Genomic DNA, 72,089 nt, shown 5'->3' with positions numbered 1-72,089 from the left:
CTTGTCATAATATGGCCATTACAATAATTGATCAATAACCACACAAGACTCTGATGGGGAAACTGTACTGAAATGAGAAGGAATACCTCTCCACAAATAATTGAGAAACAAAATAACTCTCATCACACAAATCAAAACAAACATTAATTTGCAAAGTATTAATACATTAATGAATTATTTTCATCTGTGTATTTGAATAACTAACCTCGTTTTGCACATTCTATGTCAGAGCACTTTTTTCCTTGGGATCCAATTTGACTTGACTCCTTGGCAATTCCCCCTTACGCCAACCCCCTAGCCTCCAGTATGCCCCACCTCAACCCCCACCAAATACATGGCGAGAGCAGCCCATACCCGATCGGTATTATCATGTCTATCAAGCCTGACGTTATCCCAGCCGCCTTTTTCTCTTTTAATGAAGCATTTGCGTAGCATTTCCACTTGTTCTGGGAACGGCACAGCATCATTAGCAAGGGGCCGAGCTCGGGACCACCCAGGCACACTGTGGCCGCACAGACACTTAGCCCGGCTAATTGTGCAAGGCAATCGCGGCTTTGATAAGTGAGGAGCGGCGGCCCCTGGGGACGGCAGGCGCTCTTGTGGCGTGGCAGGGGCCGTAGCCCGATAAAGCCCGATGAAACGAGAGGGGCAGACTAGCCGCTGCCGTCACTGCTGGCGGGCAGCAATTTGCCGAGCTTATGACTGTGAGTTCGCAGGCCAGTGCGCCATGGGGCCAGTTAATTAGCATAAATACACAGCTTAGCATAATTACCTCAGGGAGTCTCCAAGGTTTCGCTTAGAGATACAGTATGGCGACACATCGTAAACACTGAGCTAATGACCTTTTGACACGACGAGAGTCATATCTGTGGTAAGTTAGTGGAGAGATGTTAGTGCCAACTAATTAACCTTGACTGAGTTGGGATACTAAAGTCATGAAGTCTAACCAAATCAAATAGTCTTACAATTATAGCACATAGAGACTGTTCCAATATGGCTGACATCTCCATTTTCTAAAGAATTAACTGTGTGCTAATAGTGGCACAAATTATCCCCATCAACTTCTAATTTAGACCCTTGGTACAGTGACGGTCACATCATAATGGCCACAGTTGCTTGCCATCCAAATTCTTGACCACATGGTCAGACGGTCTTTTTAAACTTCTGATCACTAGGCACCTCTCAGCCCAACCTATTACATCTTCTTGTAAACAGTTTGCAGACAGCCTTGCCTTCCACCATGGTGGCATATAATATTATGATATCACATGAGAATGTGAAGACATAAATGGCCATGAAGCCACCATTTGTCATTTATAAATAAAAACTATGTTGAGCCATATTCCGCCACAGCGTTCTGTGGTACAGAGCACAGGCCGTAAGGAGAAAATGGTAGTCCAGGCGTCCTCACATGGCTCTGTCACTGATACCCTGGACTGGACGGGATGGGTCAGGGGAAATTCACCTTCTCATGCCAGTGGCCATTGTGTTATGTTTGTCCTTCATTTGTTTGCCTTTCTGTTCCCCATGGGCCGCCAGCCAGCCACACAGGAAGTAGAGATTGGGAATGCTAATTTTTTTTTTAATTTGGGATCCAAAATGAGAGCAGCAGGAGCTGCCTTTTCAATGTCTACAAGCTTTTGTGTGTTTTTTTTTCCTTTTGCTTACTTGGGACACAAAACTTACTTGGGAGGCATAGCAAGGGCTAGCAGGGCACATTACAGTGGCACTAAGGGCACATAATCTATGCTGCATCCACGAGCAGCAATGTCTTGACATTCTACATCCTAGCCACAGAGAAGCAGATCATCTGTGTAACATCTGTTTTCTCCTCCATGAAACTTGATGCCAAATGTAACTTTCTCCTAACCCAAAAGCCACTCTTTAATAAGAGGCAGAATATGGTACATGGTATGGTTTGTCTAATTTACCCCTGCTAAATATTCCTCCATAAAGTGAACTACATATGAATTGTCTGAGCCCATTAATATTCTTACAGATGAGGCTGTTTTTTTTTGTTCATTTTCACTCGTGTCGTGAGTAGGCTATTCTATAATGTAGGCCTACATGATGGACATTTATGCAGGCCATCTAAATTGAAAGTCTATAACTGATTTCTAATGTAGCCTAGATGATTTCCCTAATAACTTCATAGGTCATTTAGTTCGTCTCAATATTGTAGCCTACCATGCAAGCTGAGCGAGGAGGTCGTGAGGGAGACCGATGGGAGTTTTCTGGGAAGCCGGCAGTGAGTACAATGGAAATCCGGGGTGAGTTATTAATAGAGAACGCTCACTCTGGAGTCTGACAGTTGCCAAATGATGCCACTTCAGTAAGACAAGGTAGGCCTACGCACCACAAACATCTGGCTTTCCAATGGGTCGCACCCTGCTAACGCTGACTAGGACCGATGTTTGGGTGAACATGGTGGGAACGTGGTCCAACGTAATAACGGTGTATTAATACTTAACAGGTCCTCAGAGGAGCGTTATTATAAGGTGTAAAAATTAAAAAGACTCATAGTGGTGCTTGGACTAATATTATCCTTCCATTAACCGAGGCTTACATGGATATATTATGGCTTACAAGGCGAGGCCTATCTGAATCCGACGGAAAGCGTGTTTTCGCACAAACAAAACGGTTTAAACGACCTCGGTTACAACAATAAGCCGCCACTTGGTGTGGCACAAAGAGAGATCTTTCTCTCTTATGGCCTTCTGGCCACCTTGTACAGAGAGTGGTGGTGGGAATGCACTGTGCACGTACATTAACATGTGGTTGTCGTTACATTAACATGTAGTCCTATGTTTGCTTACATTTAGTGGCTGGTTGATGAATTTATTGATTAGAAAAGCTACTGATCCTTCTTTCATTGGAATTATTGCGAACAGTGTTTACAACCTATCAAATGATTGGCTACTCAGTCTATTTGATTGGTGTTTGGATGGACACAGATGCAAATCTTACCCTCCAAAGTGATGCCATTTCATCTCATTGAAGTCCTTCCCTATATCAGAGTGATATTTTAATGTTGGCCATTCATATCCCAGTGACAGTGAACACAAAAGTTAAGTGTCTCTCAGCCTCAGAGGATTAATGGTTAAAATTTGGAAAACTAACGATTATTCACATTAAATAAAAGTTCCGGTCGTGGTTTTAATCATTCTAGGGCTTCATGAGTACAGTAGCCTACTATAATTTTGTGCAATCACAGACATAACATCAATGCCCAGCAGAGGGCGCCCTAGAACCAACATGTTGACCTTGGGGTGAAATAGGTCCCTACTGAGCACTGAACAGGTGAGAAAATATCTACATTTATCAACTGGCAAAACATATTGTAGTGTGGATAATTTATCAACAGAATTCAGTAATTCATCATTCATCTTTTTTGTAAAGAAATTGTATTCTACTTTAAGCTGAATATGTGATAGGCCTATAAATAGTAAATATAAATGTGAAGACAAATATAGGAAACACCTAAATATAACAAACTGTGCCAGTCACACTGGTTAGTTCTTTTGCCATCGATGCATTATTAAATGTTCTGTCTCTCTTAGAAAAGTCTGAGTCAGCAATTTTACAATTACTTGTAATTATAATAATTACTACTATCTTTTCTTTGTTTTTTTATCTGTATCTCATGGTCTTGAACATTGTGTCAGCAGACCGTAATACTTAATCATTTAACTGCCCTTTCAATACATGTATGAATATGTGTAATAGCCTTCTATTACAAAACCACCACTTGACTTCAGAGAAACTTATCATTTGGCTTAATGTACATTGGCACAGAGGTCTGCTCTCTCCCATAATCTTTTTTAAATATTTGCCATTGTATTGTGCCAATATCTAAAGTACATTGCGATATTGTATCACAGTTGCGATATTATATCAAGTTAGATTTACCATGTTGCAAGAATGTTCTCTTGTAACATTTAGATCAAGTGCATTTTCTTTTCTTTGGCCACCATCAGCTTGTGGGAGATGGAGAGTGATGAGCTCTGTCCCTGGGCCAGAAGCCCCAGCAAAGTCCAAATGTGCATGTTGGCTGGACGGAACCGTTTCCAGGCAAAGGTAGCTCTAACACCTGAGTAGCCGTGACATTTGCTCTTAGCCTGCTCATGCCCCTGGGGCAGGAGGGCATGTAATCATTCCCACCCACTCCAACAATTATCCACACCCGACACACACTCAGCAGCTCAACATACCCCCCCCCCCCCCCTCTTCATCTCTTTCCCCTGGATCTGATATGCATCTGCTCTCCCACACACATTCCCCCCTCTTATAAATCTCCCTCTATACTCTCCTAAATCTTTGCCACATCCTTGTTGTGTGTCCAGGGCTATCTGGCTGAGCGGCAGTGGGCTGACATTTAGCCCAGGCCCCTGTCACAATCTGGACTTTGATCCGCCCACCACCTTGTCTTGGTAGCTGTTTCCTCTTCCTGTCCGGTGTGGTGCAAGTGCAAGGGCCGCGCCTCTGTGGTCGAGGCCTTTCGTGAAGCGCTGCCTCAGGTCCACTCCTGAGAGTCAGTAAGGCTCGGTCCCCACGCTACTCCTGACCCTCCACATGCCACTGCTGCTGAGATAGCAGGCTATAGGACACACAGAAACAAACACTGACAACGCACTCATGTTGATCTTGGGCTACAAAAACTTTATCCCGACTATCAACAACACAGGCTCAGTCAAAAGCACAGTGAGTCGTATAGTCCAGCTTTTGCGCATGTAACCAGATAGGCCTCGGAAGATCCCTGTGCATACTTTAAGACTCATGAGGAGTTCTGAGGAAAAAACAGAAGACGGTTCTGGAGAGAGGGGTGTTTTTCCGCCTCTATACTCTGCTTGTGCACACGCTGCACACACTGCAGCGCTGGAAACATGAGTCACTTCATTGGAACAGGGTAATGAGTGTTGATAAATGCCTTCCTCCTTCCTCATCCATCCCTCATTAGTATCCTCCAGCCGACTGATCCTGGATCAGTGTGCTTCACGCAAAGCATATAGGCGTTGGGAATGGGGCGCACTGTGCGACTGCTGGAGCTGTAATTGTGAATAGGAAGAACCCTGACGTTGCCTGGAACCGGAGGAAATTCAAACGTGGGATCAGCACATGGATTAGACTGTTATGGGGGGTATCAAGCATAAGGGTTTTATGTATGTTCTGGTGCCTTTGTTTCCCTTGTGAAGGTGTGTAGGTTGGGTATCAGATCAGGACAGTTGCCGAAGAAAGTGGGCGGATGCAAATTACTCCTTTTGTCGAATCAAAGACAAACAAAACAATAAAGTTACGAAACCCCTGTGGGAGGTCATGGCGAGAACAGTCGGCATTTCAATGTTAAACTGGTCAGGTGTGTGTTCTTACATTTTGCATATAAATCTGTGAGGACTGGTTACATCAAGCACTGCCGTCATTATTAAAGAATTGCGCTCACACAGTTGTAGTAGGTTTCTGTTCACAGCCAAGTTAATAATAGATTATAAAGGATTCTGGGATTTTTCCGTGTGCACTTTGTAGTTCTTAGTCATATTGTTACTCCATTAAGTCTCCCATATAAATAGAGTGTCAACATTTTGGGGTAAGTCTAAGCCCTTATTTTGTTCATGTCTGTGCTGCTGTTTCATAGTAAAGGGTGAGTCACGCATGCCTCATCTGTTTGGGTGCAAATAAACAACTCATGACAGGTTTTCTTCTTCTTCTTCTACCTCTTTTCTTGCGCAACACCTCAAACTCCCGTCAATGGACCAGGGCCTGACGTCTGCAGACCTCTGGCAGGCAACATTCGGCTTCACTCAACTCTTGAGGGCCCGTCTCTCACTGCTCGGGTTACAGTGGGGGTTTCTCCTCGCCCAGCGGCAAAAGATTCATAGCAGTCTCTCTAATAGGCTAATCAGACCCCGGATTCATAGCTGTCTCTCTAATAGGCTAATCAGACCCCGGATTGGCCATTATGTGAGGAATTCCTACCGACCCCACGACGAGAGCAGATGGACTCTGTTGTGTAGCTGGCTAAATCTCAGGCTTCTCACTGGTGTGTGTATGTGTGTGTGTGTGTAGCTGGCTACATCTCAGGCTTCTCACTGGTGTGTGTGTGTGTGTGTGTGTAGCTGGCTACATCTCAGGCTTCTCACTGGTGTGTGTGTGTGTGTGTGTGCGTGTGTGTAGCTGGCTACATCTCAGGCTTCTCACTGGTGTGTGTGTGTGTGTGTGTGTGTGTGTGTAGCTGGCTACATCTCAGGCTTCTCACTGGTGTGTGTGTGTGTGTGTGTGTGTGCGTGTGTGTAGCTGGCTACATCTCAGGCTTCTCACTGGTGTGTGTGTGTGTGTGTGTGTGTGCGTGTGTGTAGCTGGCTACATCTCAGGCTTCTCACTGGTGTGTGTGTGTGTGTGTGTGTGTGTGTGTGTGTGTGTGTGTGTGTGTGTGTCAGGCTTGTCTTTTCTTTTCTATTTTTTCTTTTTTTTAAGAGACAGAATCTGGCCTGGCATGGCACCATGGAGGCCGCGCTTCAGGAACAGGGAACTCAGTGACTGAGCTTGGGCCCCGTCCCCCGTTTATTTGCCCAGTGTCCACTGCAGTAGTTAGACACTGTGTGGTCCCATGCTATTAGTTTGTTTACAGAAGTTAACACTGCTCTCTGCGCAGGCCCCGGGGCCCACATTCCAGCCCCTCCTCCTCCGTCTCCTCCTCCACCACTCCTCTGTGTGAGAGATATAGAGAGAGAGAGAGAGAGAGAAAGAGAGAGAGAGAGAGAGAGAGAGAAAGAGAGCAAGAAAGAGAGAGTGAGGAGAGGGCATAACGAGCAAGAAAGAGTCAGTGAAGGAAAAAATGACTGTGAGAGAAAAGAGATTGGAAGAAAGAGGGAGAGGGGAATAGCAAAAGATTTGGAAAAGACAAGTTAAAGGCACAAATGTGTGGTAGGGAAAAAGTGATTGATAGGAAAAATAGAATAAAAAAATGTGGGAAAGGACGAGGGGAAGCATGTTTAATTTGACAGGGTAAGTATAAGAAAAAACACATGCCAACAGTATTCGGGAGTAATACACAATACTGTGGAGGAGAACTTAAGGACACCAAGTTTGGGCTTTTGGTCACAACCAGAGAGTAGGGAACGGTTCTCCAAGCTGGCAGTTTTGACAGCACAGTTTGACATCTGTCATCTGTCTGTGATATAAAATCAATGATCAACATCTAATATACACAAAGGAGAATTGAGGTCATGGCTTATTACCTTTTCAACGAAAAAACAATGCTGATAATGTTGACAAGGCCTGAGAACATCTTATCAATGAATGCTTTCATCATCCTTCCTACAATATCAGAACGCTATCGTGGCTGAGTCACACATTATTTAGCAATCAAATACATTTGCTCAGTAAAGTGTGAACCATCAGAAAGCAGGTGTTTCCACCCCCCCCTTTGTGCTGCTGGAATTATCATACTCAATTATTGAAATGAATTCTATGCTGTGGCTTGTAGTGAATGAAATCAAAGTGCTCAGGAATTCTTGGGTGTCTGTATGACCATTTCTCTTCTGCTCCTAAGTGGAGAACTTATCTACTGTAAATATGACCATGCCCAGCTACTGCAAGTCATTAGACTAATATTCTTTTATCAGAGTTGTATATCCAGATATCCCATGGGTGTGCAATATGATTAATTATGCAAGTGAGAGTTTAATCCGCAATGAATGCTTGAGAGTGAGAGAGGCCAGAGTATAGACAAGGCCCTGTACATACAGGAAGTACTGGGCATGAAAAAATGTTGTTAGCGTGAGTACCACTTGCCGTAAGGTCAGGTCCTTAAGTTCTCAGTGATGTTTTAATGACTTTCCCGTCACCCCAAAACCAGCGCTGGTGCGTGCTGTTTGTGCGTGCTGGTTTTTAGATTGTGCATGTATTTCACCTGGCAGACATCCCAGACTACGTTGTGTGTGCATGTGTGTATGTGTTTGTGTGTGCGTACGTGTGCATGCATGTGTGCCTGCATGTGCGTCTGTACGTAGGTGTTGTCATAAATCTCTAATTGGAGAAGATTCCCCACTTGGTGTACTTTGTCTAACCTTTTGCCCAGCTGAACGTTCAGTTCAGTGGGTGATGATGATGTTTGGTTGCACGGTTACTATTTTGTAAGGCGCATGGGGCTGGAATCTGGGCTGCCGGTTGCCAGGCATCATGTCCGTCACCGTGCTGAAGCTGGCAGGGCCCTGGGGTTGCGGGGGTGAGAGAGGACGCGACTCGCCCCTAGGTGTTTGTAGTTGGCAGTGGCGGGTGAGAGGGAGTGGTCACACCGGCACGCTATGCATGCTCAGACGGTCCACAGTGTTTACAACCACCTGAGGGAAGCAAGCAAATACATACATGCTCCCACACACACACCCTCATCCTCTCACACCACAGAGGGAGAAGACAACAGCAGGGTGCATCTCATAGTTCAACTTTTAACCTTCATCTCCACACTTTTTTCATTCACTGACAAATTGCTGTTGTACTTGCTCCTCCTTGTCTTGAACACACACACACACACACACACACACACACACAAAAAAGCACCCATCCTTGCCATGTGTTTTAGTCCTCTCTGTTTTTATTTTTCTTCATTCTTCAAGGTCAAGGCCTTTCGATTTCCAAAGGGAAATCACAACATCACAGTAATGTAGTAGAAGCAAAGCACTTCAAACTAATTTCTGTACAATAGCAGTATTGTACTACTGTATTATCAATTCAACATCCTATTAAAACACTTTAAAAACAGCATGCTTATATTTAATTTATAGTGACATTTATTGAAATCAATAAATTATCTCTTGTGAATCTTGTATATCTTAGATAAGCCACTCCTTTCTTATCCAGCTAAGTACAATCTGCTTCCCTCTAAGAGATTTTGTTTTTTTTCCAGTGTTTTGCCACACAGCAGCTTTGAGAGGTTTGTCAGAAAGTTTGACAGAAGCTTTTAGTAGCTGACTGAGTAAATATTTGGCATACAGACCTACTCAAAAGTTTCATTCAGATGGATTACACAGTAGCATCAAATGAAAAGATCAGTTAAGCGGCAGTCACCGACCTCCACTCATAACCAGCACACAATACATAAAAGTGAAAGGAATGGTCTTTGAACTATACATGGTCAATTTGATCTAGGCTTCTAGTAAGTCATCACTTGACCTCATGGGAATGTACAAACAATGTCTTATGACCTTTTTGTTTGCACACCTGAGCACCTCAACTCTCCGACATGATTATGTCAACATCAATCACCTTATCTACTCCTACTAAGTACAAGCTTTTGAAAAGGCCATTGTCACACCCATTAAATGAACTTCATTTCAATTGTTATTAGCAGCAATAAAAGTGCCATCAGGTGTTTCTTAAACATTGCTCACAGTCGGTACAACATGACGTGTGCAGTTATGAGTTTTCATGGGGACACGCCCAAGCTAATGACCTTAATGTTCACAGCGAGCTCTGATGATTATACTGGCTGCCATAACAGGGCCTGGTTTTACCCAAGCAACTGCACTCTGAACCAGCTTAATGGGCTTTTTATGGCACTGTGTTTTTATACAAGCTTCCATGGCTTTAGTGGAAAAAAAAAACAAGAAATAAAGGTTAAAATGCTGACGAGGGACACTGAGATGATCTCAAACAGATTGTTTGTAATTATTTTGGGTGTTTTGATAATCACAACTACAAAATATTTCAGCATTCTGTTTTGAATTAATAACATGTCAAAGACTAGAGCAATTGCTATGTGTCTGATTCCTATGATAATGAGGAGGGAATAGAAGCCTATTTCCCGCTGGCATAGTCGGGGAGAGTGAGGGGTGTTTGTGGGGAGATGAGAAAGCGGAGCTGCAGAGAGGAGTGATGGCACTGCACTGAGAGGCCTGCATGGCGTGAGAGGAAAGCACAGCTGTTGGGAGGTGTGGAAAGTGCACTCCTGGTCGCCTCAGCTGTGAAAACAGCCAGATCCCCCCCCCACCCACACACACACCACACCACACAACATACCACCACCACCACCACCACACATGCCCCATACACACAGAATCCACACACATATACATCCACACACATACATACAGTATGCACTATGCACAAACACACACACACACACAAGGAGAGAGACAGAGAGGGTGACAGTTTCTCAAGAGTGTTTTTAGTGACTTTTCAGGCCTGTGACTAATTTTTGCTCTCTGCTCTCAATATCAGCCTAGGGCTTGAAACCACGTCCAAGTGATAGATAACAGAAACAACATGGTCATTAACGGTTTCAAAATAAGGTGGCTATCACTCTCTTTCAAAGTATATGAATTTATATACCTCATAAAATAATCTTGCAATGACCCAGGCTCCATAAGTTCTGATGAATTTCAGTGCTACTACACTTTAACCATATCATCAATGTGACATTATTGCAACATTCACGCCAGTCAACAGTACATGGGTGAATGTTTATCCTAATCTATTATACTAGTTTATGTAGCAATAGCAATACACTATTTACAACAATACAACATTTTTAAGGTCTTTAGAATTTATAGTCTTTTTATAAATGAAATGAAGTGGTAAACCTATTGTTTATAAGGACAAATATCCAAATATGATAAAGACATTCACTGGTCTCCTATAATTGGTAATCCTGTGGTCAGGATGTAGTTCAGATCTGTAAATCTAGCATGTTGCCACTGAAATCAATCTTCCCACGTGAAGTGAGAATAGAGATACTCATGCACAGGCCTAGGCAAAACATCTCCCCATTCCAGTCCACTTTCAGAGGAAGCCCACTGAAATAATCAAGTTGTCTTACAAATAATTGCAACGTTGACATTTTACAAATGATTTTGGACACCTCTTAGCTCATTTTCAGCTCAAGCACAATTCATCTGACCAAACAGGACAAGGCGACATCAGATCCATAAAATGACCTTTCTGTCATGCATCTCAGCCAAGGCAATAAACATAGAGATTGCAGGACGTCTAGACCGTTAATTTGTCGTATTATGTGGATACAGGCGTCAGCTGAATGAATAAAGATAATATCCATTTTTATGTATGGCATTTAGCACTGCAGCTGGCCCTAAATATCTCATAACAAAGTACGTTAAGCTGCTGAACATCACTACAGACACTTTTCTTTAAAAACAATACCATGTTTACTAGTCCATTTCTTTGTGTCAGGCACGGGTGTTTGTTTTATTTGTGTGAGGCATGGGTGTTTGTTTTTGTTACATAAGTCTTGGGAATACCCACACCATAGGCCATGTACTGTACCTGGTTAAGATGACATCAGACTTGCATGTAACCAGATATCGTTTATTGCTGTTTATATATACTGGGGTTAGTTCAGGATGTATCTGTGTCTGTTTGTGTGTGTGTGTGTGTGTGTGTGTGTGTGTGTGTGTAAGGGAAGTTTTTAAATATTATTTGTTTGCCAACAGCACTGACATTTTGCTTATTTTGGGAGATTCTGTCCAGGGGGCATTGGTGAGGGTGTGAGGTTTTTCTGCAGCTCTGTATTGACAGAACCCTCATTTCAGTGATCCACGAGACGTTTGATGTGGTTCTACCCTCTGACAATGCTGTTTTGTGGCGACACTCTCACACACACAGACCTAAAACTCAGATCATTATTTTTTCAGCACAACAGAACCCGATGGAATTTAGCTGTGTTTACTTACTGCGCACTAGCAACACACAATGAGCTCACATTCATGTGTTCATATTGTTTATTATGGTGAAAGCCATGGGCAAGGAACACCCCAGTCATTCTGCTCAGTGGTTTGAGTTTGATTCCATATTTATTTATGCTACAGAGCAATATAATAGAAAACAGAGCTCTTATGGCATTTATTTTCATTCCTAAATATGCACTACAGTCCAAACATAGGCATAGTTTATATGCATTATAGCCATGCAAACTATATTAACAGTTAGAAAGTAGCTTCCACACCGCATTGTATTAACTTACATCTCCATTCCTACAAGGGGTTGACAAGTTTATTATGCAATGTCCATCTTATTCTAATTAGAAAAAAAAAATATTTTTTAACAACACATATCTGGTCATATTGCTCCACATTTATAAAGAATAAAGAATGATTCTGGAACAATGGACAGGATGTGCAAGCTAGACTCAGACTCTCAACCAGTCCCACCGCTGACACCAATATGAGGGGATTATGACCATCCCCTTTTCAAACCCTCTCGAAATGACAAAACCGCCGTGTGTCCTGAGGTTGGGGACCTACCAAAATAGCTCTGTATTGACTCCATGGCCTGAAGGGCGTCTCAGATTAGCTCTTACGCAATCCCCACCCATACATGCAGAGCTTTCCCCACCCAAACCATTAGCCCCAGAGACATGCAGCCGCCAGCTCAGGTGTCTTCTGGCGAGCTGGAGCCCCACTTTTTAGATTACAGGCCATGGACACGGAGGAGTTGACATTTCAACTGGTGGGCCATTGTGCAACTCTCTTGAGGTGTTAATGACGGCTCTCGGACTCCCTCAGACACAATGAGCATTGTCGACCGTTATGTAAGATGTAAAAGGTGTTCGCTGCAGAGATTACCTCATGGCAAGTGGGATGTTGTTAAAGACATGATAACTCTATGCAGGCCTGGCCTGGACACACCCTGCATTTTTAAAAATTATTTCAAGCCAAAACTCTCCAAGGTACAGCTAGTTTAGAGAGGCACGGTAAGGGTTGGTATTGGTATTTTAATCAGTCTTAATTTTCCATCAAAATTCACAAGTCCATATCTAAAGAACTGAACCACTTATAGCAGGCTCAAACTTTGTGCACTTAAATAGTATGCGACTAAATCAAAACATTTGGTCCAGATGATCCTGCATGGTCAACACAAACAAAGTAATTAGTTGCCACATTGCTAAAACAAATTATGTCTTCTATGGTGAGCTACTCCTCCCACCAGGAATTGCCAGCTCATTCACCAATCCACATAGACAACATTCGTTTGTGTTCATACGTACGTTTAGCGGTGTAAAGGTACACGTATTTGTACCAAACCATTTAGAACATTAGGTTTGATACAGATGTGTACTGAATGTACAGAAGGTCTTAAACAGTAATCAACAGTATCGTAACACCTCCAATTATCACCCATTTTGTTCGAAAATACAAAAAAAAAAAATACTAAAACAACGATGTTTTTTAATACTTCAAAATAACATTTGATAAATTAACCTTACATTTTTCAGTAGCCATAGGTGTGTAGATTTGAACAAAATCTGGTTTGGTTCTTACCGGGGCTTTTACTGCCTGAAATATCTAATTTTATTTACCCCGCTCGGAGGTTAGTGCTGGCCTGGTGGGTCGTCTACTTCCACCCTTTCAACGGCACATGAACGGTTAGACCAGTGGTCCCCAAACTACGGCCCATAGGCCGGATACGGCCCGCCACCTCATTTTGGGTGGCCCCCCAAAAGATGTCTGTGGTATATAGCATCTGGCCCGCACCGGAGTACGACATCGTCAAACTATAACCTCCGTAATTTCCCCCATTCATTGTCTATGGCGAGTCTTAAAGGGGTGGTTCAGGATTTTGGACATAGGACCTCATTTCCAAGTTAGCAAGTGTGATATTTATCAGTGGAGACCGTTTTCAACACATTTCCTCCCGTCCTTCTAGTTGCAGAGTTCGCAGGTGCTAAGCTAGTGCAAGTGATCAGTATGTGTTAGCCTGCCACTGAAAACAGTCACTCAATTTATGGTTACTAATACAGTATACTCCGAGTCTCTGGCCCTCTCTTAGAGCCAGGCATAGTGAGCTGGCCCTCGGAAGAAAATGTTTGGGGACCACTGGGTTAGACAGAGAATTCTCGTTGCTACTTCAAAATTACACTGGAGCTCCAAGCGGATTTGTACACACAGCCTTACAAACACTGTTTACAGCTCTTCGAGTCACGGTAAAATGACATTTTTGGTACATAGCTAATTTAGATACACCAATGGTGTGGGTGCTTGCGTTTCTTTAGGAATCCGCATTCTTGGTTTGTATAGAAATTAATATTAAGCGAAACATACGCTCAAGAGGACGGAAACACGGGACAGGTGGTAATAGGAGGCGTTCCGATATGCTTTTTGCGTGTGGAACAAGTTTCAACACAAAAACATAAAGTTGCGGACCATATGTCAGTTTAGTTAAATAACGACATAAAATATTTGACAACTCTTTCACAATGCTATTCCTGCGTGTATGTAAGCAGTTTCACAGGCTTACTGTATCGAAAATTAACCGAACCGTGACTTCAACATCAAAGTAAACAAAGATGGCGGACCAAACTCTTCTTAGCCAACTTTGTAATATTAGCCTGCTAGCTTGCATGAGCTAATTTAATATTCTTCAACAATTCAACAAACAATTTACATGTCCAGAGAAGTACCCGTGCAAAATATAATTTCAGTCACTGCTGCACTGGTCATAATGAATGTCTTTAGGCAAGACAGTAGAAGCAAAGCTGAAATACATAAAATGGTGAACAACAACACATTACACAGGACACGGCCTAATGGCAGCAAAGACAGAATTAAGAAACAATGTCGCTTGTGAGCACACAAATCCTGAAGGAGTTTTGCACAGTGAGGCAGTGAAATCAAAGCTGGCGTTGGTGTAGAGACAGCAACAGACCAGAGGAGTGGCACAAGCCTGGAGTATCTGTTTATCTGTCTGCCCACATAACGTGCCACGCTTAAGCTTGATGAGCTCAAAGCTCTACCGCAGAACATGACTGCCATAGTTTTTTTACTGTAGTGACCCACATGAACCGGGCATAACAGAGGTGAGTCATGAATGATCTCATTTGCATTTTAAATTGATATTTGTCCATTTCTTCCCATACAAAAATGTGATATATGGCAATATATGTAAATCACATATATTATGTATGTCACTGTATGCCTCACACATATAAGTCACATATATACACGTACATGTCAAATATATTTCAAAATATAGCAAAATTGGCTGTTTTTATATATGGCACATATATTTTCCCAGACATACAAATATATTTCAAATATATGTCAGTTGCATATATGTTAATATATGATAAGTTATGTATTTGTACGCATACTAGGGATACCAATATATTGCAAATATATGTCTATGGACATATTTTTGCACTCATATTAGGTAAATATATTGCAAAATATATTGTTCTGCTATGTCACATTTATAGAAATATGTCACAATATATGTATATTTCAGAAATATAACATTGTTGATGTTCCAAAGAAAACACACAAAATATTTGTTTAACCTTTTATTAAAGTTTATTTTTCCACACAAACAGTGAGTAAACTCTCCAGGTAGAAACTTTTTTTCTCTGTATGGAAGTGGCACACATTGATTTGGCAGAATGCACTCAGTGTTCTCAGGGCAGCAGTCCTCACAAATCACCACCTGCAAACAGGGAACAGAGAAGATTAATATGCTGTAAAACACACAGAACATGAAAAGACCATCACTGAAGCACTACTACCTTCACATGCATCTTTAATAAACACACGCCTTGGCACAAGTAAGCTTAAATTAGGGCTATGAGATGAAGAACATGTAGCCTAATGATCCATACATCAGAATACTTTGACAAGATTTGGGAAAGATTCTTGAAAGATTGGAGTCTTTTAACTAATGCCCCCATTCAAGCTTTACTCAAAAGACTTTCAAGAATCTTCCCCAAATCTTGTCGAAGTATTCTGTTGTAAGGATGGCTTAACACTACCCTTCACTAAAGATCCATTTAAGCCTACTAACGTTCACGTTAGCCTGCATGGTTATTAGCAGCCACTTTAAATGTAGCCTAAGTTATAGCTAGGTTAGCTAACTTACTTACACCTGATATTTCATTCAAACTAAAACTTATATTCATAACGACATCTCAGACAGGCTTGTTGTTGGTTAACTATCATTCTAGATATTCCACATAATGGTAAAGTTAGTTAAAGGTCCAGTATGTAGGAAATAATGAAAAATAAACTGTAACCATTCCAAAAATGATCACCATATGTTGTTGTCAGAGAGTAAGGAAACAAGATGAACTGAAGTAATGGCTTATTTGACAACATTACTCTAACCTGTAAAACCCCGTAAAACCCATGAAAAAAAAAAGAGTTACGGAATCTCTTGGAATTTTCGTTGATGTTTTGAACGATTAATTCTAGAATAGCGTATTAATAATGGGCTAGCACGTCCTCCTATTTGGGATGCCAAATTAGCAAAAGCCAACTGTCAACAGCTGTCAGTTGTAGTCATGAACGCCTCGAGGAGGCAGGCAAATTTACAAAATTAAAACAAGAAACAAATTAAGTGGACATCGGAGGAGCTTCCTGATATGGTGGCGTCTTAGAAAACGAAGAATATCAAGTCTGACGCGAGAGCTGGCCATATTTCTCCACAACAGGTAGCCTAGGCTAAACTTCATCTGCATCGCTAACTTCAGCTAAATATGTTACGTTGGTTAGAGAGGCATTTTTTGTTTTCACTGTTTCCGTAATGTGTAGGTAGCTGGGTCATGGTTGGAGAAACGTTAAAGCAGCTGCAGGTCAACTAACGTTAGCTGAGTCTTCATTACATCTGGCAACCCAGAAGAGGCTCGCGTCTGGTAGTCTTGAGAACGCTCACCAGTGTTTTGATTTTGGCCAACAGAACGTTCGGTAACAATCCTACAAATCGCACCTTTAATGGAAAAGTTAACATTAATAGCTAACATCGCTAATGTTAGCAATATTAGCTCGCTAACGTTATCGATAGCTAATTGACAACATTAACGTTAGCTAATTCTAACATGATGGTTAGACTGTTAACAAACGGATTTGGTTAACATTACAACATTATAAAAACAATATTTTTCTAACTAATTCCCGTTTACTAAAGGCCTTCTTACCTTGGATATGATGACAGCAGAGTTTGCACAGCTTACAAAGTCAGATGCATGACAGGACAGAAAAGTGACGGTTGAAGTCACCGTGGTTGGTGTTCAAAAGTCAGTCAAGGGGTGTGGGACCTGCGTAAAGCTGGCCCCCAATGTTATTCAAAAATGATTATAAACACTGCTATTCGTTTGTGCCGGTTTGTGCCGTAAAAATGATCCTTTGTGCTGTTAAGGGTTTTAAGTAATTAAACTTTACATTTTCTGGCCAGTGACGTCACTCAGCCCCCCATACTTGTTCAAATTTCCCCAAAATAGTGTCAATCGTTTGTGCTACGTTTGTGCTCATTTGTGCCGTTAAAAGTAACATTTGTGCTACTATGTTTTTAAAGATATTCCACGTTATTTGTTACACGTGTGACGTCATCCAGCCCCCCCATCAATGTCCAAATCTTTCCAAAATGGTCTCAATCGTTTGTGCTAGGTTTGTGCTGATTTGTGCCATCAAAAGAAACATTTGTGCTACTATGTTTTCTAAGTTATTATGGTTTATTTATTACTCGCGTGACGTCACCAGCCCCCCATCAATGTCCAAAACTCACCAAAATGGTCTCAATCGTTTGTGCTATGTTTGTGCTGATTTGTGCCGTTAAAAATAACATTTGTGTAGCTATGTTTTTTAAGTTATCACGCTTTGTTACAGGCATAGGCCTACTATTAGGCAGCTACGGAGTAGGCTACGAGAGACTTACGAGAGATAATTCCCCCTGTGTGTGTATATTCACTCCAAGTTGGCCTACCATAACTCATCACTGCACTATAACGTTAGCCCATATTCTCTAAAATAAACAAATGTATTTCTTCAATAATTTTATGCAACAGTGGATTGTGCACACAAGCAGCACTTAGGCTACTTGCTGACCCAAGTCTCCAAGGCCACCGTGGATATATGAAACTTTGCAAACAGCAAAAACAGAAAGGAAGGAGGCAGCAAAGCTATATAGTTATTTCAGATGGGCAAGAAGGTAGGCTAAATTGGTATGTTTGTCAAAATAATGTTTAAACATTAAAGTCATACGACAGTATACTAAAACTAAAGGTATTTGTAGCCTTTTTAGCACTTTATAAAGTTGACAAAATGAATAGGCTACTCTTTAGCTATAAACCTAAGAAACAGCTTCCTTGCACTTATGTTTTCTGCTCAGATCAGGAGAAACATCTAGACTACAGTTTGGGACGATTTGGCCAGTGTGTTTGAGACTGATGTCATGAGCATAGCAGATAGAACTTGGTAATGTAAATATAGTTACAGAAAACACATTGATGGGGCTGGGTATCACGTGTAATAAACATAGGAGAAATGTCGGCGCAATCAGCACAAACGATTGGGTATATGCCTAGGTTTGGACATTGATGGAGGAGCTGGGTGATAAGCTACAACTGCTGGACAAGGCCGCTGGACAATGTACATAGTAGCCTACCCTACAAACGTTTATTTAAATGGCACAAATCAGCACGCACGTAGCACAAATGATCGCGGCTAGTTTGAGGAGATTTGGACACTGATGATGGGCTGAATGACGTCACACATGTAACACAGCGTGTTAAAGGAAAATTCCGGTTTTTAGCACTTTAAGGCCCTTTTCTGGTTTGTTTTGGATGAACTAGAGTGGTGGACACCGAAATTTTGACTATTGGTCCTGTCTCGACTTTTCTGACTCGTTTTGAATCGCCTTTTCACTTCTCAGGGTGGCTGGCAATGGGCATACTGTAGTACTCAAACATGTCCTACAACAACAAAATTGGATCTAGTATATGAAGATATATAGCATCTTATATGGGAAATTAAAATATTTTGTATGCATGTATGGACATATAGCTTTGAATATATGTTTGACATAAATATTTGAATCGCATATATGTCCATATAAGTAAAATTATAAGTCCCTGTTATTTGACATATATGTTCATATATTGCCATATATCACATTTTTGTATGGGTTTGCTGATGTCAATCTGGTGATGTGGATGAATGTATTAAAGCAGCCCAAATTTGGAGTTGTTTTTATAGAGATAGCTCCTTTTGCTGTATTTTTCCAAGAGGCATTTGAGGGGGCTGGTAGTTGTTATGGGCCAGTTAGAAGGTGCAGTACAATGAAGGATCCCTAGGGTGAGAATGAGCTTACAAGCAAGTTGCTTTAACTGAAGTCTAGGACAAAAACAATCACTAATGTGTTGTCAGCTATTTCTGATTCACTGTATACTTCAAAATAGGATCTATCAAAACAAAGATTATAAGAATATCTGATATTCTTGAAGGGCATAGCACAGTATTTTACAAGAACTGGGTGATGGAAATTCACCAATGTTGGCAAACTGACAATGGGAAATTGTCTTCAAAGGAAATGGACCTTAGTCATTGAATTAAAGATGAAATGTATCAAAACACCAAATGTGCCAATGTTTTGTTTTTTCTTTTGGTTACTCATTGGTTGGCTCTTGAGTAATATGAAAAGTCAACTGCAGTTACTAGTGACAAAGAAGAAAATGTTTGTTGCCATCATCCGGCCTTCTGAGCAGGAGGCTTCTAGGTCAGGTGAATCACAAATCAGTTGACAGGCGTGAGTTCCCTCGGGCCAACCTGTTAATGAACCGACAAAATGCTTGTCTGATTTGCACATGTGATTTGCACATGTGTTATGGCCAGTGACATGGGAGACAAATGATATTGAATGGGTCCGGAGTTAACATACCTTCATGTCCTAGCATGCCCATTTGCATGTGATTGTTTTTTTTTCTGTTAATGAAGGCAAGTGCCTTGAGAAGGCATAAATGGCTCAGGGAACAGCAGCACAAAACACCAGGTTTATTTAGTGGAAATGGGCATGTTGAAATAAGTCTAATGGGTTTCATCAGTCTGACATTGCCATCTTTACTGATGACACACAGCAGTTTGAAAAAAATATCAGAAAAATACTAGACGTTGAGAACTTCCCCTGAATCACCATGCATATGCGGGCCCTTTTCTGGTTTGTTTTGGATGAACTAGAGTGGAGGACACCGACATTTTGACGATTGGTCCTGTCTCGACTTTTCTGACTCGTTTTAAATCGCCTTTTCACTTCTCAGGGTGGCTGGTAATGGGCATACTGTAGTAGGCTACTCAAACATGTCCTAAAACAACCCTTAACGTTCGTTTTCAAAACTGTGCAACTCACCGAGTGGTTAGTGGAGTTCGTTGACTATTAAAAGCAAATATATCGGCGCAATGTATGATTTGTATTTGAACTTGAAGCATAGACGGTGGCGCAGTAATATCAACGTGCAATGACAGAAATCAATGGGATTTTACAAAATGCCAAATAAAAGACGACAGAAACTGTATTTCGCTACGCTACTTGTTTTGGAACATTCCACCATCGGTGAGTTGCACAGTTTTGAAAACGAACGTTATGGGTTGTTTTAGGACATGTTTGAGTAGCCTACTACAGTATGCCCATTGCCAGCCACCCTGAGAAGTGAAAAGGCGAGACAGGACCAATCGTCAAAATCTCGGTGTCCACCACTCTAGTTCATCCAAAACAAACCAGAAAAGGGCCTTAAAGTGCTAAAAACCAGATTTTCCCTTTAATGTCAGATGAGCAGGGTGTGATTGCACTCTGTGTTCTTCACCAGAACTGTGCTCACTCCCCAGGGCCAGAACTGTGTTCACCCCACAGGGTTACCTTAAATCAAGGCTTGTGGCATGACATATATGTTCTTCTCAACCTGAATACATCCACATTGATTGCTGAAAATTTATTTGAAATGTACAGCCTTAGAGTGATCTGATTTTCTGGCCTAGTGCACAGCTGCCAAAGAATAAGTAGTCAGTGATGACAAATAAAACAGATGCACCAAAAACACCAAATAAATACACAAAATTGGAAATGATGTCGTACATAGTAAGTATTACTTGAGATCGGCAAAACATTCTGCCTTTACACTTTTACCAGTACAGTTTCTCCGTGCCATGAGCGCTATGGAATGTACCCCTGCAGCATCACTTTATGTGTTGTTTTCAAGCTTTGCCAGGAAATATATGATAACAAGGCAAAGGTAAAGGTCTACAATTTGTGTTTCGTTTTGTTTGCTAACTTGTGCAGTACAATATTTAAACATCATTCTACAACTGTTTTCCATTACTATATAAATGTCTTATGTCAATTTAATTCCTGATAAAACATTTTGGGGCAATAAAAAAATCCCTTTGGAATTTCAGAAACACAAGTTCAGAAGATGTAATATTTTATAGAGAAGAATTCCCCATATTTTGCTAGCCTGGAATAAATAACTGCAGGACTGACATATGAAAACATGTTTAAGTCTATCACTTGTCATATTTAGAAAGGTCAGATAGAAAAATCTGAATATATTTATTCACAGCAAGAGCTGTTTTTATGTATTACAGTACATCAAACTGATAAATGTCTTATAGGATCAGCAGGACTCCATGAACAAGTGTGTGCTTTATAGTGTAGTCTATGTTCTTCATTGTAGACACTCTATTCTTCTATTGTAGCTGACTGTTGCTTTAGTTCTTTGGCATATTATAAAATACATTCGCTCTTTTGTGAGGTACATTCCAGCAAATAGTCAAAAAGGAATGGCCACTCAGTCGGGAACAATTCTAACCATGCCTGCACCCTGAAAGACTATGTGGAATCCAAACCATTTTTAGACAGTTAAATTGAAGGTTATAGTGTTGCTGCAAAGAGTGAAAGACAAAAAGAGAAAATCACAAAGGTATCGGAATTTGTGAAATCGCACTTCTGCCTGAATATTCCGCCCGTCCTGCGTCTGTGTCCCACACGCGGCATGTGATGAGAATTGCATCATCAACGTGGGCAGGGGTGCCGTGTGCCTCCCAACATATATGACCACGCGTCAATGTGCATGGAAGAGTATCCTACTTACTTTAAGAGATGTGCTAGTAAGATGCTAGCACTCAAGGGTTTTAGCTCCCTTGTTAGTGCACTCGGCTCCAAATCCGAGCTGTTGCAAAGTCTTGCAGCATTCCAAGAAAACTTGCTACCTACTGTAAAATTTGGTGGAGGGTCCATCATGTTATGGGGCTGTTTGGCTAGCACAGGCATTGGAAACCTTGTCAAAGTTGATGGTCACATGGATTCCACCCAGTATCAGAAGATTGTTGAGAATGATGTTCAAGAACTAGTCAAGAAGTTGAAGTTGTGCCGGGGTTGGTTGTATCAGCAGGACAATGATCCAAAGCATTGTTTAAAATCTACCCAAGGAATTGGCACAAATACAAGGTTAAAAAATGGCCACCCCAGTCCCCAGACTCGAACATCATCGAAAATGTATGAAATGATTTGAAGTAGGCGGTTCATGCTTGACAGCCATCAACCTGTCTGAACTGGACACATTCTCTAAGGAGGAATGGTCCAGAATACCTGCAGCTAGGGGCTTATTAGTGGCTATAAGAAACTTTCAGCAAAAGGAGACTCTACTAATAGAGATGTGATCATATGATTATTGGGGTGCCCACATTATATTTCGATATCATATATATATAGTATGTGTGTGTGTGTGTGTGTGTGCGCACGTGAGAGATAGATATGCAGACACCTTGCATACTTAGTGTGTAATTATCTGCAAGAGGCTTATGTCAAGGGATATTTGTCAACTCAACCAACATGTTTGGTCTTGAAAACGTAAGTTGAAAGCAACATGGGCAGACATGTTGACATAACCTCCCAATCACCTTGAAAAACTAGCTATCTGTGCTGGTATACAAGCAAGAATGTCTTGTCTGGGTGAAAGTTTATAACCAGGGCTTTGGCAAGTGATTCAAAATAACACGCACACACTCACACATGCATACACAGACCCACACACACACAGAAGAGAAAGACACACACTCACACACAGATGCACACACACACACATGCTTGGCTGTCCACCTGTGTGTTGTGATAAAATAAGTCACAATGCCTTTGTCGGTGCTTTTTCCTCTGATATTTTTGAACCAGTGCCCTCTTGACTTGGCCGTTTGTGGTTGTGCTTCTTGTTGTCAGAGGGCCCGGCCCTCAGTGCAGCGCCATTGAGGAAAAGGTTTGTTTTCGATAGGGCTTTGAAACGTGACAGGCCCATGTATAACATTAGGTCGGGTAACAGGAAGTGCTTTCATCTCACCAGGCTGTCTGGCTGTGACCCTCCATTGTGTGTGCTGGAGAACTTCACGCGTCGCAATTGTGCGCTCAGGTCATCTGCAATGCTCCCGCAGTCATTTTTAGAGCCGCTGGTGCTACTGGCAGGCTCCCTAGCCCGACTAGGTGTGTGCTATGCTTCACATGTGAGGCTACAGGTCAAATGGGAACCCCCTGTTTGAATCTAGTTTGACCCACCGTGGCTATATAGCAATTGAAAAGACCTCACTATTGATTCTTCAGTGTCAACGTGATCAGAGACATTTTAGACATTATCAGTGGGTCTACAGACAGACTCCAGAGAGCTTCAGTGGGGGTGTGTCCTGGGTGTGTGTGCCTAGAGAAGTGGGGCAGATTGGTTCCCATAAATGCCTCTAATATCAATGAAAAAGGGTGACCGAAGTTATGTATAGGTCAGTGTGATGACATCATGAACGCAGGACTTCCTTCCCTTTCACTGAGCGTGATCCTATGGCCTTCCTCCGCCTGACGTCACTGAGTGAGCCACAGGTCAGACAGTGGACCACAGACGCCCCCGTCCCGTCCCTCCTCCTGCTCCCAAACCCCCTCCACCCCATCCCCTGAGACAGAGCAAGCGATAGAAACAGAATGAGAGAGAATAAAAATAGAAGTCCCACATCTCAGCTTCCTAACCCCCCCCCCCCCCCCCCCCCCCCACACACACACACACACACTGGCCCAACCCATCTGAATCACCACCTTAAGCCACGTTCCCTCAAGACCTGACAAACATTTGATGGAGAAAAGAAAACATCCTTTTGTAACCTGTGCGGCTGCCAGCTTCCCCTGTCAGGGTAGTGTCGGTAGTGTCGGGCCGCGGTGCGGGGCTCTCTGGGCTGAACTTCCCTGTTTAGACACAGCAGGCAGGCCAGGCTGAGGTGGCGGCCGGGAGCGCTCCTGGGACATTTGTTTATCTCCACCGCAGCAGCTGGACATGAGTGGACTGGCGGGGGCCTCCCAGGGACGTGCGGGTGGCGGTGTGTCAGCTGGACAGAGCAGGGCCGGGCCTGGCCACCGACACTGACCCTGCTGTGCGCGAGTAGAAAAAAGAAAACATAATGCACAGCCTCCAACTGCACCTGGGCATTGCAAGAGTTCCTGCCCATTTAACATAACAGCTTGAGGCTGCACATATGTGCCAACCAGATACCTGATTAATAGAATGATAATAAAGCAGATCTGAATGTTTAGGGCCAACTACACATATGCTTTATTTATTATTTACCATGATCTCTCAATTTATTATTTTGGGCAATTATGTATACATGTATAATATGGTATATTATTTATTTTGACTAAATATGTACAGTCATGTCATATATGGTACATTGTTCTGGGAGATAGAATGATGATCTCTGAGAAATAAGTTTCTGACATGGGGATGATACAAGGAAGAAGCCCCAACAGGTTTATTTCTTCAGTATCTTATAACTCCACTTATCTTACTCTTATCCTTAGTCTGCGTCTGCGCGCACGCGTGTGTGTGTGTGCGCGCCCATCCTTGGCTGGAGCCTCAGTTTGGTGTTGTCGACCGAGGGCTCTGTGCGTGAGATTACTGTTTGCCTCTGGCTTTGTTTATGTTTCTGCAATCTGTCAGTGAATGGGCCGCTAGCGCTGCCAGATAGCGCTAGCGCTCCCCTCCCACTCTGCTGCCTCTGTATCTAGCCACTGATAGGGAGCCGCTGAGCGCTTTGGCAGGTGTTTCAAAGCCACCTCCATCTCAGCTGCAATCTTTGCCGTGAGAATGATGCCCGTCCAGGCATTTCCTGAACCTCCATATGTGGTCGTTGGTATGTGTGGCTAGATGCAGCGCCCTCAGTGTAGACTCGGATTTGTACATTATGCTAATGTTTCTGTGTTTGAGCTGATGAACATCCACTGATAAATGGTTAAAGAGGCTTAAAGAGCAAGGGTACTTTTCCTGAATCACACTACTTCCACAGGTGTGCCTGTGTAAGGCAAAGTTATTTTTTACAGATGGTTTGACAAAAAAAAAAGATTTTAATCAAGACATGGTCATTAGTTAGACGAGTCTACATTACTTCAGGAAAAGGGGGCGTCCACATACCACCTTTAACACTGAACACCTGCTTTATGTAAACCAAATACCTCTCAGTGCAGTATTTCACATGAGTGTTTGTACTTGGGCAGTGCTGGAGCGGCGATGTTTAACATAAATGTAGAAACACAAGCATTCCACCGAGCAGGCTGCGAGACACGGGCCCTTGTGTCAGTCCGCCGCCCACCCACCGCCAAACCAAGCCACACCATGGCGGATCGTCAAGGCTCGCCATGGCAACTCTTGTGCCACATGGCAACTCCAGGGCTCATGAAAGATATGTTTTTTTTTTCTTTCTCTCACTTCAGATGTTTATATAAAAGTGATTTGTGCCATTTATCTGATACCTCTTATCTGATGTCAGGTGGAATGATTCATTAAATGGAGTGGAACGGACTCTCACGCACCTCCAGCGCAGCACAGCGTGGCGCAGCCGTTGTGATTACGCAATCCCTCCCTCTGCACCGAAACAGACATGAGTCACGCCAACCAGACAGGACGGCCCAAATCCGGTGAGAGCCAGACCTGTCTAGAATCTTAACCTACACACCTCAGGTAGAGTGGGGATGCTGTGGTAGGTTGAAAGCTTTCCATCAAAGTCAGTCAGTCTGTTTTGCAACTGTTGCAAGAGAAAAGTTATGTATAGGAGATATACCGTGTAATCTTACAACACTATTTTCTTTTCATGTTGCTGAGAGGAAAGGCATTAAAGGATTAAAGAACAAATTCATGAATTAATTTTGCTTTGTGGACACAGCCTAAAATATATAGGAGAACACCACTCCACAACACACACGCACACACATGCAAAGAACTGTGCCAGAACACACGTAGTTGAAGGTGCTTTTGAATGGGAAAAACAGCAAATTAGTGGGGATTAAAGAGAACATGAGGACACACAAAGGTGTGACCCAACGCCAAGGGAAGCGCCTCGGTTCAGCTGACCGGTGCCCTCGCCACCAGCAGTGCTCTGCTTTGTGAAAGACCAGCTGCACAGCTCCCCATCCGCGGCCGCTGAAACGGGAGACGCTCTCGCCGCCGCTCCGGCTCCCATCCGAGGAACGCCCTTGGCATTGAATTCCCACCTGCGCTCGGGCTGCACATGCCCAGATTCATTAACCCCGTCCATTCCACTCCTGCCACGTGAGATCGCCTCAGACTGCTCGGAATGTTCCTCTAAGGAATGTCAAAACAGGCTCCTTCGAAAAACTTTTTTTTTCTTCCTTAAAAGACACCTGAACACCCTGGGATCTCCCTGAAGGTGTTTGTTTCTTTCCTGTAAAACATACGGACACTGGGCTTTGTGGATTAAAGTATTGTATGTGAAGAAAATATCGTATAATGAATTTAGTAAGCTTTGGTTTATAATTTGATCAATTGGCTTGAGTGATCCAAATTCCAGAACATAACACTTAGACAAGTGTGGTTATTGAATTTATCGCTCAATTTGATACCAGCCATCAAATGGCTGCCAGTTCGCCCAGGTCATAGAGTACACACTCGCCCCATTGCTGCCAATCTCATCGCACATCTCTGAGACTTCAATGAATACAGTGGAAGATTACGTGGTTTACATGGTTAACATTCCCAGCGTTGCTGGCATAACGCAAACATGGCAACGCACAGGTGACAGAGAGGCCAACACCGACAGATCAGAGACTCAGTGTCGCCTGTGGAGCTCTGCCAAATAACGAAGCACCCATCACACAAGTCCACCCTACAGCTTTGGGATGTTGTGCACTAGAAAAGCCAATAACACTGCATATAGAGGAGAATGCCCGTGGAAGCCTGGCATGTTCAATAGTTTCCCATCTGCATGTAGTCTAGTATAAGAAAATGGCAATTAATAATGATGGAAAAGTCCCACTTTCACCTCACTCCATTCAAGGTGAGTTCAGGTACTCTGAAAGTAGTGAGGACGACATGAGGATTCTCACATCTCTACCTGCATGTAAAGTATCTAAACTGACTTGAAACTGAACACCCATGTGAAACACTGATATAGGAAGAGAAGAGCACCTAAACTAAACTTGACTTAAGGTTCCTGTGTGGCAGCATTCTTCTCGTTGACGTCCATCATGACGTCAATCCCTTGCCTAAGAGAATACCTCTCCATAAATCATTTGATGTTATTTGGGGGGGGTGTTGTGACTTTTGGGAGGGGACACTTGGTACAGCACAATTGCTGGTTATTTTTAGAGACAGGTAATTGGTGGCTCAGACAATGTCTGTAACATGACACACTTAAGGTGGGAAACCCTAAGACACGCGAGGTGATTCACCATGCCAGACCGCACATGCAAACACATACAGCTTACTAGGCCCTCGCACACCTGCAGTTTACACACAAACAAGAACAGCGATTAGAGAAAGCTTGAAGGTGAACAAGAGAGAGATCCTAAACAAACAGGAAACTCAACTCAAACGAGCATACTATAGACAGACACATAGATATAGCATATAGTACTTGACTATCACTTACTATCAATCATAATATTATTACAAGAATTATTTGACATTTCACAAGGTGTATGGTATTATTTCCACAGATTTTAAAAAATTATATATATTTGGTGGGTTTGTTTGATTGGTTAGTTCAAAACTATTCCAAACTTAACATACTGTACAACTAATGCACACCAGCAAAGCCCCACAGATGGTTTGCCACCAACTGAAATGTGGGGAAAGCCCTTCTGAGATCTCATGGCTTCCATCGCCTGTAACCTTTCCACTGAGGCCTCCACGGCACCACAGGCCTTCGTCCAGGAAAGGACGCCTTCGCCTCGACCTCTGCAGAGCAAACAAACTCAAGGTGTCATTATGAGGAAATCACCTGGCATGCGGAGGGAGAAGAGGCTTTGAAGGCTAACATGAAAACAACGTCAGAGAGCGGTGCGGTTGGGTTCTGGGGCGAAGCCGCCGTGAGTAATACTGCTGTCACATGCATGAGGTGAGTCACAAAGCAACGAGAATGTCATGCCTAGAATAACAACAGACTTTGTTAGTATGAAATAACAAACACAAGCAACAACAGAGTTCCCAGTAGTGTCAGGTGATCAAGTAACAAAATAAAGGTGTAGTAATTTTACTAATGGTTAGGAAGCTATTATGGCATGAAAGTCACTCACTAAAGGAAATACACTGTTACATGTATATTGTATATATCATATGAAAGTTAGATGTGTCATCAAAAGTGGGACTGTATGCTCCTTAATGGTTAGGTAAGCATCAAGAATAAAGTTATGTGTGATCCTTTGTACAGTACATAGGCACATAACATTTTGGAAGCAGTGATATTTCCACTTTGTAGTTACTAAGATTCCATTGTTTTGTTTTTTTGCAGGTTGGAGGCTCCAGCAACCACTTATACAGTATGTGTCTAACAAGTATTCTTCATGGACCGAGGGGTAGGTGTGCTGGTGCAAAATTTGCTGTGATTCCCTGCATATTTCCAAATGTAAAAGCCCATTAAGGAGCCACAGTTTTTTAAAAGATTAGAGAAAGGAGGCGAAGAAGACACAGAGGGAAAGAAGGGGGGGGGTTACAGAGTGTGTAGAGGTGCGTAAATCTTGAGTCCTGGTTGGCATTTTAAGAGCCAGTTTCTCTACCTGCAGGACCCCACTGTTTGTACATTATAGCTGCAAGATGAAGGTGCCATCAATTCTCACAATGCGTGTGTGTGTGTTTGCTCTCGACCCCCAAAAAAAATTGCCCCCACGCCCACGCATACTCAGGGCAGCCGCACGTATAAACACACCCTCCGAGAAACACTTATGCAGGCGCACACGTAAACATGCACTAAATCCAGGCGCGCACCCATAAAGAGAGCCACGGCAGAGATACAAAGCAGGTCAGCACGTGGCAGTGGAAGTAAATATCATTAAATTCAGATGTCAGCTCTGACTAGGTCCTGATGAGTGGGCTGCCATAGATCAAACTCTGGCCGACCGCCGGCCGCACACAGTCTGCCTGAGAGGCATGCGCCTCTCTCACTCTCCCCGCAGGTTACTCTCCTCTCCACCAGACCACCTGGGAGTTCTGTTTATGGAAGCCTGAGAGGGCCACAAAGCAACCCCCCCGCCAGCTCTCACCCCCCCTTCCTCTTTTTTTCATTTTAAAACAAAAACAAAAGAACTGAAGAGTCTCTCAGTAAGCCAGGAAAGCCAACTAAACAAGACTCCATTTCATGAGTGTAATCAAACATCGACTGGATGCACACACAAAGTGTGCACAATGTATCTGCCTGTCGCGCTTAAAGAAACTAAAGTGGGGGGAGGGGAGGGCTTCTCCTACACAACTCCCTTGTAACGTGTTTGGAGATTACAAGACACAAAGACCAAGGGAACAGCAGCCTTTGTGCTGACAAGTCAGAGCATGTCAATCAAAACAGCCAACACCGACAACAACTGAAAAAAACATGCACACTAATAATGATAGCTATCTTGATCAGATTGACTCTCATCCTAATTATCCCAGTAAATCAACGTGGGAGTTTCAAAACAATAAGTGCCCTGTGATTGACTCATTTTATAAGCATACAAGGGAGGGAGGTACAAAAAAAAAAAAATACTTGAAGAACGGTGAACCATTGAACCGTTCACGTATGTGGCCGTTTCGTGCAAAGGCAATGTTTCCAGGCACTCACCTGAAGGGAGTTCCTGACGCTGTTTGCACGCATGGCCCTTTGTTGCCGTGGCTGCTTTCTTTTTTTCCTCTTCCCTCTCCTCCACCCCACTCCCCCCACCCCTTTTGAAAGTAACCCAAACAGGTTCTGCGTGTAGTAACTGTGATATTATCTAAGCCAACTTCACCTGCAGGGGGATCCCACTGGAGTCTGCACGAAAGAGACCTGCGGGCAAAACAAGACATGCCGCGCCGCGCCGCGCCGCGCCGGGCCAGGACAGGTCCTACCAAAGCACCTCTCCCCGATCCCAGCAGCAATTCCCTATAAATACTATAGCTCTAATGCAAGGTTACACAAACGCACCCGAGTTCAAGACCTCTCTTTGGATTGACATCTTTGTGAAGCCTCCACACTAAAATAGACACACTTGATTTCAGAAGAGGAGGCTGTTGACTTGTGCCAGGATAACCTTAGGTGTTGAACAGCTTGTGATTGGCATTTATGATATTTTTAGAACATGTACAATTAACATGATTACATGGTTTGTCAGAAAATATAATAAATCTTCCCTGCTCAGTTATTTTGGTGTTGAATAAAACAGGGATGGTTCCCGTTGGTAAATCGTGCAGGTTTGGGGTTGTGGAGTCAAGAATAATCTATCCCGCAAAGAAAGGATGACAGATAATGTTAATGGATGACTGACAATGAGAATTTAAAGTAAACATCTCTAAGCGTTGCCAATAACAGTCAGAACATAATTTATTCAAAGGCACTGGTTATACAAGCGCGACCAAAGAGCTTCACAAGATTTTCAGGTTTAGTGTCTTAGCAGCCAATGGGCTTGTCATGAAAATGAATTAGCCTGCCTTTCAGATCTACACACCTGAAAATTAATTAGCGTGCCTTTCAGATCTACACACCTGAGTGCAGGGAAGAGGTGAAGTGCTGTGGCTGACAGTCAACTTCTTCTTGGCTTCGCACTATCCATGGCAGACTTCCCAGATTCTCTCAAACCAAACGAAAAAGTGCATATATGGCTTTACACAAAATGCCCCTTGTTTAACCTCAGAGCCTTTTGAAGCTGAGATAAAAATGAGCTAAAATGCACAACTATATTTTCATTTATGTACTGTATGTGCTTTGAGTCTTAGACACAGGCTGTAAAATCTCTCTTCCTTTTGGGTTGGATCAGTTGATTTTAATGTGTCTGAAGTGGAGAGTGTAAGAGTCTCAGACACCTGTTGTTGGCTGTAACTGGATTGCAATAGCGACATTGGCCTATGGGTGTTTCATACCTCTTGTACCCCTTAGTGCCAGTTTTTCCTAGTTCACAGTTGATTTCTTCCTCTATCTACACTGGAATTGTAAAAGCATACTGTACATAATCTTTATATAATACATCTGAGAACTGCTGACATGTGAACTAGCTTGTTGTCACATAGTATAGGAATTCATTACATTACATTTGGCTGACGCATTTTTAGCCAAAGCGGCTACCAACATGGTAAACAGTTTAAGCTTTTTAAAGTGGGGGCAGCCGTGGCCTACTGGTTGGGGCAGCTGTGGCCTACTGGTTAGCGCTTTGGACTTGTAACCGGAGGGTTGCCAGTTCGAACCCCGACCAGTAAGAACGGCTGAAGTGCCCTTGAGCAAGACACCTAACCCCTCACTGCTCCCCGAGCGCCGCTGTAGCAGGTAGCTCACTGCGTCGGGATTAGTGTGTGCTTCACCTCACTGTGTGCTGAGTGTGTTTCACTAATTCACGGATTGGGATAAAGGCAGAGACCAAATTTATATTTATATATATATACTTACTATATATATTTATACTTACTATACTTAAAGCAAATAAACAATTAAGCTCTCAACAACTCTAGGACAATTTAAAAAAGGTAGAGTACAATAGGAATAAGTGCATCAGTGAGTGCTGTTTTTGAACAGTCAAGTGTCAGTTCTATTCAGGTGGTAAGTGCTAGGATCAGCAAGACTAGTTGTAAGTAGTGTTATGAGAGGAGATGTTCTCTGAAGAGCTGGGTCTTCAAGAGTTTTTTGAAGATGGAGAGCAATGTCCCTGCTCTAGAAGGAACTGGAAACGCGTTCAAACAACGAGGAACAACAGATGAAAAAAGTTCGGATTGGCCTGAGCGTACCAGTGGCAGAGCTAGACATTGTTCGTCTGAGGGGTGCAACGGTTGGGAGGTAGCATATGCCTGTATGAGGGCATTCAAGTGGGTGGGAGCAGAAACTACTTTGTAAGCGTTAGAGATTCACTGTGAGACAGGAGTGCCAAGTGTTTTTTTTCATGAGTTATAAGTTGAATGAAAAAACGATTAAAGGGGCTTTTTTTTCTAATTAACAAGTTAACAGTTGTTGCCAAGAGATCACCTTAAAAGGGTAAATCTGGTGTCAAATGGATTTTGAATATGCTTAGCATGATGGGAGCATGCCTATGTTCCCACAGCCCTATGTCCCCTAACTCATAGATATTAGAAAGCTATCGTAACACCCCCAATTATCACCACTTTTGTTCAGAAATTCTAAAACAACGATGTTTTTCAACACTTCAAAATAACATTTGCTAAATTAACCTGACATTTTTCAGTAGCCATAGGTGTGAAGATTTGAACAAAATCTGGTTTGTTTGTTAACGGGAGCATTTACTGCCTGAAATATCCGATTTTGTTTACCACGCTCGGAGTTATAGTGCTGGCCTGATGGGTCGCCTATTTACACCGTTTCAACGGCACATGAACGGTTAGACCGAGAATTCTCCGTTGAAAATTAAAATTCCACTGGAGCTCCAAGCGGTTGTGTACACGCAGCCTTACAACACTGTCTCCAGCTCTTTGAGTCACGGTAAAATGTCATTTTTGGTACATAGCTAATTTAGATACACCTATGGTGTGGGTGGTTGCGTTTCTTTAGGAGTCTGCTATCTTGGTTTGTATAGAAATTGATATTAAGTGACACATACACGCAAGACGGTGGAAATACGGGACCGACGGTAATAGGGGGAGTTCCGATAGATACTGCATTGGGCTTCAGACGTACGCAAATAGCAACGCCATCTTGGTGGGGGCAACAATCACTGGAGGCCAATGGAAGAGCATGTGATTCTGACTGGAAATCAGACAGGTGTCTGTGATTGGCTGCAAGTGTTGCCCATAGACAGTAAAGGTGCTGGCCGTAGCAATATGGCAGCCACGTTTACAATGCCACCTAATAGAACTCGACAAACAATGCGGTATCTATCTTTCTAATATCTATGCCCTAACCCACCCACACCTCAGGCCTAACCCTAACCCCAACCTTAGAAATGTGGGAACATCACCCCAGCATAACAAGTTCGAACCTTTGTTGGGGAGCAAAAAAACGCTAATCCAATGCATTCTAAACTAGCCTGTTTTTAGCCGATGCTTCCAAAATGCTAACACTGGTAGCGATGGGGCATTTCTCATGGTAAAAAGGTCGCTAATTTTAAACCATTTATGAGGCTTAAAGTAGCCCGACACTTCTTTTGTAAATTAACTTTGTAAATGTAAAAATAGTTTATTAAAAAGGACTGTATAGCCTACAGACAATACCTTGAGACGGTTGTCGGTCAGCGCCATCTGAAATTAAATCACTAGATTGTTTTTGACACTGCTGTGTTCTATTTGTCTGTTGAAGTCGTTTTCCGAGCTGTTTTCACCGGTTCAAACCGGCAAAAGAAACACTCAGGGAATGCCCTCTGAAGTTCTACCGCGACTTGTCAACTCGGTCGAACCTAGAGTACTACGAGTTTGAATATCCAAGATGGCTACACCCATTAACAGTAAATGCAAGCCTTATATGCTCTGTTTATAGCAGTTCTGTTGGATTTGTGTCACATTAAATCAGTCGTAGAAACAATAGTGTCCAATCTCTGGCCTAGTCCACACGTACCAAACCCATCTTTTTTTCCTCCGTCTTCCCTGGAACCGTATCAAGAATATTTGCGTCCAAACGGATCCATCTCAACACGACTCAACACGTTACTTCATACCCCAGGCCTATAGGTGGCACTGTGTCTTTACAGAAATTGACCAAAACTTGCAAAACTTGCGCTTTAAAAACAGACAGAATAGGCTATGGCGAAATGGCTAGTGCAAGGAAACCAGAATTGTTTGTGTGGACTGATGGTGAACTGTCAACTGTAGTCAACTGTAAAACTAATAAACTTTATTTTACGGTTTGTGGAGGGTGCAGTCCCGTCCTTTATTTGGCTAACACAGGTAGGCCTACTAATCACCTTTACTTTCTTTGGTTGTAGGATAGTCCGTGATTCACATTAGTTTTGGCTATCACCGCAATTAGGCTACTAAACGCAAGGCTTACCCAAGTTCTAGGCTATTCTGTCGCCACATTTAAAATATTGCTATAAAACCTTTGTTAGTAACAGTCAATACTTTTGCCTGCATCAAATTGTGCATTCGCGTGTGCTACCATCGGCTTAACGTGAGTTCTTAGCGTCTTTGTATGCTTATCTGATTTCACTCGACTGTGAATGCATGTATATATGTTGTAAGACATGTAAAATAAATGAATGACACTGGCACTACGCACAAATTAATGTAGCCTAAACTTACACCGCACTTTCATAATAACTTAAGTTCTCTCGCGTCACTGACAGTAGCTAGAATGCATAAAAAAACACCGGGAAAAACAGTGTTCAGTCCACCAAGTCATAAGCTATCGGTAGCCAGCATCAGTTGTGATATTTATCTTAACGGAGTGTAATCGTAGGTAATGTCATGTATGAAAACTAGTATTGTTAGGCAATACTATAAGTGCAAGTCCAGGGCAGCTGAGGTGTGGCAATGACATCATCGATCGCATAGCAGGATGTGCGGTTTAAGCTGTCTAAACGAACTCAAACGGGCTACGGTTTCAGATTTCTCCACTCTGGGACCAGGTTTCAGAAAAGTGCGGTTTCGGGCAGTGCGTTTACAGGATTCGTTTGGACACTCGGCCAAGACGAAGCAAAACCTCTGCGTTTAACCTAAAAAGCGTCTCCGTGTGGACAGGCCCTCTATCTGTCACTATGTTGCTATGACGTCTGTTTTGGGTAAAACACTGTGTAATTCCTTGTTACAAACTGTCTAGTAACAACTGCTAACAGTAGCCTATTGCTAACAACTGGTTGACAAATAGAACACAAACAGCTTGTATTTACACTGACATGACGTCACTGATGAGCTCCAAGTTTGCTAAAAGACGAATAGAACGCAACATTACTCTTAAGTATTTTTGTCAAAAACAGATCTGTGAGATCTGTGTTGTTTCAAGATGGCGCCGACCGGCAAACGACTCAAGGTATTGTCCTTACAGTCCTTTTTAATAAACTTGTACATTTACAAACTTGTCAATGCCTCGTTTTAGGACCCTCATCCTACTACCAAAGACATGTCAGGCTACTTTGAGCATTATGAATGGTTTAAAATTAGCAATCTTTTTACCATGAGAAATGCCCTATCGCTGCCAGTGTTAGCATTTTGGAAGCATTGACTAAAAACAGGCTAGTTTAGAATGCTTTGTATTAGCATTTTTTTGCTCCCCGACGAACGTTCGAACTCATGCTAAAATGGCGAATCGGCGTCTGCGCCTTAAGTTTGTGATGTTTTGCCTGGTGTGTGAACTCCAAAAGTTGAGTAATCCAGTAGAAAAAACAGAGGCGCACTCAAGGGCTTGATACTAATACAATTTGTATTGAGAGCCGAGATTTTAACAATGAGCCCATTGAGACATTGATAATAGGCTAAGCCCGAAATGTTTGTTTCCCAGTTTTTGTCCTTAAACTCATTCTCAATTCTCCTCAGTGCGGCTCTCAATACAATTGTATTAGTATCAAGCCCTTGAGTGCGCCTCTGTTTTTTCTACTGGATAACTCATGCTAAAATCCACTTTACACTGGATTTCCCCTCTAAGTGATACCTGCTGGCTTCTATGGTTTCTACATTTAGTTAATCTATAGCCGTTTGAGATGGCTTAATCTCGGCCTTTGAAATAATAAAAAAGTATCACACGCCTTTGCCACTTTTATTGGTTGGCACTGAAACCACTGGCTATGCTCTGCAAATGCCCTCAGGCCAGACATTAGCCACAGGACATGTCTGTTTTGCATTTTCCTTCCTGTACAGTCAGTTATAAAATAATTGGTACAACTGCATTGTCTACCATTCTGGTAAGGGGTGATAAGAGTAAAGTGTTGGGATGCATCATGCAAGGTTAATCACAGGTCAACCACAGGTTTCTTCATAATGGCTGACATTGTGACTACAATGGCATGACAGTCAGCAGCTGCATGCAAACAAGTCAGAACCCACCAACGCTCTTATTCAAAGGCCCCAGTATTTTCATGTCTCCTGCCTACCCTTGACTACTGATACCATAGTGCACCATCATAGAACATTCACTCGCTAACCTTTTGGCAGAGAATATATGTATGAGTCAAGGGGTCATAGAGTGCAGAAACAAACTGTTGTAATGCTATACACAGAGATGCTTGTTCAGTGCATCCAGATCACCATCAGATAAAGGAGCTGTAAACTGATCACTATGAACATTATTTAAATTGTCTCACGATCAAACAAATGTCCAGTTATCATAGGGCCTTGCTATTCGCCACTGACTGTTTCAACTTTTCAACTGTGAGCCGTTAGCAGAGCTGTAAATAGCATATCCCGTTTAAATCTGCAGCATGCCTCAGCCTGCTGTTGTCTTTTAAGAAGTTTATTTTGGTTGTGTTGTCTTCTCACCTCCAGGCTGTAGTGCACAATCTGTGAAAGGGGTGGAAACCAAAAATGTATCAAGACCGTCAATTAAACTAAGGAGCGGCCAGGGTCACTGGCAGGTGAATAATAACACAGCTTTTTCTTTGAGATAAATTTGCCTCTCTGTCTTACCACAACATAACTGAGGAAACATGTTTGATTTGCTGAGATGCTATAGGTTACTGTCTCCACAACAAATAATGGATTATTGTGAAAGGCTGACACCTTTGCAAAATGACCTCTAGAGTGAGTTTATCTTTTCTTCATACATACACTCCATAATATTATTGTTCATACATAACACTATGATGAACACAGGGGTTTCTGTAGGTGTATGTTATCACATGGCAGCAAGACTAAAAACTTGAGTTAAATTGATTAATTCTCATGCGATGCCTACCAAGTAAGACGTGTACATGAGGGTACAAACCATTCACATGATTAATTTAGACTTCAACTTGACTATATAAGCAGTTGCAGAGAGCAAACCACATAGACAAATGTGGTTGCATGTTATGAATGCCTATTTAATGAGATGCCATAAATAAATAAATAAATAAACCCTCCTATTGTGTGATGTTAATCTCTCAAAATTGTTGTAATGCCAGTAAATGGCATGACCTTCATTGTGTAGGCGTCTATCACTGATTTATTCTTGTCACACTGATTTACGATCAGTCCTTACTTCCCTGGTCGGCTTTTTGCCGGGGCTGAAAATGTCCAGACAACGAGTAAACGATTAGAACACCTCCCTGAGTCGGAGCTGTCATTAGGCAGTCATGAAGGCACATTCAGGTGATTTACGTTTAGTGTTTGCACTGGGCCTTTTCTGCAGGCCCGGCTTGTCACTACTTGTCAGAAATATCTAGTGTTCAGAATTTATGTGACCAGATGACATGCATTGCAATAATGTTGTTAGCATGTTTCTTATTTTGCTAGTACAGTATGTATGCTAGCTCCAAATCTTACAATGATTGACCTGCCCACAGTCCCATATGTTTCCTCTGAGATGGGGGGCAAGAGGAAGACTTTTCAGTTGTAGACTATGTAAACTAAAATGAGCTAGAGAGTTAGGCTCTCAGATTACCCGACATCACCTGTATTTCCAACTAAAGACGACCTTTGTCCTTACCTCTGTGACTATAGTATATTAAAGATGTTTGATATAGATATTAAGTTATGTGTCACAAAACAAGTATGAGTGTTTTTTTATCAACAGGTGAAAAGGTGAAATGGATAAAAATAAATGTCTGCATTCCACACCTTTTTTGTCATCCCAGTTGCGTTTCTGAGACCAATTAGTCTTTCAGCATGGGGTTTCAGGGCTTTTGCGCTGTAATCCAGCGTGAGGGGCAGGGAGGAGAGGCTCATGGGGGTGACGAGTTTCAAACTCTAGTTAGTGGTGAGGGTGTGTGGGGCACAGAGAAAAATACAGGCTTGGGTTAGGGGTGTGTGTGCGATGTGTGAATGTATGTGTGTGTGTGTGAGTGAGTGGCAGGGGATCGGGCACCGGTATGGCAGCCCATCTCGTGCAAGCCATATGCGTGAGTAGGATGTTTGGCTCCTCTTTCAAGTTTAGACAGAAATGAAAAAGGGGGAGGAGAAGCGCACTGCCAGGCAAGGAACACTCTGTAGGTACAACAGAAGCAGAGGGCAAGATCAAGCCTCTGATTAAGGTAGCATGAGAGAGAAGGAAAAAAAGAGGGAGAGACGGAGTAAAGAGACAGAGAAAGAGAGAGAGAAAAGATGGCTGTGAATAGGGGCAGCTCTCTATCAGCACGAGCGATAAGTGACGGATAAAATGTTTAGAATGGGGATCAATCATTCCTGTCTTTCTTCTGGAGCGGATCACTGGGGTGGCAGGGCACGCGGTGGGGACTAGCGTGTGAAGAGCTGGCCAGGCTGGGAGGGGGTGGGTGTCGAGGGGAGGTGGATTGACGCAACACACACCGGCAGCTGGGCCACTTTAGGGCGCTGACACGGCAGTGCAGCGGAGCTGGAGAGAGATAGAGCGAGAGAGAGAGAGAGAGATACGTATCTCACCCGGAGGTCTTACTGCTAACAGAGTTGGGCTCACCATTCTCCGAAATTGCTCTCCTCAGTGAACATTGACTTAAAGCCTTCCTAGTGAAGATTTAAATACTGTATGTGCCACTGAGTGAGAGAAGAATGAAGGGGTAGAATATGACTATGTATGTCAAGATGACATTTACTGTAATAAAGCCACTGTTAGAAAATTGCCCCATGAAAAACATGCAAACAAATAAATATAGATTCATAAAATACCTGCATTTAAAACAAAACAAACAGTATAGCAGTGGAAGCTCTTGTTTTTTCAGAAGTCCTGGCAGTATTTCTATTTAGAGAAAACAATGATCAACACTCCATCAATTTAGATGTTAGCTTGTGCATTGTTGCAATACATTTGAGCTTTTCACTCATTTGTCTGACCTGAACTCACTACAGCTCAGCATCTGCCAGGAAAGGAATTCATCAGAACATCATCAACTGCAACCTTCATGACGCAACCCACTTCACCATAACACAGGAAATTCAGCGCTTTACTGTCAGACAGTTGTAAATAACTCATAAAACTTTTGTTCAAGGTCAAGGTGTGACATAGTTACCATCAAGAGTATAGACAGGTTTATTGTCTTATGGCCTTCTTTGTCCAACTGAATTAAATAGAATTGGACAGAACTGGATTACAACACACTTGGCTCCTAGAAGGTCTTATAAATGACAAGAGTGGCTCAGCTAGAAGCCATGGAATCAGGCACATCAGCATGATACAAACCCAGTGCTCCTTTTCACCTGCCGATAACCTTAGTCTCTCATTATTTTAATTGAAGGTCTTAATGCATTTTTGTTTTCACCTGTTTGGCAGATTGTATGTTACATCCCTGAGGTGAAGAGACCTCAAAACCAAAATAGAAACTTCTCAAAGCCATTAGCAGGTAGGGGCCTGCTCACGCTGAAACTGTTTTCTAGGCTGCTTATCACTTCACAGGGCAGGAAAGAACTTGAGCTTTGTTTACCGTCATCCACAAATCCTTCCCCTGTATCAAAGCTTTGGAAAAGCTACTGGCATGACACTGTATTCATAAATCTGTTTGGCATTGTTGCAGCAATAGTTTAAATGTTATGAGATGTGCCGTAACTATCAACAATGTCTATGAAATATTAGAATCTACAAAACACTACAGTTTGTGGTGACAGCTGCCACTAGCTGCACCTAAACATCCACACTTTGTAGTCCAAGTTTATGCAAAAGGGCCTGTTCAAGAAGAAAAGGTAAACACTTTTCCTTGAACGGTGTGTGGTTATTGTGCAGACAGAGAGCTTGGCCTTTGACAAACAGTTATTATACCATGGAAAGAGTAGAAACTGCCATTTAATGACAGCAATTATTACTTGGTGGTGACACAAAGCAAATGGAATGTATTGTACTGTAAACGGCTAAATGAAGCTTGTCATAAATAACAAAGAATGTCCTGGTGAATGGATTCCTGGTGTTTTTTTCTCTTTGAACGACTGGGTGAATCCTCGCTCTCACGTCACTGAAGCACGCTGGTTATCTTAACGTTCTTAAAGACGTAATCTGGAGCACAAACATGTTAACATCACAGAATTTATCAGCTGCGTTGCACGCATATGCTCTTTGTTTGTTCAGAGCGGTGTGGTCAACCTTAAGTTGACGAAGTGCAGACAAGTCACTGCTCGGCAGGTGAAGATGTCCCGAAGATGGAGATATTTTTAGACTAAGCAGGTAATTTATCTGCGACAGTTTACATTATTCAAATACTTTTGAAGTCAGTGCACACTGGCTTTCAACCTACACAGTTTCATAACTGAAATAGTATAACTTCACACATCTTGCAACAATGTTATCATTTCAAATAGCTGCTATGATTGAACACCAATTAATCTGTTTCAATTCATCATTGTCAAGACAGTTGGATACCGGGACAGAAAGACCGGTGAACAGGCTTTCCCTGATCATACATCTTTCTTTCCATACATACATACCCTCCCTCATCCTTCAGTTTAAACACACTCAACCTACAAGGATGACTGTTTATGTTTGGGCCTGCTGGTTGCGTGCTCCAAATTACTGGAAACAATTTAGTTTTGGAAACCCACACAAAGACAGAGGGGAAAAATTAAAGGGTGCAAACGTCTGTGACTCTGCTAGCCCATCATTATTTACTGGCCAACCTGCTCGGCACAGATTTGTTCAGTAAGCCACAGTATGGCCTCTGTTTATTTGGCTACGGCAGTGAGTGAGTGAGTGGGTGAGTGAGTGAGGGGCTTCACTCCAACGTTTTATGAAAGAGCATCAGAGCTTCACTTGCAAGCTGCAGTTAATCTAAAATTTGGATCAGCTGAAGTTGGTTCATTTTTCGGGTTTCTCCAGGCCCGTGTGTCCTAAACAGTCGCTGCTCAATACTGGCCCAGGATCAGATGCATTTGTGTGCTCATTTACAGCTGAGTCACGTCACTGACATTACTCGAAGTTACACAAAGCTGACAAGAGAGCACACAACAGCTGTCTGCAGGGGATATAAGGTCACATTGAGAACATACTTGATTTCCATACCTGCGATGTCTATCTGGTCACTGTCGGTTTAATCCCTGTTAGGTTTTAAACACTGGGAGATCTACATATTGAGCCACAGGTCAGTACTTAAAGTCAGATAATTCTTCTCAGGGATGCAAGGTAGTGATTGAAGTCTCATAAGTCTGGTGGTTTCAGATTTTCTTTGATTTTACCTGCAGATATTCACACATTTCACATAAGGAAGGTCTGGTAAATGATGAAACAAACAAAAAATGGCAGACCTAGTTCAGCAAAGCCATCCAAGTTCAGCCACATTCAAAAAGTGGTACTCTGATCAACCAACTTTAAGAAGGGAGATTTTCAGTCCATGAGTTGAATACAACTGACCTGTATGAACTTAATGAAATACTACATTGTAGTTCCTTCCTGTGATGTGGAAATATTAACTTGTATGTCATCTAAAGGTCTCTACAATAGGATAACTGAACCACTCACTCTGTTCTGTGAGTAATGCTAAAGCATCCTACAGCTGTATTCTGTGTGCTCATTTTTTTCACTATATGACAGGTAGTGTCAAAGATGTATCTGCACAAATGAGTAAGATTTTCCTCTGTTTGGATGGATTTAAGTTCCTTGGTGTTTGATTTATAAGGAGGACACTGTACTGTTTTGTGTGTATTCTTTTTTGTGTTTGTAACTTTGTGCAGTTAACCTGAGAACCATTTCTGCGAACATATACTGTTCACCCTCATCAAAAGTCATTAAATGCCGTGTGCAGTGGCCCGTTTTTGTTTCCCCTCATGAATGCAGTAGTTGAAAATCCAATCAACACCAACCTTCACATCTTTGACTACATGTCAATCAGTCCTGCTGTTAAGAAAACAGTCCCCAGACTCTCATGGTTCATTTTCAGCATAGCGAGAAGCACTGCCTGAACAGCACACACACTACACAAAGTCCACCTGCACAGGTGTCAAGGCATCATAGTTTTAGTCTAGACGTTCTTGGAATGTGTGCCACTGGCTATGGACACAGTAGTCCTTCAATACTGTAAATATAAAGACAGAAAAGGAGAGGCACTTTTGAGGAGAACTGGTCGTACGAATGAATCTAATTCCACAGGTGAGGTTTAAGTTTACAACTACTAAATATACTAAAGATGTATGTACAAAGAAATAAACCTACACTGACCTAATGGACCCATTGAACTGTGCTCTTGGACCACATGACTAACATGACAACAAAACAAGGTGTTCCATCATCCGAGTTGACTTGTTATGGTCATTTACAGAGAAAGGCTCTCTGATACTTCTGCTCTTTGGAGGCACAAAGTCACTCCTAGTGGTGAGAAGAGCTATACATATAATTTGAGCCTTACTTATTGTGTGCTGGGATTACAGAGGGCTTTAGTTAACATGTAGCTCTTCAAAACAGTGACTTCACCTTGGATTGGATGTCACCACTGGGCGCAAACAGATTATTGCTCGGATTCTGTTTTCATTGTGTGCAAGCACATGCGTGATTTTTATTTTTCCACACCTTTCACAGTGCCTGCATAAACATGAAAGGCAGATGTAGCATTTTAATTCCATACAGAAGCGTTCTTACAAGAAGATGTATTTTTTTGTTTTTATTTACGTCATAGTCTTCACTTTGACTGTTGTCGAAGTCTATGATCTGTGCAGAACAGGGCTGGCAACCACTTTTAACCACTTTTAAAAGGTAACGTTGAGCCCTGGCGGGGAACATAACTGAACTCTCGGAACCTGCATGAGGGAATATCTTTTCTGTGTCAGGCCTGTAAAGCTATCAAGCAAACATGAACACTATTACCAAACGACACATATAAATTAACTTTTTGCCCCCTCCCCTGTCTTACTACAGTGATAGTTGTATAGAAGCCTTGTGTATTAACCTCAGTTGTTTGGTTCATGACTACCCTTTCTAAAAAATGTTGCTTGTCAAAGTTGGGAATGCAGACATCTCAAGCAATGAGCTCAATAAAAGAACTCATCCCTCCTGTCACTAAAAATATTTCAAGCACATGTCAATGCCAGGTCACTGCTCCTGCCTGCACAGGGTGTGAGGAAATATTAAACAGGTTCAGTTGTAGTTCATAACACTCTTCGGCACAGAATCGGCAGTGCATTGTAGTGTAGGAGAACACTACTGTGTGTGTGTGTAGCCAGGCAGCAGGTAAAAAAAGACAACCCCAAGAAGAGAGGGTAATAATGTTATGTGCTTACATAAACACATTTTTGCTTGGGTGGTGGCACATTTATAGGTGCAGAGATATTTGTGAGTGTTGGCAGAGTGCTATGTTGGGAATTATTAGTGGTTGTACAACATTCAAAACGTGTGATGAACAGTTCACAAGCCCAGCGTGCCCAGACTGGAAGGTTATGAGGACTTTCCCTTTGACCGCCAAACAAACAAACAAACAGTAATAAGTATCTGAATGAAAAGGTATGTGAATAGTTTTAGGAAGGGGGAAAAAGTCAGTGACAAAGCATTAACACTAAAGTAGCCTATAACTGCAAAAAGTAGGAGTTTTGTCTACTTTTCAGTAGAGTTTTTTCAGTTCAGTCTACTTTTAACTTAAATAAATACAGAAGAATTGTGCAGTTATTCCCTTGTGTTACATTTTAGGGTAACACTTTACTTGAAGGTATCTACATAAGAGTGACAAGACACTGTCATGACACATGGACCCATCTGTATTTACCTACAAAGAATCATAACATAAAACAATGCATGTTGTTTTTGCCATAGTACACATGGATCCCTGCATTTAAGAGTCAATTTAGAATTATACACTAAACATAATGCATGTGCCTATTGGCCTCTGATTTAGTTTGGACCAGTCTCTCAATTCCCTCACAGAGAACTCAATCAGACCTCACACCTTGCATGTTCAACTGTCTCTGAACCTGGTGAGCAGCACCAGGCCTGCCATCCCCTGCTTATCTCCAACAAACCAGTTTCATTGTGGCAGTGCACCAGATGTTCCCTTTCTACTTCACTGGTTGCACCTTAGTATCATCTCACTGCATAACCTCTCTGTTGTTTTGATAAATCCTCAGAAACCCTAGGGATAATCGTTTTAGACCAAAAAAAAGAACACATGCTCCTTCTCAAAGACACTGATATAACGAGACAGGCTTCCTTCTCCACTCTCACCATGAATTGGGGAGACCCCAAAACATGGAAGCACACTTGACAAAATGATGTTCTTGACAAGGAGGTTAAAAAAAAAACAGAAATAAAAAAACTAAATTGACATCCACATGTTGATATCCTTGTTTGGGGGTTATCACACTTCCTTGGCAGTCAGGAGACTTTGCTCTTTCATGTGGGGATCCTATAGACACTTCAAAGTGCCACATCATGCTGCAACAGGGTTTTCTTTATTTCCATACTTGCTTCATTGTCATTCAGCCACCCACATACAGAAAATATACATAACCTCCACAGGATGCCACCTGGTCGTACTGGCTGAAACCGTATAATCTGACCTAGTATAAAAGAGGTTGCCACGCCTGTCTTCCGTACTGCAAATCAGAGAATGGTATGCAACTCAGATCTGGTTGGAGGAAAAGTTTAAATAGAGAGATTAATGTGTGGAATAAGAGCCATTTATCACAATGCTTATTCATACTTGTACATTTTGGTGTGCCTTTGCTTCTCATCCATTATTGAGGTGAGCAAGACTGTAAGCAGCAAACATCCCATTAACTGTCTAAACATTTGAGATTGAGATAAGAATCGTGGCTGGGTTTTAGGAGTGTTTCAGATGTCCAAGTGTTTAAAACAGAGTGGTTTAAATGTGTTCAATCCACACAAGTCTCATTCACTTGCAGCTATACAAATATGCATATACCCTGTGTGGCTGTAGATACGTGTGGAAAAACGCTGCTTATATTTGCCTAATAGATAAGGAGATCTGTTAAGGTTGCTGATCTAATGGATCAGTGATGTGAAACAATTGCCTTTTCACCATCAGATTGATAAACAAGGGGACAATTGTTTCTCCTTCATATGGGTATGAATATTTCTATACCCCCACTAATATAAACTTTGGCCAAAAAAAGTGTTGTGGAGGCACACCTGTAAATGTACAACACTACAACCAATGACCATAAACACAAGCATATCTGGTAAACTAACGCCACCTGGTTGCCTGTTGCGAAATTCCGTGGAAGGTGTACCTTACATCATACCGGTCTCAGGTGAGTCCCTGTTTGTGAAGTGTGATTTGAGGAAGAGCGCTAGAACCGCGATACCAGGCTTAATCGACTTGGTTCTACCTGATGAGATTTGCTAATGACAAGTATACATCCATATAAGTACTTTCACATTTTGAATGGCTTTAGATGTTTAATTTATTTACAAGCACTTGTTACAGTCATGGTCTTGTTTGAGAATAGTAGAGCCACGCCTCCCGTGGGCTGGTCCCGAGGTAAGTGTTATATTAGAGCTGGTAAGGCATACCAGAGGTAATCTACGCTTTTGCGCTTGCACAGGTATGACCTCGTTGCCTTCCGATATATAGCTGAGGATATCCTGACTCCAGTCTCTCTGGGTTTTTTTTTTTTTTGCTTTGTCAGAGGGATAAGACCTCTGCGGAATCGCTGGTGAAAACGTTCCACTCTGTTATACCAAGACTGGTCTGAAAGTTTCTGTTGAGCACATCATTTGAGAAAAACATCTGAAAATGAAGCTGGAAGTATTCTGCGGGGGACACTACGACGGGAAGGCTGCTGAAGTGTGCAGCGATGCTGAGGGAAGTGTTCCTTCACCCTTATCGGGAGAGGAGGAGCTGGGCTCGGATGGGGACTGTGTGGCTCATAGTCCGACACCTGCTATGTCGTGCACTGAGGGGAAAGGCAAGCCCTACACCCGAAGACCCAAACCTCCATATTCTTACATTGCCCTGATTGCCATGGCTATCCGGGAGTCAAGCTCGGGTAGACTGACTCTGGCAGAGATCAATGACTACCTCATGAAGAAGTTTCCGTTTTTTAGAGGTAGTTACACTGGCTGGAGGAATTCGGTTCGCCACAATCTGTCGCTGAATGATTGCTTTTTGAAAGTATTGCGGGACCCATCGAGGCCATGGGGCAAGGACAATTACTGGATGTTGAACCCGCACAGCGAGTACACCTTCGCTGATGGAGTGTTCCGACGCAGGAGAAAACGCATCAACAAAAAATCTGGTAAGGAGCAGGAGAGTTTGCATCAAAGTGTCGGTGAGACACTAAATTCCACCATTCCGACAACCAGCTCAAACACCAAGTTCTCCAGTTCCTTTGCCATAGACAGTATCCTCAGTAACCCTTTCAGGAGAGAAGAACGTTGCCCGCAGGAAACAGATGAGCAATCAGTCGCTGCTGGGATGAAATGGTCTGGAAGAGTTCACATGATGCCTTACGTCATGAGGAGTCCACCTGTTGCGCTACAACCGGCCCCCTCGTTCTTGGTCGACTCCAATGCTGCGCAGGTGCTGCGGGCGTACAGCGGAGTATATGAGAACATTGGTATGAACGCGCACCACCATAAAGACGTACCCTCTTCTCTCCACTTGACTACAGAGTATTTACCAATTTCCCATCAGACAACCCGTGTTTTCCACGTACCGGCAACGTCAAAAGCGGAATTGTATCACCCTTTCAAAATTGACTATTTACTGTCTTAAGGCAGGATGTACTCTGTACTGTTGGAGCGGAATTTGTTACGAGGACCGTCAATGCACTTAACATAGCTGTGTACATGAAAAGTAGTCTACATTTCATTCTTTTTTCATTTTCTTCTGATTCCACAGCAGTCTTGGGGACACAAGTTTCTTCGTTTGTTTTAAGGCCTGTGAAGTGGGCTATAATATAACACTTTTAATATGTCATATTATGATAGTTCATCTATTGCTAACGTCAGACGAATCAAATGTTTACATATGGTATGCTGTTTTCCAAATTGTAATGCTACTGTATTTGCATATTGGAATAGTCTACTTTACTCTGTGATGTGTCTTCGCGAACCACAGGTCAAACTGCAACATCCACAGATCTCCGAATAATTTGTAAAGTTTCTTGTTCATAATCATAAACAACAGTTGATCTATTTAGGATACAACATTAACCTACTGCTGAAAAAGGAGGTCTGTTGGTAAACGGTGTAGCCTAATATGTTGAAAAATGGAATCCATTGGTTTCACTTTTTGTCACTCCTGTAAACTGGAAGAAATAGCCTACTGTACAGAATTGTAAATGCATTTTATATAATAGTTGAACATGCTTTTAAAAACGACAAATGCTTTCATATAATTAAAACTGAATGAAATTCAAAGCCTTACTGGCTCTGTTTGTCCTCATTTAACAGCGATATTAGCATCACGTGCAAAATAATAAAAAATGGTTTTAAGGTAGCAGATATGCTTCGTGTTAGATTAAATGCTACAGATATGATCAGAATTTAGAATGAGTTGGAAGTACTAAATTGTGGCATGGATAGGGCCATGTCTCTTATGGTCAGTCAGTGGTGTAGTCTTCGTGATATGCAGGACTACGCATTTACCCACGTAAAATGAATCACCATCTCAGTATACCCACTTAAAATAGGCAAGGGTTCGTATTAACATTTGGGTTTGATCACATACCCACTACAGCTAACTAGACTACATCACAGTATACCCACTACAGCTATAACCAGACTACACCACTGCTTATGGTGGCATAGTAGAACAGTTGACTGGCCTCCCAATTATTATTTTCATGATACATAAAAACACACACACACACACACACACACACACACACACACACACACACACACACACACTACAACATGCACGACTGTTATGGTTTTAAAAGCAGATTTTTAATAATCGTTATCAATCGAAAATAGCCAAAGGTCTCATTGGCAGAAATTACATTTTTGACCACTTTACAAAGTACAGAGTTGGAAACAAATAGGAGTAGCCTTTATGTAGCCTATCAAAAGACCAAAAGTAGCTTTTTCTCACTGTTTGAAGCATTGGCGTCCATAATAAATAAAATTAAATACATAAATAAATAAATACATGAATAAATAAAAAGGCTTACCAATGGCTTACCAGACAAAGTCGACAAGATACAAAGATTCTCCAAATAAACAGTCAGTAGCCTACAGTCAGTAGCCCTTTATTGTAGACATCAAGTTATTGTAAAGGGACAGGTGTTTAGTTAATATTTTTGAGGTGATAATGACATGAGCTCTCCAAGGTCCTGAACTAATAAGGAGCTTCCGTCATTAAGGAGTAACTCCTCACTGATAATGAGGCCAGCTGATAGGGACACCAATCAACCAGAGCCAGTACAACGCAGTACAACGCAGTACAACTCATTTTAGGTTTATATATAAATACGAATGTTCACAATCAGATGTGGATAGGCTACATTTAAATTATATATTGTAGCTATACCTAACATTTATCATTCCTATATCAGTGAAAAAGTAGCCTATTTCTGATGTAGGCCTAGGCTATTCTGCCATTTACAAAGCTCATTTTAGTGGACTAAAGACGTCATGTAACTAATTCATTAATTAATTAACTAAACGTAATACGAATTTAATCAATCGAAATAAACGAATTTCAATACAAGAGTGTGAGATAAGAAACAAATGACTATGTCAATAGTCCGCATGATAATGTGTTCCGCATGATACTGTGGAATGGCGTGGCTGTAGCCTATTCCAATCGCATGCTTGTGGTGGGATGCAATCAGACTTATTTCATCCATGTGCTTCAGAAATATATATATATTTTTTTTTTTAACGATGGAAAATATAATCTTTCCCAACATTATGGACAATAATTTCAGCTTTGACATACATCAATCGCAATACATAGCTTCGTATATGACCAAAAAGCCCACACTCGTGTTGACAGACATCTGATCATACGCTCTGATATCTGGACATTACGACAGTCCACTTGACAGGTGAATAATACAAGGTTACAGAAAGGAAACTGGAGAGACAATACTGCAACCTGCAGGTCACAGTGTACAGTGCCGACCATCGAGCACTGAACACTGATGAGAAGAACCATATTACATGTCATTTGCTAAAACAAAGACTTTTGAAAAAGTAAAATTTATTTCATTTCTGTACCATTATCAAAGGATCAATATTAGGCTTACTGCACTATAGTCACTGATCGCTTGTTCAAGTTCTGACGAAATTGAAATTACCAAGAAAAGATAGCCTATTCATATTAATGCCTTTCTAAAAGTATTCCAGAAGGAACATTAATTTATTTTATTTTTTATCAGAATTATTTTTCTATCCTATTTGGAATTATGTACAATGATGTTATATTTTCACTGAACCCATACGCCTAATGCAAAATTTTAGGAATTTATTTAAGAGCACGTAGGTGTTAATGTTGTTGTTTTTTTTTATTATTATCTGACCATGTCAATCGGCTCAGAGACCTTTCAGTGGAAACAGGAATACGTCATTCATAGGCGCCTCTTGGTGCTCATTGTTATGTTTTTTTTCTCTCTGCAAGGCTCCCTCCAAGCGGATACAGACATATTTAGATATTCAGTATTTATATTTTCTGTCTAGAGCAACAAATATCCTTCCCCTGAGTGGCCGCAGAGATACGCTCACAAGAAACTGCCGAAAATGCATGCTCGTGCTGCTCTTTGAGAGGGAATATGAGGCTTATTCGCCTTCCAAGTCTACACAATTGTGTCCAGTTTTAACAAAATGCACACCAAAAATAGTCAAAGAATCCAGCGGGTTTTGTTATGACAATGGCAACACGGGCTTACTCATACAGGGTGAAAATTTCAAAGTCTTTCAAGTATTTTTCTCCTGCACCGAGCAAGGCTTCCTCTAAGCCGCCAGTGCATCCTGAACGCAGCGGGGATATTAGTTTTGATGTTGCAGGAAATTCTAGGGAGATTATGTTCTTTACCTTTATTGTTATGACGAAGTGTGATTTTATCTCCACATCCTTTTTGGGTTAAGTGTAGAGAGATCGTCTTAGGTAGCTGTTCATTGCCTTTAAATGTATAGTCTGTAGGGTAACGTTATCTGTTGACCTAATACAAGTTGTACAGAAGAGCATGAATAAATTGTTCATAGCCTAAAATATGGATAGGATGGATAGTGGATAGGATGGATAGTCAACTGCTACCAGCAATCCCAAATTCACAAGCCTCAAAGCTCGATTAAAGGTCTTGACAGAAATATAACATGTTTAATGCAGGTGTCATGACTTCAACACAACACGAATAATGAAGAGACATACATATGTTGCTTTAAATTATACGAATGGGTCTTCTTTTTCTTCTTATCAAAAGTCAATTGATCTGCATATTTTGCCTTGTGTCTAACTTGCGTTCTCTTTACAATTAATTAGCCCAGGTCTCAGGGGATAGGATTCAGGCTGGAGACGGTAAACTGACACTGCATCGCTGTGTGTGGTATCTAGGCAGCGGCGCAGCGCCTGATGGAAAAAGCCTGCTTCCACTCATGTCAAAGTCATTTATCCAGAACAACCCCGTACAGGCACATGTATACACACAAGGACGGACACATTTTTTGCAAGCCTTGCTCCCAGAATACTATCCTGGGAAGATGAGTGTTATCTCTGAGCTTTCATCTTTCCCCTTCGTCAAAACTATTATGGAATTCCAATAAAAAGAGGCCATCAAATCTCCAAAACTAGGCGAATCTGTGCCGTGGCACTTCATATGTAAATAATACAATGCTTCGTGGCAAAGCTATTGCCAAAATTTGCGATGATTTATAGTTAGTAGAGGAGGGGAGTTTTGAGAGTGTTACCTTCGGCTTTAGGCGTGTGGCGCTGTTGATTGGAATGTCTAAAGGAGACTTGATAAATGGCGTAATTGCGTGTATTATAAATGTCAGGGGGAGGGAAAGGGTCTGTGCTCGGACTCTAAGCAGAACCTCCCGCTAGAAATATAGCTGGATTGAGGCCAGGCGTGGAAGGGGGTGGGTCTCTGGTCGACAGCGATTTCTTGGAGGGATTTAGACGTGATCTGGGGGGCAGAGAAAGATTTACGAATTGATAGGTGGTCGCGTTTTGTTTGGCCGAGTGGATCTGCGCAAGAGAGCCCAGGAGCTTTGCGTTTCCTTCTCTTAAAGGATTAGTACTAGCTATGGCCACCAAAAGACTGCGGAAGAACCGCTGCTCTGGCGACACACAGCTGGTGTCTTGGATAAGTGCGCATAAAAGTTCCACAGGGCACTGACCTCTCCATTTAGCACGGCTGGAAACTCCCTCAACTATCTTTCGGACTCTCAGAATCTCCTTCAATTGAGTTTGGTAAATGATACTTTATTCTTTTCATATACGTGGTGGGACTGCAAGGCGTTGATTACAGATCTCCATTACAACTATTGTACCGTTACTTTCCTCGTTCGTTGTGACTAAGATCAAGGAAACAGCGGAGATGACAACCGAAACCGCTCAGCAGCAGCTGGACCCACCGCCTCTGCGAACTAGCCCAGCGTCCGATGCCATGCATTCCGCGCTGCAGAGCGCACAGACGGTTTTAGATGCCGCAGGATCATCGGCCACCACCAAGGGCAAGAAAGCAAACTCAGGCATGAGACGCCCCGAGAAACCGCCTTATTCTTACATCGCCCTAATTGTAATGGCGATCCAGAGTTCCCCTACTAAGAGGTTGACACTCAGCGAGATATACCAATTCCTCCAGGCCCGATTTCCATTCTTTAGGGGATCGTATCAGGGCTGGAAAAATTCAGTTAGACACAATCTCTCTCTCAACGAATGCTTCATTAAATTGCCCAAGGGCCTTGGGAGACCTGGTAAAGGACATTACTGGACAATAGATCCTGGCAGCGAGTTTATGTTCGAGGAGGGGTCTTTTCGCCGCAGACCCCGAGGATTCCGTAGGAAATGCCAAGCCCTTAAACCAATGTACCGGATGATGAACGGCATCGGCTTCGGTACATCGATGCTGCCTCAAAACTTTGATTTCCAGTCACCGTCTGCATCATTGGCTTGTCACGCCAATGGTTACAACTTGGACATGATGACTAACGGTGTGCCTGGTGTGCCCGCGGGATACGACGGGCTAAGCGCGGGCCACCATGTGCCTCATATGTCGCCAAGCCCTGGATCCACTTACATGGCAGCTTGTCAAGTGACGTCTAACGGTGACTATGGTCCCGATAGCAGCAGCAGTCCCCTACATTCGCCCCCTGCGATGACCAGCTCCCTGGAGTGTCACTCGCCCTATGCAGCTTCGGCGCATTGGGCCTCCTCCAGTGTGTCTCCCTACATCAAGCAGCAACCACTTGCCTCTAGCAGTCCGACCTCCTCCGGTTTACACTCGAGTATGTCACCGTACTCCATCGAGCAGAGCTACCTTCACCACAACGGCAGGGACTCCACGGATATTTCAGGTAATATACTCTTCGTGTAAGTTAATGCAATGCCATGAAAATATCACTATGATACACATGAAGAAATAGGAACTAGTGGTTCATAGCCTCGACCGCCATGTAAAATAAAATCACGTGTATAGGCCTTATAGGATGTGGTTTACCAAAGAAAATAGTCAATTGCAGCTCAAAAAACATGTTTTATATCAGTGCTAAGCTAATAAACGTTTATAGTCACGATAATATTAATAGTAGGTCTTTAATCGCTTAATACAGTTTTTGATCTGAAATCACAAAATTGAAATACACAATAATTTATTCTGTTGGTACATGTCCTAGGGATTATTTTATGTTGCTATTTATTTTAAAATAAATAAAGCTTAAAGTGAAATGAAGACTATACAGATCAAATTATTTTAGGTCAACAAAAGCACATTACATGTTTCAAGTTTACACTACAGCTACAACAATGACAACTTCTTAACACCATTAGGTCAACAAGATAATACAAATGTATTTTATGTATTTGTAAATCCTACTGACATTTATCAGGCATTTTTTGTCCGCAAAAACATCTGATTGTCTACTGGAAATTCTGATTGTCTACTGGAAATTAATCTGCCATCAAGGGGTCTTTGATGTAGGCCTATAATACATTGTCGCCATGGTTTAATACAAAAAGTATTTTACTGCGACAGAATTTTTTTTTCTCTCTCAGAACAGAGTAGCCTAGTTAAACTACCATAATTGTTAAGTCCAGGATCAAGCAGGTTAAGAAAACAGGGTTGTCTCTGACAGAGGACTGGTTATGAAAACCCAACACCTCCGGTTGAAGAGGATTTTCAGGTTAGAGGGACCCAAGGGAGTCTTATGCCTTGTTCAACTTATATTTTAACTATTCAGAACACCAGCACTCGGCTGAATTGGGGCCTTCTACATGGCTCGCTAATACCTAATAAGTGCTGTCAATCACCAACGATGTTGTTTTAAAAAGCGGGCTCCGATTATGTTCTATGTTGTAGCGTGAAACAAAACACACCGTGCAATGAACCATCACATGTGAAGTAATTTCCATGTGCATAGCGTAGTTATACTATTAGTGAATAGTAGGCCTAGGCTATGCTGTAGTGTCTGATAATCCCACAAATGCAAATACAATTAAGAATAATATTAAAACCAGCAATAACGTAAATTGGTAGACTATATATTTCAGTTTCCTCATTTGAGTTGTCTTGTAACCTACATTTAGTTAGCATTATAGGATGGTTTGTCGCGGCTCATGCAATTTATTTGAATTATAGGTAGAAATTAAACCAGACTAATAAACAGCGTATAATAAAACATGCAACATACACACGCTCACAGGCAGACACACGCCCACAAACACAAACACATTTTTTTCACAGCGCACATGCAAGCAAATAAGAATGCAATAATATATACAGTATATTGTATTTGTTGTTAAATCAACCCTGATGTCTTAATTGCTCTCTTTAATTGCAGTGGGAATACCGCGATATCAAAGTCATTCTTCGCCAGTGTGTGACAGGAAAGATTTTGTGTTGAACTTTAATGGGATCACATCCTTTCATCCCACCGCCAGTGGATCGTACTACCATCAATTACACCATCATCATCAAGGTGTGTGCCAAGATGTCAAGCCATGTGTAATGTAAACGCCAATAAGTCGCCAGATACGCCAAGAATCATGTAGGCCATAGGACACTGGATTCCATATTGCGCTGACAATGCCGAGCAGTATTGTAAGAAACAGAGCCAACACACTCTGTGACACCTTGGAATATTCAATCATTCAGTTTAGAAAATGGTTTTGTAACACCAGTTTTCTAGAAAAACAAAATCACAAAGATAATACACTAGGCTATTGCTTCTGCTATGAAAATATCGGAGTTTGCCTCATACACGCACAAGCAACAAAAGAAAAAAAGAGTGACTTGTGCACAATGAATTCACGCCGCCAAAGCCTGTAAAACATGGCTGTTATTATGCAACAGCATGTTTTAAAGTCAAATGAAGAGGATGGCAAGTACCATCATTTCAGTTGTATGTTAAGTTTTATTTCCATTTCTATAACAAAATACACAACATTTTAATGAATTAATAACTGCACTTATGTTACATTTCAGTTTTTCCAGAATGGAGTCATGTACAGTATATCAATAAAATATGTATTCGAAAGTAATTGTGTCCTCGGTCATCTTTCTGCAGATAACTTAAGTTCCATAGGCTATCGTTGACCTACTGTATCATTTGGCCTTAAGCAATGGCCTGCCCTTAAAAATATACATTTCAAATATGATTAAATGGACTAGGCCTACGTTGCCTCTTCAAACACAGATACATTTTCTGTTATTAAAGAAACAGCATTACAAAAATTTTCGAGAACGGCCTGAAACATGACATGTCGAATGAATAGGAAATAGAAAATCGGACTGACTTTGCAAACACACTGAAACGTAAGTAGTTGAATTAATAAGCCTACCGGTTTGCCCCTGCAATTATAATACATTTGCTTGGGGGAAAACAAAAGATGACTGCCAAAACAGTCCCTTGTTTTTCAGTGACTCGCGGGAAGTAGCAATGTTTCCATACATCTTAATAATTTTCTCTCTTCAATCCATAAGTACGGAAATTGAATATCAATCTTCCAATTGGCGTATCATTCCCTACTATGGTAGGCCTATGCTGGAATAGCTTGCCAGCAGTTGCAGAACACCAAAACGGATGATAAGCAGGAATTAAAATACAAACTTTGCCTCCAATAGTTTCAAACTGTATATTCTCTATAACAGGTTATAGCATAATAATGTGGCGCAACGTAGCACGACGGAATGACGTGTTACAGCCTACAATGGGTAACTTTCGCAAAGGTCATTTTAGCCTAATAAATTCTGAATATATTTTTGTGCATTCACGCTACCAATCAGTTTAAAAAAACAATAGCTTATTCTCAACAATATTTGTGATAACACAGCATATCTGCTTGTATAGTCATCAATTCCAAACCCAAAGTTTAGGCTACAGGTTAACCAATACATCTAGAGGCCATACTATTATCTATCACATAGGCCTAATGTAGCCTGTTGGCATAACACAAGTGGAGTAAATATTAATTGTAGACATGTGATGTGATGACTGTGATGAGCAAGTATTTACATATTAATTTCCGATGGAGCTAATTGTCCCTCGCTTTGCATCTGGTAGGCTAGGCATTAGGCTCGAGTAGCTACAGCTTAATCCGAATAGGATGATATTCAGGAAATAGAATATTTTTCAACACTTCAATGTTATAAATAAAATGTTCATGATTAAATCGAAATGAAGCTCATATTTGTTCCTTAGCCCGATGACCAACAGTGCTTAAACATTATATAGTGTTATATCGCCCCCTTTTGTTCACCAACCAAACTTTCCTTTCAATCACAAGATGTTGCCTGTTGTTATACCAACTTTTATTGGAGCAAAATGTTCATCTATGGTGCCACTGTTATCGATTGAAAGTGCAATTTAATACAGTATGTGGACATCCTATACTAAACAACTGAAGATCAGAATTGGCTATTTTTACTGCTGTCAAAAGTATAAAGACATATAGTAATACAGAAATACATTCTGTGAGTAATAAACATGAACATGTGAAAATACACGTAGGCCTAGGCCTATTTCATAAGCTTAGCACTGTCAAAAATCTTAAGTTTTTGTGATGCAGCAGAGGTCTGAATGTGGCAAGACATCAATCGTTCAGCTATGTTAGATTTCAAAATACAACTTTTAATATCTGGCACATAAACTCCAAACTGACAGCATGCATTTGGAAGAAATTATGGCTTTTACTTCTCAGTGCTAAACATTCAACCAGAAATGTTACCTCTTAAACAAGCTTCTGATGGTAAAATATATTGTAGCCTAATGTTAAACCCAAAGTCTGTTATACACAAAGTGTCACCACAGATTGATTTACAGTGCAGCAATAGGCCTACAATATTAGTAGCAGTCTATGCCTACAATATTTTGGACAAGTCAAATTTTAAAAGAAAACACTTCATCCACATATGTCATGCACATACAATTCCTGATCGTCAGTTATATGATCTTCATGAGTACAATGCATTTCAGTATTATTTAAAAAAAAAAAAATACATACATTTATAAATCACATGGAATGCATTCTTACAGACAGATCTTTAAATCACATGAGTAGGAATAGTAGCCATGGATCGTGTTATGAATGCAGGGACCCTACCAAAGGAGGCTAAGTGTCCAATCTCTCCATCTGGTGGTGATATGAGGTCTCTCCACAACACACACTGTGCCATTGAAGTGACCTGTACTGTACACTTCTTTGAATGAAATGAAAATAAAATAAAATATAATAATAATAATAATAATAATAAAAATAAAATAATAATAATCTACCAGAAACACATGCATGATTTGTACATGCAGGATAAACAAACGAAAAAGGGTAAACTTGTACATTTATATCTTGTTTGTTTTCCCTCTTCATTTCATTACTGGCACCTGCAGCAATTGACGATGGGCCTAATGAGGATATCTGAGAAATGTGCGCACTTATAGCAGGGAACATGGTAAGTATAAGTAAATGGTTGCGCAGTTTGACCGGATAATGGACTGTAAAGAGTAATTTTTGGGGGGAGCTCAGGAATAGAGTTTACAGTTCTGATAAACCTAGTGGAAGACGTTTTAGCACGGCTACATCAAGTGGGTTGTTTTATGCTTGTTTATGTTTTTGGTTTAAGCCCGATGGGGTCTGGCGTTATTGTTTTCCCCTCATCTCACGTCACACATAATACATGAGAAATTACTGACGTTTTAAGGAAAATATAAAGCTACAAAAGCATTAAACTAACAAAAACTACTTGAACTCAAAGGAAGGAAGCGTGTGGGCTCTTCTAGCAGGACACCTGAACGTAGCTAGCTGTCTGATCTGGTCTGATCCTTTGCCAAAATAACCTATAGTTTCACCTTCGCTGAGACATTTGTACAGTGCCAACTAACACTAGTTTGTTTGGTTTTGTTTGTTATCCAATCTCACACACACACATCTCTTGTTACTCACCCTACACTCCGTTTTCCGAGACCTTTTGACTTGAACAGATGTATTGGCACTACTTCGGAAAGGATTTGGTAACAAGGTTGGATGTGCCGACTTCAGGTTACTTCACAGCTGGTCACGCCCCTTGCAATCGAATATGAGCAGGTGGCCAGACCATCTCAATAGAATGTGTTTGGTGAAAATCAGGCTACATGTTAACAGTTTAATTATGGTTGTTGGCAGGAGACATCAGAGAAACATTCTTTTCATATTAGCATTTTTGTAAACGACCAAAAAGAAGAATAGGACGACACACGTGAGCAACCATTTGTAAATGTGTACACGTTTCTACCTATCACACAGCTTGACATCAATAGGAGATGCACAAAAGCAGTTTTAAGGATTATTGTAAAGAAAGCAAATGCATGTTGCTCACTGAGGTTTCTACAAGATTCAACATGTCAATGCAAAGCAGGACACTGTATTCAGAAACAACCACAGAACATAATTGCAATCAAATTTTCATTCGTCAGTCATTTATCATAATCATCATATGGAAACACACACATCAATGTAAAATATAATGGGAAACAGAATAGAACTTTCATCATCTGCAATCATTTTCCTAAACTAAACACAGAACCTCAGACTAAAAGTCTAAGCAGATGCTGATGGGGATATGCATGGTGGAAAGCCAAACACGCCATTTCAAGAGAGAATCAAAGATGAGGAAGGCAAGCACATTTATGGGCACTTTGATGAATGTCTATAGTGTGCATTGTATACTGAAGAGGCATTGAACATGTCATATCTCTAATGATATCATCAGTGTGTCCTCTAGGTTTCTTTTTGTACCAGGGGCAAGCCAGTTTTCATCATCCAACCACCGGCCAATGTAACATGCAGATGCAACAGCCTACGATGTCTATGAGGCCTATAAACAGGCTCACTGACATCACTCGGGTATGAATGCCTTATTTATGTTGTAAGAAATAGAAAGACAACTTTACCCTCAAATTCCTCATTTAAACTAGAAGGGCACTCGGACAGATCACGGCAAATGTCACTTTCGCTAAAATGGCCTAGTACTTTTAGGTGCCCTGCAGTCCTATAAATGAATGGGTTTCCCTTCCACCAAGGATTGTGATAATTGTGCCGGTATTGGGGATAAGAGGTTGGGATGTTACCCTTGATAACCCCAGTGAAATACTCTTGAAGGCTGTTCTGTGAAATCCCCTACCTATATAGCATGAGGAATTTAATATTTCTCCTGTCTATATTTAAAATGTAACAGCGACAATAAGTACAGTGTACTTAAGTACAGATTTGCAAATATGCCATTACAAATTGTGCGTTTCACATGCTATCATCTGTGTTTAATAATGCTGTATTTAATAGCATAGTTACAGCATAGCAAATGTTATCAAGTAATCTTTAGACTTTTTTTCAATTATTTTCCCGCTGAATTTCTCATTGCTTTCAGAAAATTTAATGTGTACTGATTCACTTCATCGCTGCACATCCAGACGTTCAAAGGTGTTGCATTTCCCAAAGAAATTTGTACAAATGAATTCAACCCCCTGGCCCATATTAGGATAGGATAGGCTACAGCGAAAGAGCTTTGCATGAATTACTGGGGACAGCATATTTTGTCCTTAATCATTTCTGTACATCCTGCTGTGACTTTAAATACTGTAATGCATCTTGGCTGTGTCTTCTTAGCCGTTTTATTTAGTGACCTGATCCAGCTGTCCTTCACAATGGCCTGGAATCAGATATGCGTGACCATTTGACTGGGCATTGGAAATGTGTCAAAATCATTATCATGACTGAAAATGGCTTTACAGTACCTAAGGTTTTGATTTTTGTAAAATGAGAAGTTGTAGAATTGCCTTTTATAAGCCCAAACATAGACAGCAACATGTGTTTATGATAATGGCTTAATTGTGAGTTTTGAAATATCACCCAAGTTAAAAAATGCTAGTTTTATTAGTGTACCAGTTAAATTATTGATTGACAAGCAGTCTGAACCCTCAGTACAGAAGGCCTGGGGCTGGGTGTAGGGCCACTTGGAATGGCTTGATGGAGCTCTGGAAACAAGCTTTCACATCTCCTGTCTCCCAGGTCAGTGACACTGCAAGGTATCCTCCACATCCCAGGGTATCACCCCCTTATGAGGCCAAACCATAATTCATGGAGAGCCAATACACAGCACTTGCTGTCTGGGATGGTGCCTTCCAGTGCAGTCCTCCATAGCAGACTTCTACACATTCTGAGCAGGAGACGATCATGTCAACATTTGCAGTCACAAAGGGTTTCATGGGTTATACACTGTGTGGAGCTATGGGCTGATTTGCGAAATTATTCTGGCATTAAACCTTGACTAATTTAATTTATGTATTTTAATATTTTGTAATTTGTACTAAAATATCATGTTTAACAGAATGTACTAATTCTAAAGGTTTTGGTATTTTTAGTCCCATCATGCACGTCATAGCCTGTTTCACACCCTGTCAATAGAGCATCACAGTCCCGCCCCTCCTCCGAGAGAGCTTAGTTTCCGGAAGTAAATTTCCCATTCATTTCTCCCATTGACGTTTTGGAAAAATCCGTATCTAAAGAGTTTTAGAGCATGTCTTAGGCTAATCAGCTACGGCGTAACTCATACACATACAACATATCATTTCAAGTGAAAAAGAAGAGAACGAAGAGAAAGTCCAAAAAAAGTCAAAGGTACAAGACTGTGTACATATTTTCATTTGGAACAGGAACTGCTCATCCCATAAACCACCGCGCCTCACTGAAAAATATATAAGCAGCGAACCAGCGCGAAATCATTTCCAACCGGCGACAGCACGCGAACCCTTTCCTCCAAACAGTGATTTTTATATAGTTAATAGCAGTTATTTCAGGAGTAATCGTGTAAATAATAGTGTTTTGATATTGAATGTTATATTTACCATCGTGTATTTTTATATCGTGTGTGTGAAACCGGTTAACGTTAACGTTAGCAACATTGTGCAGTGCTTCATATCTGACTGCCATCCTGATGCATGGACCGGTGCATGGTCTGCTCTTGGACCGCCATATTCAGTTTATTAACTTGCTGTGAATTATTACACAAAATGTTCATTAAATGTACGAAGAAGCATTTCTAGGTTAATTGATGATATGACTTGTACAGTATGAAGGCTACAGTAGCCTAGCTAATGTTAACTAGCATTACCAACCTCCCTGCAAAACTCACCACACAACTTTGTAGGTTTGATAGGTCTTGTCCCTCATGCTGGCCCTTACAAAACCCACAAGCTGACCCTCGACACACAACAGTCAATAATGTGACCCGATTTAAAGTGGTTTTCACCCCTTTGGACACTCTTGATTTCGTCCTTGAAACAGTGAAATATTCACGGGGGCATGGACGGTTTGCTAACCATTTTACTGCAGTGTAGCATCCTGTTTGTGCTATCAGCTAGCTAGCTAGTTCAAAGGTTTAAGTACTTAATGGGGATACAGGGCTTTTTATGCCTTGACTAAGTTGATGTTTCCTATAAACAACAATTATACTAAAACATAATATATGTCATACCTGTGTTGCAGCATGTAGGCTAATGTTAGCAGCATTATAATGACATTCTAATGTCTGAAAGGCTAATGATCGGCTACCTGAAAAGTTAAGTGTTCAAACTAGCATTTACAGTGTTCTATTTGATGGTGTATTTGGCCCTGACTAAGTTCGTGTGATATATAAACCACAATCCTTGTTGATACAAGTACCAATGTTAGTCTAGAAAGTTTTTATTCACATTAAGATTTTCGCTAGGCAGTAAAAGACTCCACCATCTTTGTCAATAATTTTCGCTGATAAAGTTTCAAACATGATCTTAACGCCCTTTCCACCAATCAGAGGCATCACTGTGGGATTGTGGGATTGTTCAGAATTGTGGGTAATGAAGTACTTATCCAAGACATCGCGAAAAAAAGAAATTTATCTCAAAACGAGGTTAGTCCCCCGTGAACTTTTGGCGTACCAGGGAAATTGCATTGAATTCTTACTTCCGGAAACTCCTGTGGGCGGGACTGTGATGCTCTATTGTTTGGATGAATGTGGTTGTCTGCGTGAGTTGAAGCATTTTCCAAGTAATGCTACTGTACCTAACCGAGGAGCTACAAGTGATATGATCTTGTCTTTAGTCTACCTACTAAAGAACTACAATCTTCTCTTGGTCCACAAGAAGGCAAAAGTGGTATGTTACGTGTTTTCTATTTGATGATGATTTTATTAATGTCTAAGTTTATCAGTGTATTAGAATGCTTGATTGACGGTTTGTGTGTCTTGTATTTATAGTGTCCCAGTGACGCCACTTCCACTTGCCTCCATGGGACCTATCTTTCAAAAAATTTTGAACGCCAGTCTATGGCGAAAAAGAAATTATTTTCTGGTCCCGGTTGACTTGTGCCTTGAATTACCCATATGATGTTTGTCAATTTTAAAGACAATTTTTAATGTAAAGACATTTGCAGTTTGTTTCTTAACTATTGAATTACAACATTGTGAAAGATCGTAATTCCAACGACTACAAACCAAGGGCAGGCGAATTCCCGGAAGTAGAAGAATCAACGTAGGCTGGAGTGACCACCTCTCTGCTAACTCCCATAGAAGCCCATTCATTCTAGGATTTTTTTTAAATACCATAACTTCATATAACATATATCCTGTGCCGATATTGTAGCTTCTGTGTAATCCACATGAACACTACAAAGGCAAAACAGACTCCACTACCTCGTCCGTAACGTTGGTTACCCGTAAGAAGAATGGTTAGCTTGTTCGGTTGGAGGGAAGCTAGCTTTGACGTAATCTCTTCTTCGCGCCGTAGGGAGATAACCGTATTGTTTGGATAAGAAGCTCAGTACACCTTACTGTCTGACGCAAAACCTAGCATACCCGACCGTATGTTAAGGTAAAGCATTACATAGAGGCAACCTAATAATAATAAAAAAGTAAACCTAATTTTTCTTTTAAAAACGGCACTAATCATTTCAGAGGTTTTCGATGGATTGACCGTAGGTCGGAAAAGTGGAAAGAAGATTAGCTTCAAGGCTATAACTTTTTTGTTTTGTTTTAGCGTGACTGTTTTTGAAGATGATCAAGTATGGTAGCTTCAACATTAACACGACTTGGTGAGGATGATATTAATAATATAATAATACATAAATAAATGTTTAACTTTGATGACTTTGAAGGCGAAGGAAGTGTGAGAAGAATTTCTGTGTATCTATCATATGAGTTACAAGATTCAGTTCGATGGCTAACTTCACAAAGTTAAGTGTGAGTCTGCGCAGTACTGGGGGGACCAACTGAAAAATCGTTCTATTTGACTCAGTGCCCTCCCATTGAAAACGACGGAGTCTGTTCGTCCATTTCTTTTACTGTCTATGCTACAAACCCATCAGTCGCGCTAGTGACGTTAGCTCATTCACAGCCACACTAGATTGTACAAGCATACCAGCAACAGGTCTTAAATGGGCTTTCCTTGCCGATGAAAATACCATGAGTCAGAGGATTAAACACATCAGGTAAGTTGTATTCGTCCATAGACTGTACATTAGATACTGTTAAGTGACATAGCAGGCAGCAAGATGCAACCGTTAACTAGCAGACCAGCTAGCTTCTAATCTTATCATTTCATTACGTTGGTGACGTACATCATTCGAGACGAGAGATGTAGTCCACTGAGCGGATTCGTACAAAACCAACATAACTTTTGAAGTCTATCGAACAACAGTACTTTCTTGACGTGAAAAATTATCTTTTAAATTCACACACATCATATGTGAAATTCGTGGCACAATTCAAACTGGACCAAAAAATAATTGTTATCTCTCCATTGCCTCCCGTTCATATTTTTTTGAAAGATAGGTCCCTTGTAACCTGGCAATAGCCAGATGAATTTCACTCCGCCTAGCTCCACTCATCCATCTGGAACCGATCCATTGAAGTGTTGCTTCAGAAGGCTGGGCCTAATGAAAAAATGCTTGCATATGATTGAATAAGCCACTTGTCCGTCATCTATTGACGTGCTACTTCAACCACTCACATCGAAGCCAACCCGTGACGCTAATAACAGACTCACAGTCGCTTCTACGCTATGTCACATCTATGAAACTCCCGCCCTGCATCCTGATTGGCTAAACCATAAAGTTGGTTGGAGAAATCACTCTCAATGGAAGAGGTCCCAGATGGATGTGAGTGAAGCTAGGCGGAGCTAAGCGGAACGACATTCATCTGGCTAGGGTCAGGTTAGGTCCCTTGTAGCGGAAGTAAAACGGAAGTCACTGGGACACTCTATTCTGTCTTGTTTAGTTCTATGGTGTTTCTGTGTTTGTTGGAACAATAAAACATCAGAACCTTGGCCTTGGAGTGACGACGGCATAATGTCCTTGTTCTCCTTTGTGCCTAAGGTATCACTCAATCGTATTGCAGTCAGCCTTCTTTAAGAGTTGTGGCTCTGTGAGTGAAAAAAGTAAACAATGTTTAAACGTGGTAACATTAGTTCAACATTTAACACTCATTAATTAAGAACCTGGGTGTGATCATGGACAGAGATCTTACCTTTATGTAAGATGTAACATAACTTGTATAGTGTACTTAGGCCTACTTAGTGGATGTCCATCTGATCCCTCTGGTATGGATCGCCGCCTCCAATAGACCTCTCCAGAATAAGTCCCGCCTCCTAACTTCCGTATCCATCCAACCTTCGGTCGTCAAATCGGTCGACAATCGACGCCCGGAAGTTGGATGGATACGGAAGTTACGGAGGCGGGACTTATTCTGGAGAGGTCAGTTTCTTTTCGGGACATGGAAAAAAGTTTCAACTAAAGCCCTGTTTATCAATGAGTGGAAATCTTCAGACTCTACAAAACACTGCGTCTCTTGGGGGTCACAACGCAACAGGTCCCACTCCATGCAACACAGGCACTCCTCTTCGTTGGCCATAGCTTCACAATGTCCGCAGGTAGCCTACACAACCAGTTTCCAGAAGTGCGAGGCTGTGTGCGGCATTGACTACAGGTAGCTCTCTCTCTCATAGCCCTTTCACGGAGCTCTTCGTTGGTATATAAGATAAGGACGTCCAATAAGGGTTCATCCTCGATGTCTTCAAATTTGTTCAAATAACCTGCCATCTCTTATGTCTCCTGTTGCGTTCAGTGCTTCTCTTTTGCACAGTCCTTTCTTTCGGCAACAACGTTTCACGCGAGATTCACTTCACATCCCAGAGTTTTGTTTTCCCAAGGCGCCTGTATGTGAACCAGATGTGAACGGTAATGTGTTTCTTTTTAATAAACTGCCTGTACACTTACAAAGTTCTCAATGCTTCGGTTTACATGTAGAGACCCTCATTATGCTACTGTGTAAGTGTGGTGCTATTTTGAGCCTTGTTAGTGGTATAGAAATAGCGATTTCTTTCTACTGTACGTGTGCCCCGAAAGCTAGCGTTAAACGCTAATTAGCGGTTTGCAATAAAACTGGTCACATTCGACTAGCATGAAAACAAATCCCAGCGAACGGTCAAACTCGGTACACATGTGTTATTAACCCCTAGGTTCATTTTGCGCCGGAATTGTCCTTTAAGTCTGTTAGTGCAGGGCGATATGTAGCAAAAAAAGGTGTTTGGAACATTTCATATAGATTTTTGCTAATTATGTTTTTTCACTTCTTCAGACCCTATAGTTTGCAAAACTACCTGTTTCCAATTTTTTCCCAGACTGCACAGGTCCAAAATCCCCCAAAAAAGATGGCGGATATATCACCAAAAATTGCAAATAATTGCCTTTTTAAACATTTTAAATGGATATATGTTAGGTATTATCATTATATACATACATTTTCTAATAAAATTGAATGACTTAGGTAATAAATATGACCATGGGTGACATGAGATGTCATGATTATCAACCAGTGATGGGTATAACCACCATTATGCTATTTATTGGCATACCCGGAAAAACACATTGACTGTTTCCTTTACATAACCTAATAATCATTTGAATTAAAGTAATGTTCTGCACTCACCCCAATAGATTAGATTAGAGTAGATAAGAGACAACTTTATTGTCATTGCAGAGTACAAGTATGAAGACAACGAAATGTGGTTTGCGTCTAATCAGAAGTGCAAAAAAGGAGAAAAGTGCAATGTGATATACAAAGTATAGACAGGCGGTGCATAGACAGGTCAAGAAATATAGTGCAGTGTAGACAGTAGTATACAGTTGATTTATATAAAGTAGAGAGGTTTAGAGTAATATAAATATGTGCAGTGTATTAGCAGTTACCTTATAAGAGCAGAATAAATATGGCTATGTAATGTGAACAATGTATGAACAACATATATTGGGGTGTCTGCCTCCTTGTTGTCCCTGTCAAGGTTGCCATGGTCGTGGACACCTCAACAGGCACAGGCAAGGAGGCATTGGACAGGGGTGGGAGGGGGGGGGGGGGCTTAGTTAGTTGGTTGTCACTGGGATGGACAGCTGGAGAGCTAGACTTCAGCTGCAGAAAAGAAGCTTCCTCTGAACCTGTTGTGTGCCTTATGCAAGCATCGCTTGCCCTGGATGGCCTCAATGGAGGGGAGTGAGGAATGCATTGGGCAGTTGCCATACCAAACTGTGACACAGTTGGTAAGGATACGCTTGATGGTGCAGGGGTAGAAGTTCACCAGGATCTGAAGAGGCCGGTGGACCTTCTTTAGCCTCCTCAGATAGAAGAGATGCTGGTAAGCCTTCTTGATCAGGGTAGAGGTGTTGAGGGTCCAAGAGAGGTCCAAGAGATGTGGACACCCAGAAATCTGAAGCTGGGTGATACACTCCACTTCAGTCCCATTGATGAGAATGGGTGTGTGTGCTAGCTTTAGACTTCCCGAAGTCCACAATGAGCTCTTTGGTCTTCAATAATTCTGTTAATAGGACTTGCAGAAAATTGTGGGAACATATTAATTTGTTGATTATATGCAAGCCTAATGCTGCCCACTACAGCTAAGTCTGCCTTCATACATAAATTGTGACTGGTTTCAGAAACAGCATCATCTGAACAATCTACAGAGAGTAGCTCAGGGCAATTAACACACACATTGGATAGCATCTTAATAGATGGTATGGCTGTTGTGCAGGAGATGGTTCTCAGGAAAAGTGACATAAACTGTTGCCAGGATCTGGCAGAATGCTTCTTTGAAAATGTTGAAAGTAAGGAACGAGGCTACAATGACATATACTTATTATTTAACAACTATACCATCACAAACTCCATGAAAGACAGGACGAGACAGGTCAATACAATGGGAAAAGCACATGATAAGGGATACAAAATACAAGACTCTACACCAATCAAAGACTTTAAAGCTTTCCTGGGATCGAAGGAAACCAAAGCCAACCTCATCCTCTACCTTGGTCATAAAACTGTTGAACTATGTAAACTGCCGGTCACAGTTCACACACACAAAGGTGGCAGTAGAAGTAAGTCATTTTGGCAAAACCCCATATATCTACATGTCACACAGATGTCTTGGTGCTTGCCCTTCACAGGGTACCAGACATCAACAAAGACAGTCTCATTATCATGGGCACTGGACAACGTCGACAAAAGATACAGCCTAGAAATCTTGATGCACCCTAGCGGCAGCAAATGTAATTTGCAGTCAGGGTAGTCTAGCAACTCTCCATTGGCTTGTGAGGTGGAAAAACCAAACTTCGCTCAGGGCAATCACATTGTGTATAGAATCGGTGGACCTATCGGGTATCCTATTGTATCCTATCCTATCAGGAAATTGAAAGTCAACCGTTTGTCCCGCCATTTACCGTTTATCAGGTGGGAAAGGAAAGGTTTCTGTTTCAAGTCACTCAAGTCATGATGGTGTCATTAACACACTTTGTAGTCTTGTAGTAGGTCCTCATCCATCTCCAGACGTGTTAGCTGGATGTGAGAAATTTGTGTGTCAGCTCCTCAAAACATGGTTTTCAAACAGCTAAAGCCCTTCGGTGGAACATGTTTAAAACTCTAAAACCCAACCAGGGAGTGGAAAAACTCGGGAACTAGGGAAATCCCATCCCTATGATTGCCCTACCATCGCCTATTGCTGTCCCCATGCTCGGATTCCTGCCCGCGCAGCTTAGCGACCCACTATTTGCCCGATGACAACTCCTAATTACTATGGACAATTCATCCCCTACACTGGACTATTTGAACTTAACACTAAATAGGATTCATGCATTATCATACTGGTTATGTAACCATCCAACCACTTTGTAACATACCTCAGGTGGCTCTTAATACCATGTTCTATTCTCTGTATATAGACCTTACTGTCCTGTAACTGACCCCAGGCAGATGGGTCAGGCCCTTGAGTCGTGGATCTGCTTGAGGTTTCATCCTATATGTTTCTCCATCCCATAACATGCAAGGAGTAGCAAGCAAGGAGTTTTTCCTCGCCCCTGTTACTCATGGGCTCTGTCTGAATGTTCAACACTCTGTAAAGCGCCATGAGACATGTGACAAATTGAAATTCTGAGAGCACACAGGCAAGCAAATGTTTGGGCACAAGATACAGTGCTTGCTCCAAAGATTCTTGACTCACTATCACTGGGATGGAGACAAATTGTTGATGGGCAATGGGCTCCTGTTCTGTCAAAACTTCCACCAGCACCAGAGGCTGTTGTGGAACTTGTCAAGTGTTGTTTTCTTGCCAGCCAATGCAGTATAAGGTGTTCTTGCAAGAGTAACAACTTACCATTCACGCAACTTGCAGGTCTGAAGGCTCTGAGGAGATGTACACCAATATTAAAAAGACAGTGACAGTGGTGAGGATAAATACTTGAGTGACAATGACAATGTTTTGTTGAACTCTTCAATAATGAAACAAGATGCAGATTTTTTTCTCTCTTTTTTAATTTTTTCCATTTTTTCTCCAAATGTTTTGGCAAATGATGCAATACATCTTTTGAAAATAGTCTGTATCTCACTTGTCTACCTTATTAGGTGTATATTTATCAAAAAGTTGACCACTTTAATCCTTTATATTATTTTTCCGCATATATTGTCCGCCATCTTGAATTTTGGCACTGAAAATGAAGAAAAATTGGAAACAGGTTGTTTTGTATTCAATGGGGTCCTAGCAAGTAAAAAAACACCAGATGCAAAAATCTATATGAATCGTTCCTAAAATAACACAATTCCCCATACTATGTAGTCAAAGCTAGTTTCTTTTAGTTAAGAAACCAATCTAAAAATCAAGCCTTTTCTAACCTTTAATGACTTAATGAATGAAAGTAATTCATGCTTTCATTACAACCACACTGGACTGCTGTATTTCCCGCTTGCAATTGGTCCAAAATGCTGCAGCTAGTTTTAGATTTTGCTAATGACCTTTAAATGCATCTGTCAGACCTATTAGGAGACCGTGCTTTTGCTGCTGCTGCCCCCAAACTCTGGAATAACCCCCCCCCACACACACACATACACACATTAGACTGGCCCCTTCTCTAAATATTTCCAAATCCCATTTTTACTCCATAGCATTTTACTCAGTTTAAGCTTTCTTTTGCACCTTCCGCCCCCCAAACCATATTTTAGATTTCATTACTAATACAATTTTATTATTATTATTACCTTGTATTTCATTTCATTTTGTTCTTGATCCTGTTTTCTGTTTGTTGATTTATTGTTTTTGTGACAACTGCTTAATTATTACTATTATTTTAAATTAAGATCTACATAGTTATTATTATTATTATTATTATTATTATTTACTTTTTACAGCACTTTGGTCAACTGTTGTTGTTTTTGAAATGTGCTATACAAATAAATTGATATTGACATTTACCATTCCAAATAGAACAACTGTGCAGCATGGTGACTAGGCGCAAAACCCCTTAAAGTGGCCTATAAGTCTAAAAAGCAAAACAATAGCAGCACTAATGCAATTCAGGGACAGATCGTTGATACGTCATGACACGGATACTACTACAACTGTATATCTCTGGTTTATTCAGAATATGCTGATTAACATGTAAACAGAAATATTCCTGTAGCTCTGGTGTGCATGTAAGCATCTTATTTTGAATATTGCCCCTAACCCAAATATAGACCGGAATATGTTGTGCATGTAACCATGGACATTGATGAATCTTAGCTGGCAAAGTGGCTTTCCTTAGTGCTAGTAGAGGCCAACTTGTTTTTACAAAAAAGTTATATTTTGAGTGTTTTTTTTTCTGCAAATGGTTTGACAAATGAAAGATGAAAGGTTTTTTTGGTTTGGTTTTAGGTTTGTAGATGTACACTGAATTTTGGGATGATGAGATGAACGGCCTCAGTTCACTTTCAATTATTTGAAAATTGTGAGAAAACATTTATATTCATAGAGCCAAACGGCGGCCATTGTGTAAACCAAAAGTAGGCTAAGGGGTACACTGACTATATCATTTTTTGCCACCTACTGGAGAATGCATACACAACAATCCTATGGTTTATGTCAGGGGTATTCAATTAATCTTCAGCAGGAACAGCTTTTTCCATAACACCATAACTCAACTGAACTCTACCACTTCCAAGTCCATACATCTTCCACCTTACTAAAATTGCACTTTATAAAAGGCACAGCCACTTTACCAAAAGACTACTAGTTTGTTCTTTTGTCCTGCCCTATAGTGTATGTTTCTTTATTTATTTATTTATTGTAGTGTATTTGTATTTTGCTGCCTTGACTGACACTGGAATTTCTTTGTACTGACTCTGCTCTGTATAATGACAATAAACTGAACTGAACTGTTCAGTTTCCTCACGTGTGTTTAAGTTTTAAACGAATACTTTTTTCCTTGGGATAAAGGACACACAAGCACAGAAAAACTACCACTTCAACTTGTTAAGTCACAACAGCAACAAAACAAAACCATTTGCATTTGATTTGCAAAACTCGTGTGTTTATTTTGGGCATTTTCATATTCAAATTAATTGGGGGACTGTTAGTGCACTGTTTTTATCACCAAACAGGCATAGCCTCTAGGTATTTAACTTGGCAAGGGCTGCTCCACATTATCCACTCCTCCATCAGGCTCCAATCAAGGGCTTGAGCCCAAAATCACTTGGGGAGATCAGTGGACAGTCCCACATGAGATGTAGAAAAGTACCCACATAGTTCTTACATTTCCAGCATTTGTCGCTTTTAATTCAACCAATTTTCTTAAGTCTAACAGGTGTCCAGTAGTATTTATGAATTATTTTGTAATGTATAAATTTTGTCTTAATATCTCTCACTGGCCCACCCATGTTATGCACAATATTATCCCAAACCTCTTGTTCCAACTCAAGACCTAAGTCCTTCTGCCATAATAACCTCAGATTCTCACTTTTACCATAAAGAGCATTAGCAGCCGTTTTATAAAAAACAGAGGATGACTGCACCATCTTAGGGAGCTTCAAGAAACTCTGCAGGACACTTTCAGCTTGTCCTGTATTATAACCCATAGATAACACACAGAAGATATTTCCAAAAATCCCCTTTATCATTTACATTATATTTTTCTTTAAGCCCTTGAAATGAATTGAGCACTCCCTCCTCAAAAAGATCAGCAATTGTGGCAATACCCTTATCATACCATGTTTTCCAGAAAACTGGTCTCTTCCCAATCTTAATTACGGGGTTTTCCCATACAGAAGAGTAAGTCTGCTTGTATTGAGACAAACCAAGCATTTTGTGGACTTTGTTCCATACATCCCTTGGGTGCTGAAATATAGGATTAGCTAGTTGGACATTTGGTAGTTTTTGAGACAAAGCGTCTATATATCTAAATGGAAAGGTCAGAGACCTCTCTATTTCCAACCACCCCAATTTTCACACGCTCTGCGTCCAATGGTTACACAATCTGAACACTTCAAAAGAGATATTATACAGCTCTATATTTGGCAAAGCCAGTCCACCCTTTCCCTTGAAGTAAACAGCTTATTCAAACTGATCCTGGGATTCTTCCCATCCCACAAATACTCTCTGACTGTACCATTGTACTGCCTGATCAATGAATCAGGAATAGACAGAGGAATCATCATGGAAATATAATTAATCTTTGAGGAAACCATCATTTTAACTGTATTTATTTTACCCCATAGAGATAGATTTATCATTTTCCACTTGTCAAAGTTGGTCTTGATATTCTGAAGGACTGGGTTCATTTTAATTTGTACCAATGCCTGGAAATCTGTGGTTAACTTTATGCCCAAATATTTCATTCCTGATGGTATCCAAGTGAATGGAAATGCCCCAATATCAGAATTTGAGCAACTACTAGAAACAGGCATTACTTCTGATTTCTGCCAATTCATTTTGTAGCCTGAAATTCTTGAGAAGCTCTCAATAATATCCATAACCCCTGGAATAGAGGAGGCT

General features: G+C 41.3%; 2 protein-coding genes across 2 annotated transcripts; both read left to right on the top strand.

The window, feature by feature from the left end:
• Positions 1–45,677: 45,677 nt before the first annotated feature.
• foxq1a (forkhead box Q1a) lies at positions 45,678–47,504 on the top strand. The gene has a single exon (XM_048255870.1). It carries the CDS (start codon positions 45,874–45,876, stop codon positions 46,852–46,854), a length of 981 nt encoding a protein of 326 aa, XP_048111827.1. The 5' UTR covers positions 45,678–45,873; the 3' UTR covers positions 46,855–47,504.
• A 3,725-nt stretch (positions 47,505–51,229) lies between these two features.
• Positions 51,230–54,786, top strand: foxf2a (forkhead box F2a). Its single transcript, XM_048255137.1, has 2 exons — positions 51,230–52,604; positions 54,087–54,786. The coding sequence occupies exons 1-2, from the start codon at positions 51,626–51,628 to the stop codon at positions 54,257–54,259; spliced, it is 1,152 nt and encodes a 383-aa protein (XP_048111094.1). The 5' UTR covers positions 51,230–51,625; the 3' UTR covers positions 54,260–54,786.
• The last annotated feature ends 17,303 nt before the right edge of the window (positions 54,787–72,089 follow it).

This window comes from Alosa alosa, chromosome 1 (genome assembly GCF_017589495.1).
Source record: "Alosa alosa isolate M-15738 ecotype Scorff River chromosome 1, AALO_Geno_1.1, whole genome shotgun sequence".
Lineage (NCBI taxonomy): Eukaryota > Metazoa > Chordata > Actinopteri > Clupeiformes > Clupeidae > Alosa > Alosa alosa.
Note: the sequence above shows the minus strand (reverse complement) of the source record. Positions and strands in the feature narration are given on the sequence as shown.

Bases quoted from the DNA above. Each gene is read 5' to 3' on its own strand.
- foxf2a (XM_048255137.1), top strand. From the start codon at position 51,626: ATGACAACCGAAACCGCTCAGCAGCAGCTGGACCCACCGCCTCTGCGA. The intron at 52,605-54,086 runs GTAATATACTCT...CTTTAATTGCAG, and splicing joins GGACTCCACGGATATTTCAG to TGGGAATACCGCGATATCAA.
- foxq1a (XM_048255870.1), top strand. From the start codon at position 45,874: ATGAAGCTGGAAGTATTCTGCGGGGGACACTACGACGGGAAGGCTGCT.